This window comes from Coloeus monedula (genome assembly GCF_965178545.1).
Source record: "Coloeus monedula genome assembly, chromosome: 4".
In the NCBI taxonomy this organism is placed as follows: Eukaryota; Metazoa; Chordata; class Aves; order Passeriformes; family Corvidae; genus Coloeus; species Coloeus monedula.
Genome location: NC_138784.1, coordinates 62855807 through 62927895, shown reverse-complemented (window position 1 = coordinate 62927895; position 72089 = coordinate 62855807). Strand labels below are relative to the sequence as shown.

The following is a 72089-nucleotide window of genomic DNA, read 5'->3' as shown; positions in this document are numbered from 1 at the left end:
TGCATATTGTTGATGGAAGGCAGAATTTAGGCCCTAAAAGTTTTGACAAAACCTTCTGTAAGATTAATTTGATTTTTTCATTAAGTAGTTATAAATTAAAAATAACAAATGGAATAGCAAATGAATTCCCTCACCAAATCCTGTGTGTCACACCTCATTTAAGGCTGAGACAAAAGCTTCCACACTTTTAGATATCTTTCCCCTGGTTTTGAGCACTGCCAGAGGGTATGGACATACATGGACAATATAAAGTTCCCCACGCCACACGGGTGACACTCTTCTTCTTGCACTCACAGTACATAATTACTCAGTGCCTTCCTTTTTAACCTCTTTTTTGCAGATGCCTATTGCCAGGTGAGAGGGTTTAATGGCTTCGCACGAGATTCAAGGGGTGCTGGAGATGTCCCTCCTGTACTGTGATTGAATGTCGGCAAGCCATTTGCTGAGGTTGTTTATTCCGTGCGGAACACATTATTTCCACTTTAACTGTTCCATTACAAGTCAGTGCACACTTCCGACGGCGGGCGGACCGTCCCCACACAAGGCTCGCTCCGGGTGCGGAGCGGCGGCAGCGCCTGGCCCGGCCCCAGCGCTCCTGGCTGGGAAGGCAGCGGTGGATGTGCCGTGCCCGGGGCCAGCCGGCAGCGCTGCCCCGGCGGGTCACACAACACCCTGACGTGCCTCGGTCCAAAGAGCTCTGCATCCCTGGCAGCCAGCCTGCTTGTGATTTTCCAGTGGCACGTGTTCAGCGTCGGCTGCCGTTGGCTTTGGCAGATGCAAGGAAAACGTTTTGTAAACCTGGAAAATTCCCAGTACTCACACTCTGTTCTCAGTCCGGAGCTGCCATCGGACACCAGTCAGACAATCAAGGAGCGTAAGCAACAGGTTGGAGCCCTAGAAAGGAAGGAAGAACCTCAAGCAGAGAAGAAAAAAGGAGAAATTTTTTCCCTCTTCAAGAAAATTCCAAGTATTCAAAATTTAACAGTTGGTCCTCAAAATGATGCTGTTTTTAAGCCATGCAATTAAAATTCAGGCTGATATAGCTGAGATTCCTTTTATTTGTTTTTTGATCCATAACTTTTTGGAGGTCACGCTTGCCAGCTTTTCTCTACAGTCTCAATGACTAAAAACCTACTTTTCATTGTCATGAAAGCTGAGATCCTCACATAATCATATGACTCCAGAAGCTGCAGATAGAAGTACATTGAGTTCCAAGGGACCAGCCATCAGAATGCTGGCAACACTGCAAAATTTCCCTGGAGAACTCATCCTGCCGTGCTTAATGTCCCAAAGATAATGTCCTAAGTCTCAGATGAGCTGGAGGAGCATTCTAAAGGGCACATTCAGCCCTTTGCAATTAACCAGTAAGTCCATAGATCTCTCAAGCAGGACCTGTCCATCTAGGTAATGCTGACATTCATATTGACCTCAGGACTGGATTGAATTTCTCTCAAGGTGCACTTAGAAGAGCCAAGAGCTCTCTTGGTGACTGCAAAAGTGAGTGGAAACAAAATCTCAGACCTAGAAAAGGTTTTAGGGGTTGGGTTTCCTCTTTTTTTTTTTTTTTTTCCTTCTGATAGATCACTTACTCCCCCAAAACCTCTCTGGTGTTGACCAAAACCTGTATCTAATTTAGAAAGCATCTTTTGGATTAAGGTAATGGTATGATATATACAGAGAAGAAAAAGGTATGAAATTTTTCTATTTAGAGACAAGATTCCACTTTTACATGCTTTCCGTTCAAATACTCTGATTTTTCCACTGTGGAAGCATGTTTAATTCTGAATTTTGCCTTATTTAATAATGAGAATAAATTCAAACCTGATCAGACACAAAATATATAATTTTGGATCTGACAAAGTCTTTCAGATGTGTGTGATAAAAATGAGGTTTACTTCAATTGTCATATTAAGAAAATCAGTCCTTGGCACTTGTCTCAAACAGTCTGACAATGCAAAAAATTGCCCAGAAGCCTGTGGGGAGCCAGGGTGGGAGAAGAACCCCTCGACACATTAAGTCATTAAACGAATTTGTCACTGTGAGAGCTGCTTTGGGCAGAGGTCACATTGCGCCCAGCTGCTGCCTCCTGCAGCAGTGCAAGGGCACTTCGGTGTGAGCCAGAGATTGTGCAAAAGCTTGCGGGGGACCCGGGCGTGCCCATGGATTTTGCAACCAGCCGGCAGTGTGTTTTCTGTATTTCTGCGTTAGTGTGAAACACCCAAATGCGCTTGCCCACAGCCCTCGCATGGACATCAGAGGCACTGCACCCAAGCAGGATGCTTTTAGGATGCTGGTTAACTCTTCCAGCTTGTTTAAAAAAATAATCCTACTGAAAGGAAAAAAAATTAGAGCGGACAATATCTGGGGTTTTTTGTCTCCATTATTTACACAGCCAGACAGAAGGTTTCGTTATCTCCTGAGTTCTGGGGCAAGTTAGGACTGAAAGTTGTGCCAAGGTGTCATGGTTTAACCTCAGGCAGCAATTAAGCCCCACATGTCCACTTGGTCACCTCCCACTCTGTGCTTCCATTAAGATGAAGAAGAGAATCTTGAAAAGGTAAAATCTGTGAGTTGAGATAAGAACAGTTTAATAACTGAAATTAAGTAAAATACAGTATTAGCAGCACCACTTTTAATGGAAAAGAGAGGTAGAGTGAAAGGAATAAAATCAAAGGCAAAAAACCATGTGATGCCCAATACAATTCTCACCACCCTCTGACTGATGTCCAGCCAGTCCCTGGACAGTGACTGGCCCCTCCTGGCCAACTCCTCCCAGTTTATAGACTGAACATGACATTCTATGGTATGGAATATCCTTTTGTCCAGTTCAGGTCAGCTGTCCTGGCCATGCTCCCTCCTGGTTTCTTGTGCACCTGCTCCTTGGCAGAGCATAAGACACTGAAAAGTCCTTGACTTAGGAGTCAGCACACTGAGCAACAACTAAAACATCAACATGTTATCAGTGTCATACTAAATTCCAAACACAGCACTGTACCAGCTGCTAAGAAAAAAAATTATCCCGGCCAAAACCAGGACCAGGTTGACAGCTCTGGGAGAAGTGGTATATGCTGAAAGAACAGTCTTTGGCTACTCCAAAAGTCTGAAAAACTCTGTCTTGGCAGGACACTTCTGGAGAAGGCATTTGGCACAAGTACTGAGTGGGCGTTCCGTGGCAGGTTTTGCCCCTGTAATGTTTTCCCGGTGCCTTTCCAGTGGCATGGGTTTGGAAAGCATAGGGTGGGGTGACATGCCTGGCTTTGGTTTTGCACAAAAATAAAATGCTGAGTGGTGGAATATACTCAGACAGGAAATCACTTTTTTCCCGTTGCAGCTGCTATGACAGCAATGTTGATGTTGGATCTTCCCTAGCTGAAACAAAAAATAGGGCCTGATTTCAGTACAGATGAGTTGTTGCCTCACTCTGGAGGCTGGTTTTCTACAGCCCCTGTGCACAGAGTATCAAACACACAAGCTGCCAGAGGTGGATGTTTGTACATTTGTCTTCCTTTATCTTCAAGATGCACAGCCCTGAGTAAGGAAAAAATAGAGATTTAATTCTGTTTGTTTGTACCCAGTAAGAAACAATGAAGGATTTTCCAATTGCATTTGAGGTACTTTCATTTCTATTGCCCTTGAGACGGAGATTTATTTAGTCCTGTCACTTGAGGGAATCTGCTTGCGCTTTTAACTCCTGTGTTGCCTTTGGGGAAGAGGCTAATAGTCTTCAGTGACCAAAAAATGTCCTCTGGTCATTTCATGTGGGAAAACTTTGAATTTCTTGACATCAGAGTTGTCATTTTCACTGCAGTCATGATTCCTCTGAAAAAGATACTATGAGCTCTGCTCAGCCCACTGGCAAAAAAGGACAAACCTCATCTTGGCAGATATGTATTTGTTTGTTTCTTCTTTTTTCCCCTCACAATTTGCTCTTCCTGTGTTGCCAAGAACAGAAAAGACAAAAAGAGCTATTGTTTCATCTATCCTTTCCCCAGTGCTGAAGGTGGTTTTTAGCTTTGGAAGGGAGTATTTGAGAAGTTGTGTGGCAGCAATTGACTGTATGGGAAAATCAATGCTCCCATCAAACCAATTCAGCCTCGTGTGCATACCCAGCTGTTCTGTTTCCAGATGCTACATTTTGCTCTAGCAACATTTCCAGTTGTCATTACCAACCTGAGCTCTGTGTTTTACCCGCAAATATTTCAACTTGGTTTACATATTAACAGGCTCAGGTTAATTCACTTCCTTTGAAGTGAGTGGAAAAGGAGACCTGCACCAAATAGTTAAGGAATCCTTGTGAAATTGCATATGAGAGACTGAGCGAAGAGGTACAGATGGCACTAATGTGACTCTGTGTCTGATTTATAGTGATTTATATAAGACCAGAGTCAGAGACAGCCACCCTAAGGGCTTTCAGTCCCAGGAGAACAAAGCTTTGGGGCTGAGACAGTGCCAGCTGTAGATGCCACGTGCCTTGGACTCACACAGCCCAGGTTTGTTTGGCAGCTGCTTTGCAGGTCCCTGCCTTGTTCACAGAAGGAAAGGATGAAGGAGCAGCAGCACCCCCACTCCTGCAGGGTTTCTTATTTTTATTTAAAATATAGTTTTTTCCTTGTAAAAACATCATATTTGTTCCTGTTTTTCTACATGATATCTCCTTCTCCTTTGCTTGAACCGTTCCCAGCCATACCTGCACTCACACATAAAGCCCATACGTGCCACAGTGGCCTCACCAGATTGATGGCCTGTGGCCAAGCTGTGCTGGCTTGTTTTCTAGTAGTACTTTTCCTGGTAGTACCCTGCCAGCATCGGGATCCTCATGAAATCCCTCCCTGTGACTGTGTCCAACACAAGCGTGCATCCTGCCACTCAGGCAAGTAACAGAAAATTTGTTTGTATCCCCGTACAGCCAGGGTAGGTCATAGCAGCCAGGGGCTACCTGGGTTGGGGGACATGTGTCTCCTGGAGCAGAGGCACATCCACACATTTCTCACTAACCACCAACAAATTCAGCTTAGCCTTAGCATATGAAGTTGCTCAGCAAGACTGAGCCACACATTGACCTTCCCCTGCCTGAAATCACTCCTCTGGGGCTTTAAAGTCCATCTACTCTCATTAAAAAGAATTACCATCAGTGATAGATCAGCAGTCACACTGCAGCAGTGACAAATGACATAGTGACGTGTGTGACGCAAGGACTGTCCTGAGCACTTGCTGTGCAGTCATTTGTGCTGCCACATGCTCTGCAGGGAACCCCATGGGGAGGATGGGGGTGGCAGTGTCCCTGCCAGCTGGCTGCCAGCTGGGGAGCAGCTACTCAGCCTGGGAACACGGAGGGAGACACTCTCCCCTACCCTCCCACCAAGAATTGCCCCAGCGCAGGAGTGAGGAGGCAGCTAAAAAACTTGCTTGGACCATAGTGGGATGTGGGGAAAGTGCTCACAGAATGAGATGGCTCTTCATGTAACGGAGGCTGGTGCTGAAAATACTGAGATTGATTGATATTGGCTTCTCCCAAAGCTTATGATCCCATCACATAGTGCCAACTTTGACCAGCAACTTCACTACAACACTCTGCTGGACCCAGCCATGAAGGCATTCTGTTGTCACCCTTATGTCAAAACACATAAATGTGCTCTTAGGTCTGTGGGGTTACTCCAGCAGATCCCAGCCTCTAGGAAGAAGCACCAGCCTGAGAGCAAACCCACCTCTGAACATGAAGGCTTTGCAGATTTGAAGAGGTACAGGATGGATATATGTGTCCGTCTGTCCACAATGGTGGACATATTTTGTTGTCCTTTGAGGAGGACAAACACAGTCTTTCATTTCAGGAGATGTCAGCTCTCTCTTCTGGCAAGATGCAGTTCTAGATCCTAATTACAGTATTCCTATGTGGGTTTCTACCTAATTTATTTTATGATTAGTAGAAGTTACAAATAATTTCCCTGTACAAGACCTTGTAGTCCTGTTTAGAGAAAATGCCAAAAAAAGCAATCAGCATTATGGTCAAAAGGCAAAGCTAGGTGTGATACATCATGCCACTGGGCTGCAGTTGAGTGCCCTCAGCAAGCCCAGTACTGGTTTTCTGTGTCTGAAATCTAAAGCAGCTCAGCCCAAAGCTGCTACCCTGGGGCTGGATTAAAACCAGCATTTTTTTATACTAGTTTGGTTGTCAAAATAAATATACTAAATAAATAGTTTAAATAAAAATGGTCCTCAAAAGAGACCAGTTCCATCTAACAGAGGAGTTCAGAAAGATGAAAAGGAATAGGCTGTGGTCTGAGCCCAGTGCACAAGTAAACTAATTAACAGTTAAAATGTCTATTAGAAGGGAACTAGAAACTGCATGATCCAATGATTCGTTAATTAAATATTTATTAAAGGCATCCCTGGCTGATGATCTTTGACCTTGTACTGGATTTACTCCAAAAGCTCCAGGCATTTATATTTTTATGGCAGTGAATGTTTTATAACCCTTGAATCACCTGTTTCAAATACAGAAATGCCTTCAGACTTCTTTCTGTCTCAGTTATATTTATTAGAAATGTTTTGTCTTAATGCTTTTGTTTCTTGACTGTTGCTAATCTCACATAGCTCTGTGAACTTCAAAAACCCCCAATATCACTTTATTCCTGACTACTCAGGAAAACATTAGGCTAAGCAGTGAGGAGGAAAAAAAATAAGCAATGGGTGATTTTTTTGAAGAGCAAACATTAATTCCAGATGGAGGAGCCCCATGCCAAGCTGCTGGGAAGAGCAGTTCGGGGATGATCAGCCAAGAGAAAGAATGGGTTTGTCTACTGTGTTTCAAATAATGCATCTCTTGGTCCAGCTGAGGACCTGAGCAAGGGCAGATATGCACTGATTATACACTGCCTGGTATTAAAATGTTGTTTCAGCCCTGGGAGGAGAAAACTCAACAGCAGTGGCTCTCAAGATGACTTGCAGCAGGGTGCAGTATCAAAAAAAAGAGGAGGAAAGACAGGCCACTTGATGTCTTCTGTAACAACCACAAACCAGCACATGGATTTGGTACTTTGAAAGTTGAGTGAGAATGCACAGCTGCACACAACCTGCTTGGTTAAACCCCAGTGGAAAAGAAACATGCTGTGCAAAATTAAGTATTATTGTTGCCCTTTTGGCCTTAAGCCACAATACAAAATATCTGTAATGAATCAGATTTTGGTGACCCTGGTGTGTCATGGGGCTGAAGGCCAGGAGCAGCATCACTTCACCCAGACAGGAAGTGCAGTAGTATCTTGCCAGTGCAGGCTCTGGAGAATATTATTGCAGGATAAATTCTTCCATTTTAATTTTGAACTTAAAACACCCACTTAAAACACTCACAAAATTAGAATGAATGTAATTGGTTTTTGTGCTTTCTCTGGTGCAGAAGCAAGGCCAAAAATAATCCCCCAAAAACCTCAAAATGGAAAAAACCAGTTCACACTCCCACTTTTAATTATTTCCTTTCGTTTTCCGTGCCCACCAGCTATTCCCAGTATGTATCCTGGACAATAGTCTTTCTTAGACCTTTATCTTGTTCTAAACATGCCTCACAGTAGTTCCAGGCCAGAATACTTTTTTTTTTTTTTTTAAAGCACCAAAATAGTAATAAGCCTTTTAAGATTAGTTAGTATTAATGTTGGTTGGCGATACCAATGTGTGCCTTTTGCTTAATGTTTTTTCTTTCTTTCTTTCAGTAGATGTTCTGCACTGCCTTTGGTAATGAGGGAAAGAGTCAGAAATGCTTCACCTGTGGCTTTTGACATGTGCTACACTGAAAGCTGAAAAGAAACCTACCAAAGGGGGCAGTAATGCCATTGCCTGAGGTTCCCCAGTTTTCTTTAGAGCACAGGCATGAAACTTCAACACACAGCCTGGTCTCCACTTGCCTGAAGCTTTCCAGAGCAGTTTACCCAGGGGGGAGTGAAGTTTCCACTCCCCAGAAAACCAAATTTCAAAGCTGTTGTGTACTGATGATCACAATGTGTTTTGGATTAGGCCAGTTTAAACATTTTTGGTTTAAAAAGAGCAAAAATACTTCATTTTTATTTAAATGGTATTTATTTTTTCTACTTTAAAAATTATGATTCTATTCTTTGAATTCCAACTGCAGATTAGCTTCATATTTGAAGAGTTATGCTGACAAATTCAGTATTTCTGCAGTTTAAAAATTTTCTAAGTACATTCACATAAATGGGCAGATTCACTTAAAACAAGCCTTTCTGCAAACTGTTCTGGTTTTAGCAAACCGGCATTTTTTAAGGAAAAATATAATTCACAGAAGAAATTCCAGTTCCCTTTGCCCAAATTATTGTATAAAGGCTGTTAGAACACTCAAAGGTCAGTTTGTTTTCTTGGAGAGAGCAAGTTCATATTTTCTTTCGCTCTCCTAACCCAAAAGGAAATAAAAATAGATAAACAGTCCCCTTTTGGGACTAAAAATGCCATTTTCTACTTCTATAAGCACTATAGAAAATGTAACAAAGTAACTTAAAACTTCTGTGGCTGAGCTGGTGAATCTGAAGCTGTGGAAACACCAAACTCCCAAGGCTGAGACAGTCATTTCTCACTGGTTCATAGAAGCCAGAGGTGGTCATTGGGCTGCTTGAGAACAGCTCCAGTGGGCTGTGGCTCCATGTGGGGTTTTTGGGCTGTTGTTCAAACCTCACTCTTGGAACCCCTGCCAAAGCTCTCAACATGCAAAAATTACCCTGAACATGGAGGTCTGCTCAAATGAAATTGAGCTTTTCTGGACCTGGGTTTACCCTCAGGTTTCCAGAGCCAGAATTTCATCCTGCCTGGAAACCCTGCTGCTCTGCCAAGATCTTGAAGGCCATCAAGACTGGGGTGTGAGCCAAGTCCCAATGTCCTGCTGTGAGACAGTGGCCCAGCCAGTGGGACACTGAGCAGAGGGGATGGTGGTGCTGCTGCCACCCAGGTGGCCATTGATGCAGAGACTGGTTGTTGTGGTGCAGCTTTGTGCTGCAGGTATTGGGGAAGGAGAATAAGCTCCTTTTTATAAGGCCCGTTGCAGTGGGAGATTATTTATCCCATGAGAGAGGCTGGTGCGTGTCCATGTCTTGCCAACGGGGGAGAAAAGGGAGGTAACGGAGAACTCAGGCAGGTGAGATGTGATGCCAGGAGGATGCTGCTACCAAGAAATCACATCTAGCATGTGAAACAAATTTGTAAGGTGGAGGAAGGGCTGGAGGCTGTGCCTCAGGTGCCAGGCAGGAGAGCATGAAGCTGTGGCTGGCAGCCCTGCATTCCAACCCCTGCACTGCCAGGGCTGTACAGTGTACAGGCAGCCCCAGTAAATTGCCTCTTCTAAGCCTTGCCCTGGTGGCAAGAGGCTGTCTCTGTTTAATACATGTTAAAATTCTGGCATCGATGCAGGAATCCACAGTTTGAGCACAGTGTGGGCGGCGTTCAGGGAATCCTGCAGGCTTGACGTACAGTTAAATCTGTGGCTTATCTCTCAGTCAATTAATTATTGTATCCTTATTCAATGAACGAACAGCAGCACTCAGGGTCAGGGTCTCTGTGCTTTGAGATAAGACATTCTCTAAAGGCATGCTGCAATGCCACAGGGCAGGCAGGAGAGGGGCAGGCAAGAGGGACATGATCAAGCTGCCCCTGTGGAAGGCTGGGCCTGTTGATGGTGCCCAGCTGCCAGACGTAGGCGTTTGTAGCCAGCACTGTGTGAACACTGGGAATGGTGCAGGACAGGCAGGACACAGAAATGTGCTGTGAGACCCCTTGCACTGAATCCACCAAGGTACCAAAAGGCACATGCAGGAATTGTATTTCCTGCTTTAAGCAAGATGCTGTTTGCTTGTGAATGAGGCATGGCAGATGCCATCCAGGCTTGCAGACAGACTGCCTACTTATGGAAGCTATCGGTCAGTTTAATGAAGACTGTCTGGACTTTTCCCGGGTATGTGCTTATTCTCCTGCGTCTTGGAAGAACACTAGAGGGCATTTCTCGAACTGCTGCACATGCCCTGGGCTGATGATGCTCCAGGGAGGTAAGCTGCTCAGAAAATGAGTATCATTTACTAAGCACCCTGGGTCTGCTCAGCCTCTCACTGGAAGCTGAGGGTATGTGCTCCTTCCCACTCACCGTGTTCCCAGCAGGAAAGTTCCGAGTCACAAACAACTGAAAATAGCAAAATGATCTCATAGATCAGTTGCTAAAAATACAGAGGGGAGTCTACTTACAAACACTGGGGCTGCGTGGTGTGTTGTGGCATTTATATAATGAAGGCCTTGTTGCCTTTGTAAAATTATGGCTCAGGCCTGTTACTTCAGCTAGAGAAGAACTGTGAGAAAAGTCAGTGAGAAGAAAAACAATTAGTTTTTACCCATGAGAATGTAGTATCAACAGAAGCATGAAAGTTAAACAGTAGAAGGAGAAAACAGCAACATATCTGCAGCTGTTATTTTTCTGAATGCTTGAATGCTGATGCTATAGGTAGCCAATGGTAGTATATTGCGGTTAGTAACAGCCAGTGAGTCTATTGTAGTAGTTCAGCAGCCAATGAATCTGTAACACAAGTGATAACATACAAAAGGTGTATAAAAGAGGCTGCTTTGTTTATTAATAGCTTTTTGGCCCTTGAAAGAGGCACTGTCCATGTGTGTCGTGACCGCCACAACAGCAACAGTGTGTTATTCGCCCAGCAGCGAAAGACATCAGGGAATCCTGGATTCTTCCAGTTTTGAAATTGTTTTTCCTTTCTTCTGTTGCTGCTGCCCATTTCTGACCAGCACCAAGCAGACACTGAGCCCATTGGAGAGGATCTTATCCAGAAGGAAGTGCCAATGAATGAGGCAGGAGTACAGAGCATCTCCCATTCGCCACAGGTTCTGCCACACCTGCCTATCACCCCAGGGGTGCCCTGTCCTTTTGGAGTCTGAACCAACCTTTGGGACTTACCTGATCTGTGAGTGGAATCACCCCAAGGGCTGCTGGGCTGGAGGGACAGAGAGGCCCCTCCTGAGAGCAGCATCTGGGCAGCAACTGCTGATGGAGAGGACTTGCTGACTGTAGCTTGGCATCTTCAGGGGAGCAATGTGCTCAGAGTGTGCTCAGCCAGCTTCAGTTCATTTCTTTCCTCCCACCTCCACTTGGACAGATGTGGTAGTAAAGGCAAAGTGTATTTCAGTAAGTTATAGCCAAGATTTTAGAAGCTGATAGGTCACCAGTGAAAGCTATACAGGAAAGCTTAACAGGATACACAAAGCAGTGTTCATCCCTCTGGCTTTTCTTAGATGCAGACAGAGGGATCGGGCACCCTCAGAGCTGCTGGTTCCCTACAGACTCCTTTGGTCTCTACAACTTTGCTTTGCTTTGTGTCTGTCCTCAGAGCTCTCTGTTACCCCATGGGGATCTCCTAGGCGCCAGGGCACTACTCATGGAGGCTGCAGTGGGTGTCTGAGTGTTTCTGCAGAAAATGAACACTCCTGTCTCCAAGCAAGTAAGCAGGGCTGAAGGAACCAGGGAGGCAACCAGGGCAGGCCCTGGGAGGTGCATTATGGTGCATTATTCCAATGCACTATAGGTAATCCCAAAATACAGCACACATTTGCTTTTGAGCTGCTCTAAACATGCACAGGCTCCTCTCCCAGAGAGGTTTATTGAGCCACCATGGGTTGTCAGGTCCTGGCTGGAGCAGTTCAGTGTCCAGGATGGGTGACCTGCCAGGTCTGGGCTGTTCCTAGGATGATGATCCCTGCTTCTCCTGTGACTTTACCTAGCTAATGCACAGATCTCCTCTAGGGCTGTGTTTTCTCCAGCCAAATATTCCCGACGCATTCTTTACCCAAAGATATTATTTTTCATCATTAGGCATCGCAGTAGAAACTAGGATTTGGTCAGCAGCAGGTCCTGCCCAAAGCTAAAGGGAGAAGGAGATCCCAAGTGGAAAAAGGAGATTGTCCTCAACATTTCAGTTCAGAGGACTTTGCTGGCTGGTAGTAAATTGGGCTGGTGTTTTTTCCTTAGTTACTTTATTTTTCCATGTCTGCTGAATAAAGAAAACTATCATAATGCAGTGTTAATTCCTCCAAGGCATTAGTACAACACTGCATTTGGTTTTAAAAACTCAAATAATATATAACTGCCAGATAATTAAATATGTGGATTAAAAACTGATTCTTTCATTGATCTCAAAATATTGATCATTGCAAGTCACCAATGAGCAAGACCACATTTAGCAGTGATGCCATACGACTGGGATCTTTTTGCCACAATTTGTTTGTTCATTGGTGACCTAGACAATGACATAAACCTTTCATGGATAAAGTCTGTGGGAGAAATGCAAGTTGAGGGGTAATAAACAGGGATAAAGACAGGTTATTGTTATGCAAACCTGACCTGCCTGATCACAGTCCCATGACATCCACTGTCAGGTAGCTAAATACCAATTTACACAACACCAGAGACAGACATGCAGAGTCTTGGCAAGCAGCAATTCAGAGACAGATTTAGGAGTAATCATAGATGATCATTTCAGCATAAGCTGCCAGTCAGGTGGTGGCTGACAAGGCTGCTTACACAACCCTTTCATATATAAAATGAAGTTATCAGGAAGAAACAGAGCAAGGATCTACATACAGAGTTTATGAAAGATCATAGCCCATGAGCAATTACTAATAGAATATCCTTAATATTTATGGATATTTCTTTCTATAGAATATATACACATCTATATACATCTGTCTATTCACATATAGATTTACATCTTTGTGTGTATAAACTGTACATATGTACATATATGTATGTGATCCCTATACAATCAGTATATGTAAAATACCAACTACGAGTGCTCACTTGATGCTCAGCAAACATGACAGAGGCACCTATATTGGAACTACTGGGTTCAACACATCCTTGTTTCAAGTACAGAGGTGACCAGGTTTATATATTTATCTTTTTGGGACATGAGACATGTCCGCAGATCCTTGCCTGTGGTTTTAAAACAAATGACTCTTCACTCAAAAGTATGCTGGAGTCTGGTTTAATCCAGAGTCCCTTGTTGAACAGAGTTTTTTGGGGGTTCAAGGATGAGCACTGTGCAAACTAGGTTGTCTTTGCCTCTAGTCCCCAGTGCTTGGTGGGGTTGTCTCTTTTATATGTCCAGCTTTCCTGTCCATGCAAGTCCCTGAGAGGCATCACCAGGCAACAAGCCTCCCATAAGTTTGTCCATCCCCTGGTAATTGTCCCTTTAATTCAAACCTGAAGAACAGATTTGTCCCAATGGCTCACTGCTTTTCCTATCCCAAGGTACTCCACTGCAGAATCTTGTGCCATTCACCATCAAGCACTGTACTGCAAAGGACAAAGACAGCATGAGAACAAGAATCTGTTTCAGAAATTCCCTGAGTTGTCTGGAGTTGGATTTCCCAATGTTTCAAAAGACTTTTCATCGTGTGGACAAAGGCACAGTAAGAGCAAGGGAGAAAGTACAGTAGAAAGAATGAATTTAAGCTCCTGAGGGAGATTCTGATTGATAAATGCAAGAGAAAGTTACTTTCTTTGAAGTCCTTTGAAGGAGTCAACAGATGTGTGGATATAACCTACTTTAATTTCAAAAAGGCATTCAACAAGATTTATAATAAAGTTTTTAAGGAAGCTAAGAAGTTTTGAGACATGAGGAGAGGTCCTTACATGTATATAACATTGATCAAAGAAAACAGTAGGAAATTACTCAGCTTTCTCAGAGAGTGAAACGCCACTTGGTGATCTGTTCTGGAGCTCCTGCTGCTCAACATGTTAAACAGTGTAGACAAGCATGGGTAAGTAGGTGACAGCTTGTGGGAGGTGCTGAGTTACACAGAGTAATAAAGGTGGGAGCTGGTTGTGAAGAATTGCAAAAGGACTTTATGAAACCCTGTGAATGCAAATTAAAATAGGAGATGAAATTTGGTATAAACCGATGTGGACAGGAGAAAATAATCCTAACCTCGCATAAAGTGACATGTTATGATTCATCTGCTACTTCTTAAATAGAAAATCCTGGTGTTATAAAAAAGAGCTTCATTAAAATGTCCGTACAAAGCACAGTAGCACTAAAACCAAACCAAACCCTGGCAATTCAAATGTCAGGCAAGAACAGAGTGTGTAACACAGAGCTCTACCCCGTTACAGGAAAATTACACATGGGTGATTGATGATAGTGGTACTTCCCAAATTCCATGTGTTTTAAGAGAGTAATGAATAGAGAAAGTCATTTGGAAAAGAACCAGAGGCCTTAGCTGACATGCAGCTCGATAGCCTTGTCTTTGCTGTGATGTTATAACAACCATCCCAGTGACAGCACTTGTGTCTAATCAATTGACTTGGGAAGGAATTATAATTTACAATCATACCACAACCCCTAAAAGTCACTCTCATGCTGGTTTACAGCACACAACATAGTCAATAACCATATGGGTTCTTGTCTCAAAATGCCTTTGGGCAGGGCTCTGTTGTAACAGGGAAGAAACCACTGAAACTTTTCCCAGGTCTTGCCTAATTCACTATGGGCGGTGAAAGACAGACCAGGGATTAACCATGTGTGCTCTCCTGCAACAAAACAGCCATAGAAATAGCCTGCACAGCTATAAGCAGTTCTGGAGCTGAATTAGGCTCAGCAAACCCACCTTTGGTGTTCAGGATGGCAGTGGGACAGGTTATTTCACACAGTGTTGGACTTTTCCAGCAGACACAAGACTCAGGATTGCGGTCTCCATGAACTCAAGAACTTTATCTTGCTACTCTGTGTGCCAGTGCAGACTGCTCACCTGTCCGATGGGATTACCTGTGGGTAACCCACGTGGAACATGGGTGAGACTGAACTGTCAAGAAGCACCTGCAGAAACCAAGCTGAAGTGCTTGAGTATTCAGCAGTGCTTCACTAATGACTATAAAGGTTCTAAGCGTATGTTTCAGTACAGGACTTTTACACAGAAACCAGTTCTCAAGAGAAAAAGTCCTTATTTTTGCCAGATTCTCACATGTCTATTAACGTTTTCATGGTCACAACTTGGACACAAAAGGTAGCAAAGGGTAACCTTTCTCTGATTTTAATGCATGAATCTATTTGCTTTTATCTGAAGGTGTAACTATTGCAAAACCTTGTACAGAGGTGAAATCTTTCTTTTTATCTTCTGGAGATTTACAACAGCAATAAAAACAAATAATGGTCTTCAATCAGCAGTGCTGGAGGTGAGGCTGCAAAACCCACAGTGTGGGGGAAGAACCGGAGCTTTAATGAAGTTTGTCACTGGCATTTGGTTTAACAAGTAGCTACAAGCCTTGAAAAATGGATTCAGGTTAGACTGGGGCACATTAACAGACCACTGCTTTGTAATCACAGGGGCCCAGCAACACTTTGTTTTGGTTGAACAGACTCAATGTTTTCACAGCAGATTACAGGACAGACTTGAACCTGCTCAGCTGAAACAGAAATGGCAGGCCAGAGGGAGATTAGTTGTCATGCTCTGACCTTTCTGTAACTTACAGACATATCTCTACCCAAAGCCATTTCACTCAGAGATTATCCTCTTAAATTGCTGGGGTATGTTATCCTTCTGACACATCCAACAACGAGCTGCAATTCCTTATGCTTAAAATAGGGTGGCGTCTTTTGGAATAGGGAAAACTTCCTTGAAAGGGAAGAGCACACCAGCCTTGCTCTTTACCAGAAAGCTGAGGAAAGCACATCCCACAGACTCTGAGGAAAACAGCTTATTTCTTCTCCTGTTTGCAGGAAAGGGAATCAACTTTGAGGCTGAAGTTCTTCCCTTTATCTTACAAGAGGTAAGGCTCAGTCCATGCAGTTTATTTGACACATGTATTACTTTTATTAATATTTTGGTGATATGATTACTCAGACATCATAGAACAAGTTTCCTCATCTCCTTTTGTATAGAAGAACTGATGTGGAAGCTTTAAATAGCTACATTAATAACCAAAATCAATGACAAAGAAGTAAAAATGTCCACCCCTCACAACCTTCCATCTTTTACCTACCCACTTGACTTTCTTAAGTACTGTAATTATATGAAGATTCTGAAGCCATATCCAACAATTTATAATTACCCCTGGCTATTTGCAGTATGTTTACTTGACATGAGCATTGGATCAACTACCAAGAATCAGATCCTCAAATCTCACAAGTGATCAATGAAGCACAAGTATAAATACATGTATTAGAAATTAGAGTAGATGTGTATAAATTTATTCTGTGAAATACCTTGGATTGATTTCTATTTAAACTAAACTGCTGGGGAAAAAAAGGAGTTACACAACGCAAATTTACTGATTTTTTTTTTTTTTTTTTTTTTTTTTTGCTCAGTGGTAAACAAACAATAAACTTGCCCTTGAACTGAGAAGAGTTGTGTAAGAGGGAAGTAAAAACCTTGCTAGAGGCATGTCAGCTCACCATCTGTCCTTAAAAGACCTTTGCTCCAGCCAGAAACAGGAGAGATGACTGTCATTGTGATGCCAGGAAACCTCCCCGTAACTTGAAAATTCTAGAAATTCTGTTCAAAAAGCAGTTAGGAGTACTCATGCAAACATTAGTAAGGAAATCATATGGAACAAAGTATGTTACTTGAGAAGAATCCTGCTGACTTCACTCCCATATCTCCTCAATTGCTCTGGATTGTAGTACACCAGACATCAGGGTACCTTTCAACAAAGTATGGTACCACAGTAAAACACTGTTTGGAACTATCACTAAGTCCTTTTTATCCTTTATGATTAATTAAAACCAAACATCTTTCTGTGAAGGGTATTTTAAAATCATTAACAAGGTCAGCTGTGCTGCTAGTAAAACAGGAAAAAACCCCCAAAGAACACAACATCCATGGTTAGCAACTGTGGTTTTAGTAAGCACGACTTTATAAAGCACCTTTAATCTCAGTATTTCCTTATTTCTGATCACCTGGGTATTTAGAAGGCATGCAGTTCTCCACATAAGGCCCCTATCGATCAGGTTTAAGACGATGATCTCTCACTCAGATGTTTACAAATTGGATGGAAATGTGCACCTACAGGACCCTGATGGGGCTCTCAGAGACAAAGAAACCCAAACGTTTCCAGGCAGAGATGCAATTACCATTGTACAAATGCACCCTCACAGTCCATGCCTCGAGCAGCTCAGCACAGTTATGATTTTAATTGTTACAGTAGAATTGGAGGACACAAATAGGGCTCTTCCTGTGAGCCCCTTGCCCTCTGCACAGGCCAAGGCCTGGAATTTCCCTGCCAATGTCTTGCAGATGACCTGGGAGCCACCACCACACACTCACGGCTGGTGAGTGACTTAAGCTGCACTCATGACCAGAGTGAGAAAATCTGGAATGTTGTAGCTGGTGGGTTGTAACAGCATGGAAAGGAAGCAGAGGAGCCTGCCTGGCACTTGGGCTGTGCATGCTCTCTGCAGATCACGTAACAGAAGCTTTAAATTCAAGCATTACTGTGGGCTACAAGAGCCCCTTTCTACAGTACAGCAAGAGCTGAAGGGACCAGCAACAAATGATGATACCATTACAGGAGGTGCCTTACCCACCCTCACTGACACATTCGTGCTTGTAAGGTGCCTGCTGCAACTTAGTCATGTAGGAGTTAAACTCCTTGTTTAACGCTGAGTAACTTCTAGTTACAAAAATCCTGCCTAAAGGATTCTCTCTGCTAAAGAGCTGACATTATTTTTCACAGTACTGAAGTGAACTGAAGGCTGCAACACTGACAGCTATTTTGCTTTTAAACAAGCATTCTAGTGGCTTTAGAGGTAAAGTTTAAATAATGAATCTTTATTTGAGAAAAGATTATGTCAAATATAGAGGATAACTCCTTATATCAAATTCAATTACAAGTGTTTTAATTTTAAGCACCAACAGACAAAATGCTGAAGCATAGATGTACTCACACACACACACACACAAAAAAAAAGAAAGAAAAAGAAAAAAAAAGAAAAAAAAAGAAAAAAAAAAGAAAAAAAAAGAAAAAAAAGAAAAAAAAGAAAAAAAAAGAAAGGAAAAAAAAAGAAAAAAAGAAAAAAAAGAAAAAAAAAGAAAGGAAAAAAAAAGAAAAAAAAAGAAAAAAAAAAGAAAAAAGCAGGAAGCAGCCAAAAAACAACAACGACCCAAGCCCACACATACACACACACTCCCACCAAAAAAAAAAAAAAAAGTGCCCAGTTTGTTTTCTCTTCTCTAGAGCCGAGCTGGTTGTAAATTTATTTAACCCCAATTGTCTGCAGGGCAGCTGAGCAGCTCTCCTTAAAGGACTGCAATGACAGCACAGCTCTGCTCTGGTCTGTTTGGCAACAAAGAGCACAGGAATGACATCTGATGCCCAACATCAGAACTTTAAGACACAGATGGCTCTGATTTTCACTGCCAGAACTAAACTTTATTTCCATGTGTATTACATACTGGTATTTGATGCCAAGTACATTAAAATTATTTTAACAGAGGATTTAAGTGAGGAATACTTATTCTTCACTAAACAAGAAGGAATGTAAAAACCTATAAGAAAAGAACTGTTTAAGCTTTGTTTTGATTTTGGCAAACCAAACAGTTAAGTACTCTTCTGTTCTCTCCTCAGATCTTTCAAAGTACCAAAAAAGTATCTTTTTTTTTTTTTAATAATCATGCAGCTGAAGAAAAAAAATAGTCTTACAAAATTCATTTCTTATGCTAAATATGGTTACAAATCAGAGTATTAAACACAAAATTCGCAATTCCTATTTTTAAATACAAATACTGTATTATATTATGAAATGGGGATAATTAAAATATATCAATGACTACAAATCTAGTAATTTAAAGCAAACAAACATGCTGTTTGCTTTCATGTGGAAGAATTAGGATATTGTATGGTTCAAGCACTGCAGTAATTTCTGTCAACTCCTTGATGCCCAGAATGTCAAACTGCCAAACACAAAGAGACAAGTGTTCAGGTCTGAATAGCACCAGGTGTTTTTCTTTGTTTTCCCCCTTTTAAAGTTATTAACATTTAATAAAATGAGCGATGTTACAACTTTCTGAAAGTGACATGCACAAGTAGAGAATTTGCTTTGAGTTTCCAACTAATAAGCTCAAAGTTTTAGACAATACTGAACAATTATAATGTATTTCATGGTACACATGAAAACAGTGCTTCCACAGTATATCCTCAGTTCTCAAGTACAAAAATATCAGTTATGGGTAGTCAATAGTTATCAAAATTTTTATTGGTACAGAATGAAAGCAGCATTTACTTTATTGTTTTTTAAACCATACATCATAAAATTCCCTAGTACACATGTGGAGGAGTGAAATAGGCTCTGTACTATTTACCTGCTACTGATCCTAAGTCCAGATTCAAAATCTTTCCTGACCAAAACCAAACAATATAATTAATAGCTAAGGGAAGGCAGTTCCTCAGTGTGAAAGGTCAGCATTTAGAGTTTTACTAAAACACTATTCTTGAAACAAATACATCACTTAAATGTATAATTACATACACTACAAGTGAAAAACAGGTTTTTGTTAACAATAACTATTGAGACTGGGCATAAACATCTTAACCACAAACCCTGGAAATATTATGGATGCTTTGATGTGGCCCTTTTTGGTGAGAGAATAAGAACAATGAAGTATGGCTTTTCAGTCTTCCTTTAAAAGCACATTTTATAAAATTTTGTAGGCTTAAAATTATTTTAGACCTCTAACATTTTCCAGTAACATCATTTACTAATTAGAAGCATTAATTACATCACTACATTAAGCAATTGGCTGATAGGTGATCACCAGCAGAACAGGAGCTGTTTGCTTTTGTTGTTGTTTTTTGTTTCTAAGTAAGGGAGGTACTTTTCTAGTGAGAGCCATCCTACAGTACTATCAAACATTTCAGAGGTTACTACATAGCTTCTCAAATAAAATCCTCAACAGTTTCATTTTCCAGCAGATACTCATATCAAGCATATGCAGAGAGCAAATACAATCAAGTGCAGACAGTTCAAAAGTATCTCTCAAACACATTGTTTTACAGTTGCCCTCTGCAAAATAAAAGCCCCTCCTCACACCAAACGGATGGGGCGAGAAGGGGAAACAGGTCTGCCATTCATGTAGGAGTTTGGCTAGCATAGAGTTTTATTAAAGTTGTTAACAAAAATAGTTAAACATTTTTACAATTTAACATCCAGTCTGACAAAAGGCAAATCAATGAAAAAAATACAAAAAAGTAAAAAAGTGCACTACCCAGTCCAGTATTTTGCTTTAAAGTCATGTCACTTACAGTATATGAAAAATAAACCCAGAAGTGTAATTACTTTAAAATACACCGCTTCCATATTTCAGTATTTTACACATATATTCTATAGTGGAAGAGGAGATCTCTTAAAAACTTTACTCTTAAAATATTGAGGTGCATATACCAAGTGGGATAGACTTGGCAAGTTAAGTTGCAGTAGAGAATCCTTTCAAATTTGGCATTTCACTTACATACCTTACTGTGCCAGCAAGGTCTGTAGTACCTAAACCTTCTAGTAAGAACAGTAATTTTGTTTAATGCAGATTTACTAATACAGACAACTACAAGAAATGGTGAGGTCAGCAACTCAATGGGATCTTAAGGAGATACGAGTCCTGATTTAGTTGTCAAATGGAACAATGTCACAACAAACTTTTAAGGCCATGTTTTATTTGCTGATTAATGGACAAAAGGCAATGGATTCCCCCCCCACTAAATATTTTCTTGAAAGTCTGTGCTCATAAAAATCATGAAAAGTTGGAAAGACTTAATTATTGAAACTTTAAATATATTTTACACAATCTTGTTTGTACAAAAATACAAGTTAAATATAAACATAAAGCAATCATGATAATTTTATGTAAATCCATTTTGTGATATTCTGTTATATATAAAAAAGTTTCTCAGCTCTGTCTTATTTGTGAAAAGATCAATACCAGATTGAATCACTACTGGCAAAGGGCCCTAAAAAGCACACTTTAACATTAAATATGTTTTACAATGTAAGTACCATTTCCTGATTTCATCTTCTAAAGACTGGCAAAAGATAGGGCAGTATGTCCATAAACCAACAAATAATTTGGCTACAATGTCATAAAACACAAACACACAAATCTGTACAATAAACCAGTAGCTATGCAGTACGAACTAGTTACACACACATACACAGACATGGAATGGAACTTAGTGAGATGCTGTCTGTAATTCACTGTTCTTCAGCCTGGCATTTTGTCTTACTTCATCAAATGAATATGACTTCGTTACCTTTCCATTCTTAAATACTGTGTGAAGCAGGTCCTGTAAGAAACATCACTGTTTTAGCAAGAGTGATTTGGCAAACAGCTTACACAAGCAAGCATTCAAATCCAGCCTGGTAACGCTGGAACTTTAGACTGTCAAGATACGAAATCTTTACAGCTTCTTCTGACACCTTTCACTAATGGTTACACAAAAGAACGGGCTTGGGTCATCCTGTGCACAGACAGCAGCTTTGTGCTGAGTAGTCCCTTGAGTGAGGTATCTACACCTGGCCAAAGCCAAGTACATGCTCAATACACCTTGCTAGAGTCGTTTTTAAGAAAGAAGACACTCAATCAGTCAAATACAATTCAATTACAGAGGTTCAGGAAGTATTTTTTCCTCTAGAAAAAAAAAGGAACTACCTTTCTTCACAGTACTCTTTGCTCACATATTTTGTAAAACAGCCTATCAGGAAGGGCTTGCACACAGCAATTTGGAAGGGCAATAAGCACAGCTGGCAGCAGAAGTCAGCACAGCAGCAACACTGAGCAGTCCCTCCACTTGGTGACCTACTGCAAGGACCTGTGGTTTTAGGGAAATGGGCCCATAGAAGGGTACCTTTCCCTGGGATTTCCAGGGAGCCCCAGAACCACACCAATGACCCTCTCTAATACCCTGGGACCAAAAAGATTTTCGAATGAATAGTTTCATCTGTTAATAGCTTGGGACAAAAGAAGTTTTAATGAATAATTTCATCTGTCAAAAGTGAAGGGACAATATATCGGCTAATTTCAGAGCCAAAGTCTTGTACTTTGTGTTGAAGAGATTTCTCACCATTTGGTCCTTCCCTCTCTACATACATATGAATGTTCATTGCTAACATATGTACATGAATATGTGCATAGAAAAAAGTTTCAAATTTATACAAGATATTTGTGCCCACAGCAGAGTATCTTCAGGGCATATAACTCCGGTTTTTTTTATGTTGAGATTTTTCAGACAACTCAGTTTTATGCTTACTGTTATGCTAAACAATGTGCCTAGTAGTACCCCTCTGCCTAGTAGCACAGAAACAGCTTCTGTATACCAGAAGAATTTCAGCTTCTAAAAGCAGAAGTGCAATTTGACAACTTATTTTCAGTCCTCTTAACTTGGGAAAAGACTCAACACACAGTTTAATGTTTCATTGTTGCATGCTGAAAACATGACACATATCAAACTGAAAGCCTGAGATTGGCATAAAGTTTGTGCTTATTTCACAGAAATAGCATTCTGTTTTGCAATTGTAAAGAATTCACAGGGAAACTGAATTCCTGGTTTCAATTTACATCTTTGAAAAGTGTGGAACTATTTTGTGTACAGGGCATTAACTCCTGAAAGAACTATTTATGAAAATCTCAATGAGGAAGTAGAAACACATTTTAGTTACAGCTGTCCCTGTTCCACCTCCAGCTAGGGTTGCTACTCAAATTGTGCAATATAGGCCAAACAAAACTACCTGGCCAGTATACATTCTGCAACACTGGGACTTTAGTTATGGGGAAAAGCAGTAATGTTCTCATGTTTCTGAAGACAAAACAAAAGAGAAAGATCTGTAATTGTAAAACCTGAACATTCTACTGCCATTCTAACATTCTGCTGTTACTGAATTTGGTACTGAGGTAATTTTTGAGGTAATAAGATGGGAGTTGAACAAAATGACAAATCAGAAATAAATTCTGAAATTAAGTTATAACCTGCTTTTTCTTAGTCTATTTTTGCATGAAGAATGATATAACAGATTTTGAAAATTCATACCTGTCCATACTCTTCAAGATCTCCCTTGCCTTCCTCGAGTGTCACATACTCTCCAGCAGGTGTCCTATGCAACGAAAGCCGTCCTTTCTTTGACCTTTTGTTGGGATCGGCAACAGGATCTTTGAAGACATTTACCTAAAATGAAGAGAGGATTTCTTTAAGAGGAAAGGGCTTTGTGGGACCTAATGCAGATGGTGGTAACATAACAGGAAATGTCAAACAGGTTTTCAAGTGGGGAGGCCGCTACTCAAAGCGGAGTGGTAGAAGCTGTACAAAGACATACCCCAAGGCCATTGGTCACCACGTAACTACATTTGAAGGAACAGTTTAGGAGGTCTCTGGTTAGTTTCTGCAACAAAGCTCCACCAGATCCAAAGGCAATATTCTCAATGCTCCATTTATTCTTCTTCATTCCCTCCACAATCTAATAAGAAAAAGAAAATTATGATGGAGCATACTTTTAGGCCATGCCATTTTCCCATAAAAATATTATACTACTTAAACAAGATGCTTTTACAGACAATTAAGCCAACTAACATTCAGTTTCCAGGAGATGTACGTAATAATTTGGCCAATACTTGGCCCGCTGTTTGCATTTTTATTTATAGTTCCAGCATGTAACTGGACAGCTTTTCCTGTAACACAACTGTCATGCCCACACATATACTTCCCAAACTAGGGTGGCACAGTAATGCAGTGCCTGGAGAAACAGTGCTCTAAAGAAAATAAAAGATTTCACGGGAATATTTCAGAGCCTTCCAATTTCTCAGAATTATGGGAAGACCTCGAAGCAGAGCCTGTATCCTGAAACAATGCAGTCATCCTGCTCAGCTCCAGAAAGTTATTACCCTCTCTTGACCAAAGACTTGAACAGAGCAATTTTCTTGAAAATCACATTGTTTAGAATAAGATTAGCAATTTCGAAGTTGTGACATGAAAATACATAAAGCTGCTCAAAGAGTTTGGTTTGCCACCTCCTTGGGCAGGCACAGGTCAATGTGAACTGCACTGCTAGCAACAGTCAAGGTCAAAGTTACTGTATCATTTCCCTCCACCCTCATTCTATCCAGACAAATGTGACATCCTCAAGCCTGGAGTAATGGCTGCTCATTTGATCATGCTCATAAAGGGCCAAGATTTGTTCTCCTGACCTGTTACCCTTATGAAAGCCTGAAATGATGGTTACAGCCCCAGAACAGGAGTTCAAACTCTCTTCTCCTAACATTTTACTAACAAAAGCAGGTGTGAAAACCAGAGTAGGTGAGATAGCAAAATACCATCCATCCAGAAAAAAAGGAAGCTGAGAAGCAGAATGGAAGAACATAATCTATGGGGAACACTGCAGAGTTTCAAAAATCAGCATAGTGAGAAATCTGGTAATATTTTGGGCAATCTTAGCCTTTTGCATCAAGAAGAAATGCCAGAGTAACACTGAAGAGGACTGTTTCACTAGCTAGTGATGTCAAGCTGCTTTTTTAAGGGACAGCTAAGGCTCATAAGAGGGGGAAAAAATAGAAAACCACATTTCCATTTCAGACCATGACAAACTGGTAGTGTACACAAAAGCACACACTAGTGCTTTGTTTATGCACTTAGTCACATGCAGACTGTTTTCACAGATACTCCAAATGCCTGACAGAGGCCAGTCAACAGGACATGGGGACAGCAGAGTCATAACCTTCTGAGGGCATGCTTGGAACACCTTCCCACTAGATTTCTCCAGGAGAAATCTTATCAGTGACTTTCCATTATTCCAATGGCACCAGCTTTTTTTTTCAGCCTCATTCAGGAAATCAAGCAAAATTAATCTCAAGCTCTACCACCAGGACTTCCACTTAAGAGAACCCTTTAGAAGCTTTGTATCCTGAAAAAATGCCCTCTCAAATATGTGACAATCTTGTGGATTTTAGCAGTAGACACCATACCCTCTCAGTGACCAAGAGCAAAAGGAATATTTTCAGGTGATTAGATTCCCCTGGAAGCAGTTAAAAGAAGTACTCAGGGAAGCTAAAGGAAAGAAACTAATTAAATTCTTCTTTAAGCATCTCAGAAGTAACTAAAGTCGACGAAGGAAGGGTAAGAAAAGGTATTTTGTATACCCTCTACTTAAGCATAATGCTTAATATTGCCATAAGAAATGAGACTTAAGTGGGCCTGGATATGGACTCCACTTATCTGTGCTGTCTTTTAAAGAGGCAAATGTAGGTAAACTCTACCTGGCCTCTGGTTCTGTCCAGACCCTGAGCAAGCCTGAAGCTATGTGAACTGCTGGCCAAGCCTGAGCCAAGGTGTTCTGCTTGCCTTATTGTGCAAAGGCCAGGTCTGACACTGAACCCACAACTCCCTGGTATAAACAACATCCTACACCAAAGCACGTGATGCTGAGGCTTCATGCCTGCAGGTTAACAGATATTAGTGCAAGTACAGCATAGCTGCTTAACCCTCTTCCCTAGGTGAGAAGAAATGTGAATCCCCTTTCAGCTTGTGTTCCTGCTCTCATTTACAGATGGTTTGTTCATCTTGTGCTACAGGCACAACTCCTCACTTACCTTGGGTGAAGAACTGGCTTCTAGCTTTCCACTCTCTCTCAAAGGATTTCCTTACTTAGATTGATCTTTGTCTGGTGAGAAGGGGAAGGGAAATCCAGACTAAGCTGAAAGCTGACCCACAGCAAAGGCCCAGATTCTGTTACTTCCTTAGATATGGGGATGACGCCTTAGGTTTTAGCCTGTGTATTTTTCAAATTCTGTACTGCTTGGTGTGTGACTCTGAAGTTTCTTGTAGCCTGTTAATTTCTGCTCTCTCATGCTAGGTAGACATAACAAAGCCTCTCCAGCCCTGCTTTCCAAGGACACCAAGACTGTCCTAGGCCAAAAGTATAAAACAAAGAGCCACTAAGGGGGGAGTAAGCTGAGGGGCAAACTGAAGCTTTAATTGGAGAATTAACCCTGCTATGCAAATGAACCAAACCTATAAAAGGGGGAAGAACTCATGACCTGTTGTCCATCTTGGGGTCCATTTTGAGAATAGCTTCAGGCTTCCCAGGGTGTACCTTTGAAGGCCTTTCAAATAAATACCTCTTTTATTCCCTTACTCCTATCTAGTCTCTGTTTTCTAGGAGGCCTCTTAAGGCATCAGGGAGAGATGGCAAACAGCAGCAATAATAGGGAAGAAGGGGGAGATCTGAAACAACTGAAGCCTCCCGCAAAGGAAAACAATACAGAAGAATTTTTTGTTTCACACTTTCAAACCTATACACTGTTCCCAATGCAGGTGCCAAGGTTTTGACCAGCTTCCTCTGACCATTATGAGCATGATTAATACATCAACTGTGACTCCAGATTAGAGGATTTTTTTGTGTAAAGATTTAAAGACATCTGGAAATTGAATGTTCAAAGAAAATCCTTTGAAAGTGTAGTATATTGTGGAGTTAGCAGATTGGAATGATTTTTAAAAGTGAAAATGCAAAGAAAGTTAAAAAAGTTTCCTTACCTGTTCTACCAGCATCCCCTATTAAAACAAAGAATTTTAAAATCCAGTTTACACTCTGAGTTGTTTTCTATATTGTTGTTTCAGCTACTTTGGATAGCTAAATGAGACTATTGGTCATTACCCATTCTAGATTTTCCTGCTGTACCCATTGCCTTTCATCTGATCTGTAACAGTAAATCATGCCTAGAATTGAATGTTGATATGGAGTAATTGGAATAATAATCCTGCAAAGGATACAAGAGGGGGGAAAAAAAAGATGGACACAGTAATACATTTGTATTTGTTCATGTTAACTCCTTCTGGAAAAGAATGAATTATACTTCAGTGTTGGTTTGGTTTTGGTGGGTTGTTTTGGTTTTTGTTTGTTGTTTTAGGGTTTTTTTAGTGGTATGCTATTATCTAATTTTCTAAAAGCATGATAAACCTGGCGTTTGCTGACATAGGAGGATGAAGAGATCCATGATATTTAAATAAAACTAAAATTAGGTTGCAAAATCATGGTCATTTTGCTCCAACATAATTTGCTGCTGTCAAATGAGAAATGTCACTTTCCTTCCTGCCTATTTTTCCCAGCTCTAAACAACAGTTAGTTTTCTCCTATATAGTGCTGGTGAATATTAGCCCCTTTTTGGGGGACAATTTAATTCACTAAACCACAAAACAGATCACTTTTGGCTGAGTTAGTTTGCTGCTACATGTGTGGTCTAAATTATTTTAATGACTAGCAGTTCAACGACCTAAGCTGACACGAGACACTGCAAGATTCGTGTCAGGAAGAGATGAGAAGGTGCCACTAGGCAGCAGCGATCTGGCTGCTCTGTATGTCTTGGGGAGCTGGATCTTCTGCTCTCTTCTATTACATGTTATGGGTAGACTTCTCATACTCAATTACAGCTTCATAAGGAAAATATGTAAACAGGCAGAGCACCTGAACAAAGAACTGTTCATTCTACCTCTCATCGTCTCCCATTAGCTGCTGCAATTTTTTACTGCTCTATTTAAAACTTGGAGATCAGAGCATTTTTCACCCTAATGCAAAGATTTTTATATACTTGCTTTAATATTTTAACTAGAATCTATGCTATATGACATCCTTGAATTTTGTCCAGTATAACTTAGAAAAAGCAACCAGAGTTCCTTACAAGAAAGAACAGTCCAGTTTCTGTCCTCTCACAACTCATGAAAATCTCAGCCCTAACATACTTTGCCTAACACAGGCATCAGGCCTGTCAGACTGTTGTTCAGAACAAGCAGAAATGTTTACTTCCCTGTGGGCTTTGTTTTCTTTAACAGAGTCTCTTCCCCTGCTATCTAACGACAAGACTTTCTTTCCAGCTATTAACCTCACATGCTTGTGTTCTGCTAAGCATATTAGCATAGCTGTATATTGTCAAAAAGCCACAGGGGACAAAAAAATAAAAGTTGAATTTACTTTAAAGGCCATTGGAGGCGGGAAAAAAACTGCAGAGCATGACTGCACTATAGCTGGTCTATCAGGTTACAATCTCAGTATTAACTGCTCTCTAGGGATCTGAGTGACAAATCTGAGTTCTGTCATTGAGGTTAACATTATGTGAACATGGTAGACATGCAGATAGCTTCACACTAACTAAAACCCAAAATTGATACCTCCCTCACTCCTAATTTTGAAAGTAGCAGAAGACAGTTTTGTTGAGAAGAACCTAAGGATGTGTCAGTCTAGAAAGCTAAGACAAGTGTCAATAAATTCAAGTAAAATTAATCTTAACTTTATTCAACTTATTTCTGGTTTTGAACTCTAATACAGCTGAAGATGAAAGACTCAGGACAAACCTGACAAAGTCAAGTCCTCTTCCTCTTACATGCCCTTTGTTATCTGTTGTTACTACAGTCTATACCTTTAAAACCATATTGAAGTACCTAGTATCTACCCCTAGTCCATAGCAGTGAATTTATGCCTTGTTTCAAGCATGCAGAATCTACTAAATTATCAATTTATGTCTTGGTAAAATTGCTATTTTGACTCAGACTGTACCCTAATTTGTTACACATTTTCTGGGTTTTCAACTAATCCTTATTCCACTAGTTGCCTTATCGAGGAACTTGCCTTCCTTACCCTCAGTTTTAAAGTCTCCTTCAAAACGACACCTTCAATATGTGAGGACAAGCAGACTTCAGATGGTACATAACTAAAGAGCCAAACCAGCTAATTACTACTATTGCTGCAGCACAGTGATCATGCAGTGTGCCTTAGACATCAATGAAATTACCAAACACTGCCAGATTTTGATCTCAATTAGACTTGACAAGCATGATGAAAGCAAACAAAAGGAGAGACAGTGGAAAGAGAAGGGTTACAACAGGGGGATTAGAAAATGCCTTTTAGGGGTTTTTTATGCATCTTAATAACTTCCTGTGGAGTTTTAATGAATATGTTTTATGCATTAAGATACCACTGCCAGGGTCTGGAATGAAGGGCAGAAGTCAGCAGTCTCTGCTGCAACATATGACTAATTGTAACAGAGTCCAGATTATATATCAACCTTGCCAGCACCACCCTGACAAATGAACAGGATCTCCTACCTCTTGCAACGTGTTGATATCCACACCATCCCCTTGAATAACTCTGAGATACGGTGGCAACAACTTGTAGCCTTTTGAATTCTCTGTAATGGGAAACTTCTTCCCCAAGATCTCCAAGACCTATTTAAAAGGGAAAGGAGACAGTTCAAAACGAAAATAAAATCCTGCCATTCTAATAAAGAAACTATTCCCCCATTTAAGTCATGCTTTTTCTAAAACATTAAAATAAATCCATAAATATACCCACATAATCATGCTCTAAATCTACCCACACAAAGAAAAAGCATGCCAGCCATTGTGGTGGAAGCCCTTAAAGCAGCCACAGACAATATGGTCTTTATGAACTTGCACCCAAGAGCTAATCAGAACCATGCTTCCCCTCTTTATCCCTTTGCTTGCTGTGAATTTTTGTTATTGAATGTGTCAGCTGAAGATCCTGCTCTTCTTGTGACCTCCCTTAAGATAGTGGATGAGGCTTTCAGTTTTCTCTAATTTTGCAAGCCACAAATATTTAAAATTAAACATTTCAGCTAGGAGTTTTTCTTATCAGCTGACAAAGGTCATTCAGAATTCCTATTTGTGATATGCCAATGTCTTGGGGTGTCACTACCAAACAAACAATTGCCCTCTCAATCATGTATACAAATGGCTTCAGGAAGGATTACCTTTAGAACAGTGTCAAGGGGGTTCCCAGAATCTGGTCTAATAATAAGTGGTGCCTCTGGACTTCGGGCTTCAATTATATGCCTTAGGTCATCACCCCATATTTTTTCACAAGCATTGTAAATGTCGTAGCTGTCGCTAACCACAGATACAGGCACTGAAGAAAACTGTGTTACTATGTGTTCAAAAGCATCTTTTTCATGATCTTTCCCCCAAGCTGTTATGGTACTGCAAAGGCAATTAAAAAAAATCATATTAGAGTTGCATTTACATGTCATTCTGTATTTCCTACCAGCAACAGTTCAAGACAATGATAAGCAGTATGATTACAAGACAGCAGAAACTATGTGCTTATCAGCTCTGTGTTGCATGGATGATAAATACACTATATACTAAATAAACAGACTAAATTCAGACAGCTAGGGAACTATAGATGCAAGAACAGAACATCTGCTCTTACAACTTCATGCTACAAAATAGGAAGTCGAGAACAAAGCACCACACCATATGTTAGAAAAAACTAAAGAAGAAAACAGATTTTTTTTTTTTTTAATAGTGATATAAAACGAATATTCTCACTTATACAAACATTCTTCCAGAGGAACCTCAGAACATTACCACAGGTGAGCACATAAACCAGAGCTGCTGAGAGCAGTAGTAAGTTACTGCATGCAGTTGATCTGCACCAGCTGCTCTGTATGTGGTTGTCACAAATCAGCTGACATAAATGACTTTAGTAACTTGTGTGCAAAGACCTAAAAATGCTCTTGTGCACAGCATGAGAGTCAGTGGGCATTGAATTTTTACCTTAAAATTCCAGCATTATCTGCTGTGTGGACAAGTCCCAGATCATGGTAGTGGGGAGACAAACAAACTATTTCAAAGAGTTTGGGGCAGTCCCAGAAGAGCCCTGCTGACATGCCAGGGGCAAGCACCATGCTCACAACACCACCTTGTACTGGAGGTTGTGGAACAGTACAACAATTCTGTAAAAATTAGAGTCTCTTGTATGAGACTGTTTTTGTGTATTAACTCAGAAAGGGCGACTGCAGTCTGTATTTGGTGGTGCAAACTTTAGGCAGGGCAGTTTAAGCTCTCTGCTCTAATGCCACCACTTCAGTATGCTGTGCAAAAGACACTTGATCTTGACTCCATGTGTTTGTTTTTGCTTTCATTACAAAAAATTTTACAGTAGTTTGGGTCATCAGAAATTTCAGACAAAAACTGTCACATCTGTTGATCAAGCAGGAGTTCTAGAACAGCATTACAGAAAGCTACAGAAAGTTCTATGAAGCAGTGCTCCTTTAAAGATGACCACTACTCTACAAGGGCTATTCATGCAAGCCTTTCCATTATCTGTCTTGCAATCCTACATGAATACTAACTATTCAAAATCAACACTACATAGTTAACCAGCTTTTGTGCTCAATATGAAAAACACAACCTTCTTTCACATTCTCATTTCAGTGTGTAGACATGCAACTGAAATTCAAGGATTTGCATTCACTCCCAACCTTGTACAGGACGTGGATTTGAAAAAAAGCAAGAGCTCTCTATCTCAAATGTCTGAGATCAGTCTCTCACTCTTAAAAACTCATTCACAGTTCTTAGTGATATAGCAAGGATTCACCATTACTAGTTAGACTGATGGGAAGCTTGAGAGCAACTGCCTTTTCTAGAGGGAGAACATCACCTTGAGAGTCCAGAATTGCAACTTACAGTTTTTCAATTTATGATTTTATATTTAAAACAAAGTTTGAAGTTCATAATGTGAATCCTCAATATCTATAGACTGTAAGCCTTCAAGCTTATTCTAAAAAGAATTTTCCAAATTTACTCAGACACTGATAAGAAGGTTATAGTTAAAAACATTTAAAACACATTTATAGCTAAGAACAACCATGCTACTTATGTGCCCCTAGAACATATAGAGGCATCAGTACAGAACTGCAGCTTCAACAACTGGACCAGTCATGGCTAATATTATATGGTATATTTCTGGATACAAAGAAGGGTAAGAAAAGAATTACATTTTCCTAAGGTATTTTTAGAAAGGCTTAGCCTAGTATCTTACCTGTGTTCAGCAGCTGGAACAGAATATCCCGGAACTGGGTCTTTTGTACCATAGTACTTTTTAATTAATGCAATTCCTGCTACAGTGTCTGTTCCTTTGAAGTTCACCAAATGAGCTGAAGCTCCTATTCCTGCAGTCTGAAAAAGATGCAACTTTCAGTTTTCATGCCAAATATAGAAGCCTAAATCTAGTCACCACCTAGCACTAGTTTGTAACAGCAAAACTCTGACTCAATTCCCATTTCACCAGTACTCTATACTCTCTTCATTCACTTACACTGGGAAGACAGACAAAACTTCTCCCAGTCTAGGGCTCACAGCTCAGACATTGCACTCACCCCCAGCCCAGACCTCCCCCTCCACACATAGTCCAAACAGTGTTCTGTGCATTCACAATTTCAGTGGAGAACAGGGACACAGAGGTTAACAGACATGCTACAATTCTTTATAGTTAGCAACAAATTAGACTTTTCAAATTATTAGACAAGCAGTATTACCTCTTGTGAAGAAACTCCTCTGTAGCCAAAGTCATGCAGTTTATATTCCAGTCCTTCCAAGCTGCCAGAAGTCTCCAGCAAATATTTGGCCAAAATCTTTTTCTGCTCTCTAGAGTTTGTAGCCACTGTGATTGGGTACCATGACTGCACAAGAATAGTCTAAAACAAAACCCATCACAATATTAGGTGTATATTTGCTTAGAACTTAACAGTGTCCACTTGGCATTTAATCAGGCACAAAAAGGTCTATCTATTTTCATTCCCTGTTCAGAAAGTACTGAGGCCTCCAACAGTTTACTTTAGGGCTTAAGTAATTAGCCTTTATAAGGTAGGCAAGGTATTGACCCTCTCGGGAGTTATCACTCGCAAACTACTGACACACAGTTCCCCCCATTCTTTGTTTTTATGGATAAAAGTACTGCTGTGAATTTCCTGTACAATTATTATGATCTCTTGCCAGGTGGGGAAAAAGGTAAGAGGACTACAGAAAAGAATTAAAGCAGAAAATGAAAGTTGCCTGAGATTTCCTTTAAAGCAATACAGGATTCAACCTTACATTTACATCCACTAATATGTACTTAGAAAAAACATGTTAAATTTCCAAAACTGACCTCAATCCAATTTGTGAGCCAGTAGCACTCTGGATCTGTGTTTTCTACTGTGAAAAGAACATTTCCTCTGGGAATTACAGAGCCCTCAGGAACAGCTTTTATTTCTATGGGAAGATGGCCGTCATATTTCTGTGTAAGAAACAGTGATACTGTTAGACAATAGGAAAGATGAGGACCTAGCTCTCTTTTATTTAACTGCAATGGATAAAAGTCAGGCTATGAGTTATTAATAAAGCTTTCTTTTTCTTAATTTCTTTCAACCCTGAAAATAAACCCACCAGCCCAAATAAATGAAAAAATCCACACTTAGGAAAAAAGGCTGAAAATCCTGTCACTTAAAAACCAGGCTCTTTATCAAAACAAATGATGATTATCAGTAGTAGTATGTATCAGTAGTATTGGGCAAATTGAGCCAGGAAAGCTTAAGCATTCTATAAAAATACCTAAGTTCTACACACAAAACAAGAAATATTTACTACTCAGTTTTCTTCAATGCTTTCATATGCTGTAAGCTAAAAAAGTTCTGCTAGTAGCTAGATCCTAAAAAAGTCCACTGGTTTTGCTTAGTATAGATGTGTGCTTTGTTAATTTATTACAGCAGGATCCATTTAATAACTATTTTAGAGAATATTTTCATCTCAATTACTCTCTAAACATGAAATCTCATATTGGAGTGTCACTCTTGTCAGTCTTTCAGCCCCAGAGGACTAAGCATTGTGTGAAATATGCCTTTTGAAAAAGAGTAACTTCCAAATAGCAAGTCTAAAAGAGTAATTATAACTTTCTGAAAAAGCTCTGCAAGCTATACTGGCAATACTGAAAATGTCTTGGATGGTAGTATATTTTGACAGAAAGCTTCCTATGAGATATCCTGTTAAAGGCAACAAAAATTACATCAATTCAGAGAAATGACAGATTCATAAGTAGCATCAAAACATATTCTCCAGTACTCAGCACACATCAGAAATCTCTTCTACCTTACAGTTCAAAAGTTTATTTGGAAACATAATAACCTGAAGCAAACTGTTTATATACCACACAGGGTCTAGTTGTAAGACTTGGAGACACCTGGATTAACAAAAGACAACAAAGCCTTCAAAAAGGCTCAAAATAATTTAATAATGATTCAATGAAGGCAAAAGCATAGTTAAGTGAACGTTTCAAATTCATTTCAAATTTCTGGCACTTCACTCAGCCACTGCACCCTCCACTTTCCTTATCACACCTGAGGCAACTGAGCTAGGGAGAAACAGTGAACATACACTGGAATTCAGTGAGCAGAAGCAGGGTCTCTGTGTGCATAAAGGGCACACAAAGACACAAAGAGTACCTACACTTCCAGTTTGAGAGCCACCAGCACCTGAGATCACGACACAAAAACCATGTTTGGGTTTTTTATATGTCTATACATACACACAATTTTAACAGAAAACCTGACAAAGGAATATATACAGAGGGTACACAGGAATGCTTATTTTGACTAGAGCAAAAGTTGAATGGACTTAGACAAGCACGTTACAACTCAGTGAGGATAGGCATGCAGCATTAAAAGTGTATTAATTCCGTTTATCCAAAGAGGGATCAAGCTTACTTTAAAGACAGATGAAAGCAGTTCACAATGTATAATGTAGCTTAAATACAAATATGGATTGAATCCTCATTTGCAGTTATTTGAACTGGATGCAAGTCCTCTAAAAACCTCTTCGTAACTCTCTCTTAGAAAACAGTGGGCTTATTTACCTTTCTGCCATTTGCAACATTTAGTTGAAATTCATTCTTCTCTTGCACACCTACAGTCCACCTCAGTGGCAGGATGACCTCCAGATATATTAATAGACAGATGCCCCAATAAAAACACATTCAATTAGGTATCCAGGGAATTATAAATGCAAAGGACTAAAAAAGGGCTTTCAAATGCCAAAGATATCCATTCACCAGAACCCACAATGAAACTTAGCATTTAATTAATCTGCAGAGATTAGTACAGCTCTGATGAATGCTATTAGTCTGAATCTGCTGCTTTTACAGAGAAGAGATGTTTGCAATTACTCGAAGTCTGACACTTTTTTAAACAAAAGGGAAAAAGGATAATTGTGGAAAGACTTAACCTGAAAGGTTTTGTGTGTCAGAAGTGCTCAGGCCTTTTATTTCATAATAAAGTTTAACATTCATATCTCTGAAAAATTATGAAACAACTGAACAAAACGTATATTTTCAGGAACTATTTATACACCCAAGAAGTTGTAATGCTTACTGCATTCGAGTAGAAATTGTAATGATTAGTTTAAGAAAGCCATGTAAATGATGCAGGCAACCACTGTATCACACTTGGAGACCTGCCAACAAGCCCCCACTCACAGGAGCTGGCTGACGGCAGTCATAAATCCTTATTACCTGCAAAGCTGTATTTGGCATCTGAAAGGATGAAAATTACTTTTCTCTAAGGAATTACAATTATATGATTATTCTTTGACAGCTGCTACTCCCTGTACACCAAACATGAAAAACTAAATTTATCCAGTCTTTACTATCAAGATTAAAAGAAGAGACTGCCATATTTATTCTGTAGTTGATTCAGAAATCCTTCACAATGATCTCCAACGATTTTCACAAATTTTTTTACCTCCAGAATATAGTTCCATCCCTTTTCATTGAAGACATCATCTTGAAAATGCTCCCTATATACTTCTTTGGCTTCCTTGATTTTCTCTTTGGTCACCACTTTACCTGGAGTTTCAGAAACAGATGAAAGCTTAGAAACTTACAATATTCATCAATTGATAAAATAAATAACAAAAAGGTTCAGGCACAGCAAAGTCACTTTGCCTTCAATAAAGGAATGAAAAACATGTCAAATGCAGAATGTTTAAACCAAACTTTACTTTCATTTATTATACAGATTAGGATGCTCAAGAAACCAAGAGGGTAAATAAAATACGCTTGTGGTTTGAAGGTGACTCAGGAAAAATTTGAGATTATTACTCTTTTATGATGATCAAAACCTGTCAAGAGGTTTAACAATAGTGCTTTTCCCAGAGGAATGTGTTGATTGTGCAATGTGTTGATTGGCACTTGCAGCAAGGACATATCCAGTACAAGGGTTAGACTATGCCATTCCAGGGAGAATTCCAATGGAGAGACTTTGCAACCAGCCTTTGACTGACCACTCTGTGACAGGAACCAGCAGACTAACCACAATATTTGAATGAGCATGCTACTGCTGTAGGGCCAGTCATCTACCTTAGAGAAACCCTCAGATTGCAAAAGACAAAAGAAACAAAATTATCAAGTGTTTTGATTATAATGGAATATCAGTCTTTGGTGGAATTGGCAGAGACATTTATTGGATCAAGACAAAAACATGTAAGATGTAGGACTAAAATTTTCCTTTAAAGCTTGGCAGAAGGTAACATGCACTCAGGTCAGAACAGGTGATATTTGTACATAATGCAAAAAGCAAATAAAAACTTAAACAGCACCAAGGAATTTTCAGGTGTTACTCTTAAAAGTAACTTAAAAGTATAACTTAACTTATAACTTATAACTTAATAACTTAAGTAACTTAAAAGTAACTTAAAAGTATAAAACCCACTTTCACACGTAGCTTCTATATTCAATGAGCGAAGGTGAGGGGCATCCAAAATTTAAGGGAAACTAAATCTAAGTTAAGGAAATTTAAGGAAAATTAAAACCATTATTGGTTTACACTGTAAACAAACCAGCAAATACAGACTGAAGTTTATGTTCAAAATGCAAAACATACTTTTCATCGAATCTTCTATCTGTTTGTGACTCTATGCACAGTTTTGTTCTATTTCCATTCATTTCAATTTTGCCCACTGAATTTGGGACATGAACACCTCTTCAATTTTAATACACCACTGATTTTATAAATAAAGACAGAGAGGTGTCTGGATTAAGAAGGCAATACCAATCGAGAGTGGGCAACTTTTTTCACAATCACATAAGTAAGATATTATGCATGTCACTACTTATGGTGTATCAGGATAACCTAGAATTGTTTCAGCTATTAAGACTACAAGCTTGAGAAAAAGTGAGATATTTAATTAGAGGAAAAGTTTTACTGGAATTTGACACAGTTACCTTTTAAATATTTATTCAGAATGTACTGCAAACCATAAAAAACAGTTTCTTCATATTTCACTTTCCTTAATTTGGAATTTTCAGTCTTCTTTTCACGACATTCAAAGTAGGAATATACTTTGCTTGTGTTAGGTGGATATTGCTTGTAGTGTGTAACCTACATGAAGAAAAACTTCAGTAAGAACTCAAAACATCACTACAAAGCACAAGAGAAGTAATATTTGTACATTAAAGCTTAAAAGTAACTGCGAGCTCTTTTGGACCTTTATTTATCTATGCACATTCTACACCACAAGTATTTTAGGGTTATTTCCAGGTTTTTAACCTCCTTCAATTTTCAGTTCAAAAGACTGTCTTCCCTCTGTTATTCTTTGCTTCTTCATAAAGTCTTTTCCCCCTAGAGTAATCTTCTCCTCCCCTGATGACTTCGCTTTGATTAACTAGGAAAGACACTAGCTAGGATTTTAGGAGCAGCACTGAACACCAATGGGCCAGGTCAGTTTTTGCTCTCCCACACTTTGGCCAAGCTTATTAGCTACAGGAAGCACAAAATTCCATACCACTACCAAATCCCTGCTTGTATTTGACTGAAGTTTTGAAGGCTACCATCCCATAGCACAAATAAAAGCCACCCAGACTGAAGAAGGCATCGACAATGGCCTTTACCCAAGTGTTCCATTCCCCATGAGTGGAGTGGGTCTCCCAAGCCCTGGTTACAGCAAAGGCCATTTACAAATCTGTTACTGTCAGTAATACTTCTAAAATCTACCTGAGGTTTGTACCTCCCATCAAAGTTTGCTAGACGGACTTTTTTGACCAATTTGAAAGAGTTCAGGTTCAATGTTAAGGAAGCATGAGAAGTTGCGGTCTGTGTGTATTACGTGGAAACTGGTCATACAAACACAATGTTATGCTGAATTCAACTATTACAGCTTTGTGTAGTTCCTGATAGTAAATATAGCCAGAAATTTACTTTGAGTAACAGCAGCATTTGAAACAAGTACACTCCAAACATTAAAAAAACTTAAACCTGCAAAATTTCATCTCCTAATGTCTAAAAAGCAAACTCTGTGCAAAATCCTTAATTCCATATTAAACAAAAAGAATACACAATGACAGAAACTTGGTACTATCAATGTTTAAATTACAGAATATACAAATCAAGGCATCCCCAAAGCTGAAGATATCAAGAGTTTTCTTAAATTACGATTAGAAGTCTGTGCAAGTCTATATATTCCATAAGGAAAAACTGTTCCTACAGCTGAGAAAACAACACTGTACATCAGAACAAAACCAAAATGGTGTGAAACTCATGTCCAAATTTTTTTCCCACTCCCATATTTACAGGTTAGAGCATGAACTCATTATATGATTCTTGCTGTTACTTACTCCAAACGACCTTAAATATTTCTGTTTCTAATACAAGGAATTGGAAAAGGGATAGTCTCACCACTCCACCCTTCTTGTCATGATTTTTAAATGTATCTCTGACATTCTCTAAGTAAAATATCTGAAGGTTTCCCTGATCTGTATTGCTAAAACTGCACGTTAAAGGATTTCAGAATGACAGTTTCCCTTCTCCTCTCAAATGGAACTTTAGTATTTCACTCAGTTTGGACAATGAGCTAGACCACTCAACTGCATTTTTTGTTTCTCCTATACCAGTACAAGGCTGTCATGGTTGTGTTTCCAATGCTGCAAGGAAACATTCAAGAAAGGTCAATTTTAAGATCGTTCTATTGTCTTTACTTGTATGAGGTTTACAAGGCCAATCAAATAAAACCCAAGCTTGTCATTGCACGTTTTCTGCCTTTACTTCAAACAAAGCACGGGACCACAGGCATTTAATGGAGCACAAACCCATTCTGTTACAATTCCACAGTCACTCAAAAGCAGAATGCTCGAGAGTAGCAATGTTAGACCCGAAGACAAAACCTGGCTTTTAGGTTTAGTTCTAGCTATTAATAAATGTCTCGCTTCACAAATTATAACATGTCCTTTCCTAGTTCTGTGCAGAACTTCCAAGAAGTACACCACACTGCCAGCTCACAGAAAACCCTCTGCATGATATCATCACATTTAAAGGAAAACGAAATCCCTGTACAAAAGAAAACACACACACACACCCCATTCTCTCTTCTTTACTATGGAGCAGACAAAAATAGCTTCCATTTGACATGTCTTTCTAACTAGCGGGCCTATGAAGACACACATATATACAAACCCTTTACAAAAAATTGTATTAAATGCACTCTAAGAAAAAGACCCTGCAACAAATCCTTAGAATGCTCATCCACTATAAAGGCATGGAGAGTGGGAACTCCTTAATTCCCACTGATGCCACCAAGGTAAGTTACAGCAACTTCATGAAAAATTTTGCTCTGTTTTACAACTGGGACTGGACTTATAAGTTCATGATTTCAGAGTAAAGGCTCAAGACAGAGCCCAGCAGCTGCAAGTGTACACAGCAGATGTGCCAGGACCAATTATCCAAATGAGTATCTCAATTCCTTGTGACAAGAATTGTCTCATTGTGACAAGCTCGAGAGCAAACCAAAGCAATGCTGCTGTTCTCACCACAATTCAAACAAAACAATGAAAACTGTATCTGCATGAGATAGGATACTCAGGTTTCTTTTAAAAAGTTTAATTATTCAACTTACGAACTATGGGCAAGTTGCTGAAGCCAACACCTATCTTGTAATGAAAATTTGGTGATCTTCAGCTCACATCTTGAAAATATACTCAACTTTGGCAGTTCAAAGACATCTCCTCCAGCTATACGTTTCTCTCTGTCAGAATGGTTGCAGGCCCAAATTAGCTCAGGGGGCACAGTGCACTCACTGAGTTGGTGTCACCTTTTCTTATTGCATTTAAGTACACTTTTTTAGGAACATCCTATTCTAACTCTGCTCTGAAGCATGATCACAAAACACAGTGCTCTGGCTGCAAACCAGAACTTGAGAGCTGAAATCAATCTGAAATGCTAACAGATTTATCCTTTATATAGCATACCTGGGGACACAGCTCCTCCTGACTACCTTGCTGACAGTTTCAGCCTAAAAAAACCCCACTCAAGTTCCTCAAACATTGCATCACAGGTTTAGATATCTTTTCTGACATAAGATTAGATCTTAACCTGAAAATTCATACTAACTAGTGTCCAGAAAATAGTCACTTCTAGGGATTCAAACCTACATGAAAACTTTGTGTTTGACAGAAATATAATTGTATTGATTTAGTTGCTTTAAGTACTTGAAGGAGATAAGGAACTAACTTTGCAAGTCACATGTGTAGTATGCAATTATATTCTTCACACATCAGAATCTATTTAAACAGTGAAAATACACATCCCTGGCAATTAAAATATTTATATCTGAGCAAACTTTACAGATGTAATTTCAAATATGCTTCTTTTGACATTCCACAAAGCTGCTAGTTTTATCTACAAAGCTGAGACACCCTTTAAAATACTACACAAAATTTAAAGGCACAATCACAATCTTGAACATCCCACACTTACCAACCTCTGCGTACTTGAAGGGGGCTTACAAGAAAGATGCGGACACATTTTTTAGCAGGGCCTGAATGAACAGGACAAGGAGTGATGTTTTTAAACAAAAGGAGGGTAGATTCAGACTAGATATAATATTTTTTTTTTTTATTATGAAGGTAGTGAAACACTGGAACAGATTGCCCAAAGAGGTGATAGATGACCCAGCCCTGGAAGCACTCAAGATCAGGTTGGATGGGGCTCTGAGCAACCTGATCTAGTTGAAGATGTCCCTGCTCATTGCAGGGGAGCTGGACTAGATGGCCTTTGAAGGCCCCTTTCGACCCCAACTATTCTTTGATGCTATGTTGTATAGGTGTGTGAGAAGTTAAGCACAAGACCTACAACTCATGCTGACTTATCTGGCCATCTTTTGCTCCCAAGCTCTCAGACAGAGCACTTATCAGGAATATCTGGCCACAAAATGTCACAGCAGTTGATTGTGTTAGCTGTCATTTCTGCACTTCTAGGACATGTGGAAATAATACCCATCTGCCATAGTGGTGGTCAGGAGGTTTGGCATGTAGTGAAACGCCTGGTGGCAAAAAACAGTGTGAAAAAGGATCAAGGTGTAGGAGTGGGCACAGTTCATAAAAGACACAATGCCATTGAAAACAAAACAAACCAACCAAAAAGAAAAAACCCAACACAACACTATAAGGCACTTGGACAATGAAAACTATGCTTCAAAAAATGCCTGATCTTTCCTTGCTGTCAGATGAAGACTTGCATCTTTCTGTATCCTAAAGGAGAGTTGAAAGTACAACCAGAGGCAGTGTACAATATTTGAAATTAAAATTTATGTGACTTACAGATCAAAACAGTATTGGTAACTCTATGCTTTCAGTAAGAGGATGACAGAAGCAGGACGTGTACAGATGGGCTCTTGACAAGTAGGGGTGACTATAAAATCAGTAGAAAACCCCTTCTCTACAGGAAAAAAAACCAACCTAACCACCAAACAGGAAACCAAACAAAAGCCTCTACTAGGATTAAGAGACCCTTACAAGAAAACAACTCTCCCAAGTATCTTCAAAGGCCTTTTGATGTTTAGTTCAAAGGCTGTGGTTTAGGTTTTGTCTATAAAACATATGACAAACAGCCTTGGAACTACTACCTAAAAGATTATGTACTATGACTGAAATTGAGTGGTTTTTTCCAGTTGTGATAGCTCCTTATAAAAATTAATGCAAATAAAGGTATATTCTGAACAAAAAATACCTCCACAAGGACTACATCTATTTAACTAAATCAAGTTTTTTGAGGAAAAAACATGAAGCACAAATTGCATTTAGATCATCTGTCAAAAAAAAAAAAAAAAAACACTCCAAACATTAAGAGTTAAATTTAAAGAAAAAGGAATTAATAGGTATTCATCATAAAATAGGGATGGCTGAGGTAAACGCTACATTTTTCTAAGCTAGAAAAGAAGACTTATAAAAAAAAAAATTCTTATAATCTACAAGGTTTGTTGGACAAGATATTGCAATGAACTTACTTTAAAAGGTTATTTAAGCCTAAATAATTCAACCATTTGAAAACATGCGAAAACCAGATGCGATATGAGAAGTCAGGTGTAGCCAAAATCTCCACTGGTGGTTAATTCCTGGTGCTCCCCTAGGTCAGATGCCAACATGAACCATCAGAAGGATGCTTCCAAGCCCTGTCTACAGTGAAGGAAACAACCCCCAAACACCGATCCAGCAGGATCTTGCCTGTACTGTAACTCTGTGATGATACCAGTTCAAGAAAGACAGTATTTGAGCTTTCTGAGCTATTTTAAAAAATCCTTAGTGCAAAATGGGTACAGAACAACCTGGTCACTGAACCCATGGTGCCACACAGCCAGAGCCATGAAGACTCAGAGGGACAGGTGGAAGGTAAACCAGAAGCAGCATGGCCTGGACACTGGGCCACTTGGCCAGGACACTGCAGGTCTGCAGCACACGGGCCTGAAGCACAGGCTTGGTCACTGTACTGCAAGGCTTGATCTCCAGAGTTATTTAGGGGATCCTCACACTGCAATACACCTTACTGAGTTAGACAATTTTAATGCAGTGGTACTGCTGGTACTTACACTGGGGAGACTTCTGCATAGCACCCCAAGACCTCCATGAATTGCAGTATTACATATTATTTGCAAACATTGTGGAAAGAGGCCATGGCATGAAATACTGCTTTACCTAAACCTTTAGGAGAGTTAGCCAATAGACTAGTTAAAAGCAAAGTTTGCAAACAACCTATATGGAAAACAACGTTATTAGCAACAATGAGGAAATGAACCAGGACTTATGAGCAAAGGGACTGCTCCATAAGATATACCTCACTGAGATGAGACAACTAACAGCAGTTATAAGGCAGTTGTGACCCTCTTCAGGAAAAAAACCAACACAACTGTGACTAGCAGTTATATTCAACGGGGATGCTTTGGCAGCATTCAAAGCAATCACAGAAGGAATGCACACCACAACAGTGGAAATGAAAACCAACCCAAAAGCCACTATGGTTAAATGGTAAGTTTATTTGAACAAGAGAGGAAATGCCAGAATAATCAATCTTTAATAACTCAAGAGAAAGGGCATCCAACAATAGCAGGTAAAGTGCAAGACATTTTTAAGGGAGTTTAAAACAAAAATAAATCTAAGAGTCAAGTACAATCTTACTATTTTGATTATATGAGCTTCAAATTACCATAGAATAAAAAAGCCTTAGAGAGACTTCAAGCCCGTTCTTAGAATACATAAGATTGAGACAATGCTTAAGAAGCAAAGTGAGAATATTGGGAGAGATCTGCTCTTACGAGATGAGAGAGATAAGCTAATGGAGGTTATGACTGAATGATGACCTTGTACCACTTCTAATGTCTCCGTATTAGAGTTCATCCACCATTTCTTATATGTTTATTGAAAAATAAGAGGACCAGAGGTGAGAAAAAAAGAAGTTAAGAGATCAGTCAGTACTATGAAAAATAAGGAAAGCACATGCAACTGAATTCCTACAGAAGCTGCACATTATCAGCAGAGATGCTATACATGACCAGGTTCACATTCATTTAAAATGCAAGGTCAAGTGTAAGCACTAGAACTGAATGTATTCTAAATTTCTCAAAGAAAATACCATGCTTAAAACCAGTAACATTTTACAGTAGATTTCTTTACCACTAAAGATTTTAATGGTTTTTGTTGTGGTTTAACCTCAGCTGGCAACCAAACCCTGCTTGCCACTCACTTGTTCCTCCCAGTGGGATGGGGGAGAGAATTAGAAGGGTACAAGTGAGAAAACTCATGGGCTGGGATAAAGACAGTTTAATAGGGAAAGCAAAAGTTCTCTGCACATAAGCAAAGCAGAACAGGGAATTCATTCATCACTTCCCATGGGCAGGCAGGTGTTCAGGCATTCCCAGAAAAGCAGGGCTCCAGCCCGCGTAGCAGTTACTGGGGAAGACAAATGCCACTACTCCAAATGTTTCCCCCTTTCCTCCTTCTTCCCCTAGCTTTATATGCTAAGCATGATATCATGTGGTATGGAATATCCCTTGGGTCAGTTGGGGTCAGCTGTCCTGGTGTCCCCTCCCAGCTCCTTGTGCAACCCCAGCCTCACCACTGGTGGGATGGTGTGTGGGGCAGAAAGGTTGACTCTGTGCAAGCACTGCTCAGCAAAATCAAAAATATCCCTGAATTATCCACATTGTTTTCAGCACAAATCCAAAACATGGCCTCATACCAGCTCCTAGGAAGAAAATTAACTCTACCTCTGTCAAAACCAGCACAGTTTTACATCCAAGATTATCACAAAAGAGATGACAAAATGCCTTATGTTTACTGTTTACACATTAGTGACTAGTCAGCTATACTACTGCACATGCTGCTATAAGTTTCCTGTTCCTTAATGAAAGATGAAAAACATTTACCTTTTCAACAATGAAAGCTGCAATGATTCTAGAAGGGGTTGCTTCCCATTAATTTAAAAATTGGCTGAATACAGTTGCAGTGCTCCCTTCGAGCAATGATGTCTTGGGGTTTGTATGAGAACCATGTGACTGCAAATCAAAACTTGGAGGATAATGAACCTAGATAGCGTGAAGATTACGTCTTATAAGGAGCGTCGAGCCAGAAGTTTCTGATGCTTTCCCATTGGCACAATTACAGGAGATAAGAGAACACATTCACACTCCCACCACAAGATTATAATTAAGGAAAAAAATATATGGGCTGCTGTAAAGAATATTTTGCAGTCATTAAGTACTAGTCAAATCCAGTAGGCTAAGGAGTACTCATGTCTCTTCCTCACATACCTCTAGCCTTCTAAATAAAGAATATACAGGCTGTCAGAGCCTAGAATAAACACACACTCACGTGAAGTGTTTCAGAAGTCAGTGCTCTCCTACATCCTTGCAGAGTAAAAGAAGTCATTTAAAGGGACAAATACTTAAAATTCAACATGTAAGGTATACAGAGTTAAAACTCTGTATATTTTGGGTTTCCTTAAAGCATCCAGAAAGAAATTAATTCTGAAACAGATCTCATTTACAGTCTAGATAGCAAGTCAGCTCCTACTAAGAGGTAATTGCATGGCAGCTTATTATAGCTATCAGCTTAATTACGAAACATGCCAAGCAACAGTAATAGATCTCATTGGCAAAAGCAAAATAAGCTATTATTACTCCAGCAAGCAAGGTTCGGTCAATAGCCTTTCCCCACTTGCAGCTCATGGTCCATCCGACCCAGGCCTGGTACGTGCCACTCATGGCTGTCTTCCCACTGAACAACACAACTCTGCCAAGCTGATCCTCTCAACGCAGTTTCAGACTACATATATCCTGGAAGATTTCTTGCCTGTGCAGAAATAAACAAATATAGGCTAAACAGAGCACTGGGAATCAAAGAGAAAGAAAATGCAGAGGAGGTGTGTCAACGATGTCAGATGAATGAGGAACTGAAGGGCACAGACCCTCTCACTGGGAAAGGGCAGAGAGTGAACAGAACCCCACTGTCACAGGGGGATAAGACTGCTATAGAGTATTGTATAATCTATATATAGCTAGCTATATATATGTAGCTATACAAATTGTGTCTTGCTATAGACACAAGACTAAGACATCATGCAGCACGAACAGTGATTTTCAGGGAGCCTGCTGATACCCCCTCACTTGCAGCTTTCTATCAACAAGGACTTCGACTTCAAATACTTCCCCTTTTCAGCAATACCAAGTCACTAGCAGAAAACTTCACTAATAGAAATGCCATTGCTATACTGAACATAAAGACAATGAAGCTCCCCAGATAACACTGCATTGATTAATCTCTTGATTCTCATGATCAGAAGAATTAAAAAGACTGCTGTTACTTATCAGCATGTTGCACACACACCATACCATATGCCCATGCCCAGACTCTGAGGGCACAGCATATAATTCCCAGCATACAGGAAGAATTACACTTTTGGGGGATTTGTAAAAGCTTAAGAATATGCAGCAAAGTACACTGGAAGAAGAATCTAAGTGATGTAAAAACATTTATCTTGTTATCGGGTTTAGAGAGAAATTGTACAATTTGAAGCCTAGCCTCAAAATCCTGGAGCACTTGTACAATTGAGTAAGCTCCAGTCAGTAATGGAAGCTCGGTACTGGAACCAGTGCATATTCACCTACTGGGAACTACTCCCATCTAGAAATATTGACTTTACTAGCAATCAGCATGATACTCAGCACTTTTTCAAAAACACTTTCAAGATTTTGAAACTGAATATTTGATAATCTCTATGATTTAAGAGGAAATGTCCTATGATGCACATGAAGACAGCAAAATAGTGTAGAAGGAGGGGAGGCTGGATTAGCTCTCAGCAGACAAACCTTTGCCTACCAAATTACTTTGTTTCTGAAATTGCATGGGCACTAAACCAGTAATGATGTGTCTTTTCACCCCAGATTTCCAACTGCAGCAACAGAGAACTGGGACACCAGAGCTAGTACTCAAACTAACAAGTTTTGACAGGTATGACCCTGAGACACCACAACTTTTTTTTGATGGGCAACTGCCTAAGCTAGGGTTGTACCTCTCAGTATGGTCTGCATAAATTTTTTCTTTCACAGCTGTTTATGTCTATGTGATTTTTGGTACCAATGTTAGTTTGCATGGATTGGCATCTACTGCAATTGGATCACCACATAAACTTCTGACTTGATCCATGTTTTTTCTCAGTCTAAATGCTATGTACAGACAGAAACAGATGCTACAGTTGTGGACACGGCAGAACTACATAAAAAAAAAAAAGAAAAAAAAGAAAAACCACAAAATCAATTCTCACTTTTGTTTTAATTGCTAGTATGAGTGTTTGGTAACTCCTGTAAAAAGCTTGATGTTGCAAACTACCAGATATTTTAGTGCAATTTTACTGAAAGTGCTCTCGCTAAGTATGTTTCATTGATTAGGAAATGACAGTATCATCCAGGGAGAAGATGTTTGCTCATATTACCTAACGAGATTAAAGCAGCTACTTGTTTAAGCTTTGTTCAGAGACACTGGAGTTCCTAAGATTTGGAAAAAAGCATATGGAAACACAGACAATTTGAATAGCCCTAACAAAGCAGTTGAGGGCGGCAATTACTCTAAATATAATACAAAATGCTCCCAGCTGCCACAGAAAACCTCATCCAAATTCAGTTTTAAACTGGAAAAAAAACAAACCCTACCACCTCAGGCCTTTATTTGACCTCTTTAAGGGTTCTACCACTCCTGGAATGTTACCAAGTCATCTATACTATGAAACAGCAAACAAAACAGAAACAAAGTGGTTTAATATCATTCCAGTGTGTCTCACTACCACCAATCCTTGAGCACACCCAGAGAATTTAGAAAAAAGTAGTGTGCAAATTAGATTTAAAGTAGATAGTGTTTAAATCCAGACCTGCAGTATTTAATGTGATTAGTCTCAGATACGGAAAAAAGTGTATCTTCCATATTTGAATAAGTTAGATTAGTGTAGTGGTTTGGTCCAAAATACTCATTATGACAATAACAAACACTTAAACTTAGTTTACAAAGAGGACTGTAGCTACATTACGCCCTGAATGGAAGCAGCTTAGCAAGCCTCAGCAGCATCAGGATGCCCTGACTGAGCTGCTCCAAGATTTATCAGTGTCTTCCCACCTTCCTAAACTCCTTCCCACAAACAGCAACAATAACTGTTAACTTTCTTTTCATCTTGACAGAACGTATAGTAATAATAACGACAATGACAATACTAATAATAGTAATAATAATAATAATAATAATAATATCACCACAGAGAGGCTGGGAAAGGCACAAGTCGGTGATTAGAGCACACAGTGAGGTTTGTAGTTCAGTAGTTACTCAGTAACAACACCTGGTCACAACATAGCTTTTGCTTTTCAACTCCTCTATCCAGAAGTACCCTCCTCCCTGAAACTCATCCCAGCAGCCCAATGTTGAAAGAACTAAAACATAATAAATGCTTTCAGCGACACCCAGAACTGTTACTGTAGTTTTGTTTAGGCCACCAACAACCTCTTTGACATTGCAATGCAGCTCCTGAAGGAAATAAATGAGTCTTCCAGCCGAGGAGAGGCCGGGCACATGTGTCCAGCCAGGGGGAGTCACACGCTGGCTCTGCCCAGGACCTGGAGGCTGAAGGCTTACATGACCGCGACGCCGCGCAGGGGCAGGACTTCGGCCCGGGCACACTCGCTGCGAGGCACGTCAGGAACCGCCGGGGCAGAAATCACCGGGTCGGAGCGCGGACGGGGCGCCTGCACTTTGCCACTGCTGTCAGCATCACTAATCCCAAGAAACGAAGAGAGGGCCGTGCAGTGCGGCTCTCCCCTCTGAGCCAACACCTTGCCTACCGAATGTGACACCGCAGTGGTCGGGAACTAAGCACAGGGCTAGAAAACACGTATTTTGCGCCAGCCGGTTCCCGGAGCGCGCTGCATCACCGCCAGGCACACAGCCGCAGGCAGCGACCGGCGCGAGTGGCGCACAGCGGGAAGGGCGAGACGCGGGAGAAAGAAAGAGTGACTGCTCCGCGGCAGCGACATGTGCGCCCTCTCCGACCCCGGCCAGGGCGGGCAGCCCGGCGGCGCCGGACGATGCTCGGGGCCGGGCGGCTCCCGCGTGCCCGCCATGGTCGCCCCCCGCGCCCAAAGGCGGCGGGACGGCGGCGCCCACCCCGCCCGCTTTCACTTTCTTTTCTGGCCCCGCCGCCGCCCCCAGGCTGCGCGGCCCCGGGCACCCCGCGGGGAGCGGCCCGGAGCTGCCGGGGGCGAGGGGGGCAGCCCCGGCCAGGCCTCCACCGTACCCCCCGCACCGCCCCGAGGCCGGGCACCCTCGCTGGCGCCTCGGGGGAATCTCCCAGCCCCGGACAGGCGGGGAGGGGGCCGGCGGCGGCGGGGCCGGCCTGGCTCGGCGCCCTGCGGATGGAGCGCCTCGGCGGGTCCGGTGCTCGCAGAGGTGGCCCCCCTCCCGACTGCCCGTGCCCACCTTGTAGGAGTCGGTGGCGAGGAGGATGTTGAACTCGGCCCCCGCCGCAGCGCACTCCATGATGCCGAGCCCCGGGAGGCGCCGCACGGACAGAACCGGGCTGCGCCGCCGCCGCTGGCGCTCGGAGCGGGGGGAGCGCGGAGAGAGGGGCCGGGGCGGGGCGGGGACACGGGATCGCGACCGGGGGGGGCTGGGGGGGGAAGCGCGCGCGGGGGCGCTGATTGGCTGCGCCGCTCTGCCGCCGAGGGAGGAGCCGTGACGTCACCGCGCGGAGGGCCGGGGCCGGGGCGCCGGGGGTCTCTGATTGGTCCCGCCGCCGGTCGGTGCAGAGGGAGGGGCGGGCGGGGAGCATCCCGCTCCGCACGTTCTCTTTCATTGGGTCTGGGCGGGGCCGGCTCGGTGACGTCACCGCGCGACCGGCGAGCGCGCTGTCTCTATTGGCCGGCGGCGCGCGCTCGGCTGAACGGGCGGTGGGGCCGAGCGGGGCGGAAGCGGCGCGCGCGTGCGCGGGGGCCGGGGGGGTCCGGTTTCGGTTCTCGGCGGCCGCCGAGGTTCCGGGAAAGGGGAGGCGGCGGCACCGGCACCGCCCTCGCCCTGGCTCCGCGGGGGGACCCTGCTCGCTCCCGCATCCTCCCCCGTTCCCGGCCGAGCTGAGCTCCAGGGCGGCCTCTGCGCTGCACGGGCCCCTCTTACCCAGGGACTGGGGCTGATGCCCGTCTGCGAAAGGACCTCCCGGGCCTTCCAGAGCACCCTGATCTCCATCCACCTCCACTGCCGGTGTTCGGCACCGGCTGCCTCAGTGGAAGAACATGACACTTTTTGACAGAAAAGACTTCCGAGCCCTCTCTTAGGTTGCTGTTGATCAGCGATTACAAATAAAGTTACACCTGCTTTCCAAGAGCTTTCTTTTATACTCATTATAATTTTAACTGGTCTTCTAATTCGAGTAAATACTTGAGGTTTTTGAATCGCATTTGTCTGGTATTTGACTAGAGGAGGAAGAGGAGGCTTGGGTGGCTTTATCACTCTACCAGCACCTGACAGGAGGTTGTAGCCAGGTGAGAGGCGGGTTCCTCTCCCAGGGAATGGGAGAAGAGTGCACGGCCTGAATCTGCACCTGGGGAGGTTCAGGCCGGGCATTAGGAAGAATTTCTTCGCAGAAAGGATGATTAGACATCGGAATAGGCTTCCCAGGGAGGTGATGGAGTCACCGTCCCCGGAGGAGATTGAGGGAAGACTGGATGTGGCACTCCGTGCCGTGGTCTGGTTGACACGGTGGTGTTCGGTCATAGGTTGGACTCGATGATCTCAAAGGTGTTTTCCAACCTAATGGATTCTGTGAGCCTGTGAATTGTTCTGAGACAAGAGAGCACTCTTTTGGAGCAAGTAGCAAATACAGTTCCTGTCACAGCTGTGGCTCGTCTGTGACTGGAAATGGTTGTCTCACTCTCTGCTAATCAGGCATATGGAAAAATAGCTAACTGTTAACAATGCTACTCTGCTGCATTAAAAAAGAGAAAACCAACAAAAAACCAACCTGGTCAGTTAGCCTTTTCTGAAAAACCATTGGTGAATTAACACTTCAGTTGTTATTTGATGGTATACAAATCCAATAACTGTATAACTACTGTTCATTAATATGATTCAGAAACATTGGGTTTCGCCAGTCAGATTTTGGTAGAAATAAGAATGTCCAAAAAAATTGCAAAGGGTAAGATTGGAATGAGATCTAGGTATTTCTGATGTCATTCTGTATAGATCCTGGTGTATCCATAATGCCACTGTGAGCCACATTAATTTGGTTACCCTCGTGAGTCCCTGCTGACCTCGGCATGCTCTTGTTTTATGCCGTTCCATGTGAGAAAACCACTGGGTTTATACATATAAATACATATACCTTGCCCAGAGAGGCTGTGGGGTTTCCCTCACTGGAGATATTCAAGAACCATCCGGTCACAATTCCATGCCATGTGGTCTAGGCTGACCCTGCCTGAGCAGGGAGGTGGGACCAGATGACCCACTGTGGTCCCTTCCAACCGTACCTATTCTGTGATTCTGTGGAAGTACTTTCATTAGTTTTCTTAGGAGGGAAAGGGTTTCCATAGCACAGGAAAAGGTCTGTGAAGAAGTTGGAAACATTAAGAGACTACCGACATCAGGAGTTTCCTGTACACTTCCGTCTTGTTTGAGTGCTGTTTTTCAATAAAATCTGCTAATAGCAGTGGTAATTGCTGTTATTGCTATTAGCCACCACGAACTTGCAACTAATTCTTGTCTCAGATTTTCTACTTGCTTTTGTTCAGTCTCATGGACACAAAGTTATCTTCTTACCCTAACTTCCTCATCAGAGCAAAAAAAAATTGAAATTTTCATTTTCTTTCTAAGGTCTCTCTGTAGGTCTTACCCTTTTTTTCTCTGTCTTGTTTGTTGCTTCATAGACAACCCAGGCTGCTCTCTTCCACTGGCCAAATTTATCTACATGTGCTTGCTAGTTTAGAAAGCTGCTCTACTTTTTCCACATTCCCCTTAAACATAAAAGTATTTTTCTGAAATTGTCTGGACTTTTCCTTAATTCCTTCTGAAGATTCCTTTTGTGGAGTCCCATCAATGTGACGACATGATCATGGAATAATTTGAAATTATCTTTGTATACAAATCTCCCATGTTTTGTCAAAAAACTTTCTTCTGAGGTGTCACATCAGGATATTGCCCCTTAACACATCTTTTATCTGTATTGTCTGTCCTTATCTTTTTCATGGTGAAATTTCTCTGCTGCAAGGGACAAAGCTTAATTTATTTTTTTAAAATTCTGCTTTAATACAAAACTGATTAGTAAGAAGAAAAGTTATTTTATCAGATCAGTCTTTTATCTTAATTTCAGCAAGAAATTGGAAAAGTCAGAAAAGTATTACAGGGCTTGTTATTTGGTTGTTTGGGGTTTTTTTTGATGGAATTTTTCACCACAGAATTCTGCTGATATATCTTCAAGCCTTCAATAGAATAATTAATGATGATTTGCTCAGACAGAACTTTTGTCAGCATCTCCTTCCTCCTCCTGCTGGCTCTTTCTTGTATCTTACAATGTGCCAGAACTTGATTAATGGTTTAATTTAGCTCATATGAACATATCTTAAGCTGTATCTGTAATGAAATATTGTAAAGTTAGGGCATTTCAGAGTATTAATAGAAAATGGTACTATGCTAAACAGAACTGTGTTAATTCACTATTTGCTAGGGAGGAGGACATATTTTAAGTTTGGAGAAAATTAAGTACAACTCTTGCAGCAGTAGATGGTGGGAGTACTGTTACAATGTTGGAAGAGAAATAATCCTGGGAAACTCAAATACTTGTGTCTCGGTTTTGAAAGACAGGTGTCTGCTAAGGAAGGCAGAAGCCCCCCTTGAAGTGGCAGATATAACCCCTTTTCTCTCTAAGTTACTGTATTTTGAAATCAAGGGCCTTTAGGCAAAGATGTGGGAAATAGGAATAACAGTTCTTTACTATATATATATATATATCAACTTGCTTTCTGTGCTGTATCTGTCATCTATTATCTGTAAAACCGAATTTGGACTGTTCAGCTGCCTTGTTGAAATCAGGATTTGTAATGTATATGGGGCTTAACTTCTCCCTCCAGATTGAACCATACCAAGGAATAATGTTCTTCAATTTAAATGCGAGCTCAGCTAAATTGTTTCTGATACAATTTGCCTACTGACAGAGTTGGAGTTCTTTAACAGTTATCTTCCAAAGTTTTCCTTGGGCATGTGGAAAGATTTCTAGAGATGCTTGTTTAGATATTTTTAATCAACAAAGCTCTAATGGTAGCTTTAATAAATTCATATTAATCCAGGGACATGTTTTGTTCCCCAGGGATTTCTGATAATAAATCTTTGTAGCAGAATTGTGGAGTCAGCATTTTATGTATATAAAGTCCATAATGTAGTCTGCTACTGTATCTGGAGGAAAACTATCCTGCAAATATATCCTCAGGCTGATGTCTTAGGAGGAATGCAAGGACAGTCAAATTAAGATGAATATTACATTAAATCCTTTCTTTGATCGCTACTGCAAAACTTGGTATTTATTTCATCTATCTGTGAGAGTCCCATCACCACTGTGTAGAGGATCTCTCTGACTGGAATTTCTGCACACACCATGGTTATGTACAGGGCGTGAATTTTCTTCTCTAGTGTTTCTGGTTGTTTTGGTTGTTAATTCTGAGCCTGAACCAATCCCCTGTGCTCCCTTTATCTGGGTGATAATTCCAAGGCATATTGACAGATTAAATGTCAACATTGTTTCTTAATACTGTTGTTTTTCTTTTCAGATATACTGGCAAAAGGGCAGAATTTTAAATGTGCTTCTTTGTGTTTGGCGTATCTAGTGCTTGTGGTGGTGTTCAAGCTTACAATTTTTGGTAACAGGTGCCTTGGTGCCTGGTGGCCAGACTGGTGCAGCTGGAGTTTATCAGGTGTCTGTCACTTGCCACCTCACTGCATATGGTTCTTTGCTATGAAGCTGTAAGGAAAACAGAGTGGAGCCTGTAGACATTTTTCCCCCAAGGCTAAACTCCTTTTATCTTTCCTAAAGCTTCCTATCCTACTCCATTCTGCAACATCTCAATTGTGTTCTTGTAGTGTACTTTCATCTTGGATACCTGGCTGGGAGTCCAGAGTAAATCAATGCATAATTGGTTAACACCATCTAAGCAGGTTTTAACGTGCACAAGAATTTAATTCTCATTGCTAAACCATATCCCTCAATAGTCCTGTTAAATAGTATCCCAATCACAAGGAATCATGGAGAAGTAGATTCTTTTGCATAGAAGTGAATAAAAAGTTCTGGCTCATATTCAGTGAATGAAGCAGACCTAGTGTTTCTACCTTGTAGTTTATAAAAAGGCTTGTGTAGAAGTTTCTCTTTAAAAATGATGGGCTATGCAGATTGTATGTATGAAAAACTGACTTGACTGTATGTATGAAAAATAAGAGCAATTTCTTTATCTCTGCGGTATATAAGACAACGTTAAATCTGGTGCAAGATTATGTTTACAGGAGATGGCAAATTCTTCTGGTGAGCAGTCACATCGGATTATATGTAATTTGACATTTAGATCTTTTGTTTATGCAAGTGTATATATATATATATACATACAATCCCTAATACTCGTTTGAAATACTGCTTGATGGTCTGTCTGCAGACCTGTTCAGTCCATGGCATAGCATCTCTTTTCTGAACTCCGCCTACCAAGTGGTGTTTATATGACTGCAGGACCTGGGTCACAGGACTTTGGCACAGCTAACCTTCACATGTTTGCCATTTTTTGTGCTTCTGAACATGACTCACAGCAAGTCAGCTTTTCTTTACATCTTTTTAAGAACTACATATGGCCACTAGGTCTTATCTTTGGAAGTCAATGCCTGTGTTTCTGCAGGGACTTGTGTTGCTAGCCTTCCAGACATGCTGTGAGACTTCTTGCCTTGACTTTTGGAAGAGGTGAATTTCAGATTGTGGTGATGGCTTTGTATGACACCACATAAATTGTTATTTCTTGGCTTACATTGCATACCCAGTACTGAGGTGTTTGCATGTTTTTCAAAGAGTAACAGAAGTTCAGTCACTTCATCGCTCAGAGTATTGTGAAGCTGAGGTAGCTTGAAAATACTGTCACACGGATGGGTGAAATGGCACAGGACACCCTGAGATTTACTGTTGCAAAGATGTCTGACTGGTTCTGAATTGACACTATGTACCTAGCACAGTTCACCAGTTTTGGCTGTGTCCCAAGGTGCCCTCTACCAAGAGCCACTCAGGTGGATCTGCTGTCTATCTTTTCCCTGCTGGAGTCTCCTCATGAGATGGGTGACAAGTAAGTGTTGCTCATGGGTATTTGAGTGCATCTGTCTAGCATCAGCTTGGATCAAAAACACCCTCCTGAGCAGGAGCTTGCTGAATCTAATGCAGCTTTTTAAAGGTAAAGGTGCAAGTCTTGCATTTCTGGGTTTTCTTGGTTTTGTACTGTGGTTCAGATATACAGTGATATGGAGCTGGCTTGGGTTAGTAAAGCTGGTTCTTTATGTTCCAGGTCATATAAAAATGGCAAAACTGCTTCCTGAACTGACACCAAATGCTGTGTAATGTTGTTTGTGCAGCACTGTACCTGAGCCAATAAACTCTGTAATAGTAGCCTCTGAGCTATACCGAGTGTGTCCCTGGCACAATTAATGTGCAACTAAAATAAGCCTCTGCAGCTGGTCAAGTGATGGCTGTGGAGTGTGGGATGCAGTGCAGGAAGGGAGTTAACAGGAATATTAGACTCAATCACCTGTACTTTTTCCACACACCAAGGTTCCCAAACAAACAAACAGCTGAGTCTCTTTTTCTTTTGAATAAAGTGAGCACAAAGAATTTTCTCTGCCTCCCAAGCCAAATATCCTCCACTTCATTATAGTGATGAGTATCAGCTTGGTCAAATAAAGTAGAGTTCATCATAATGAATTCATCTGATTTTTATAGGAAAATGAATGAAATATTTCCAATACATTTATTTCAGGATTCAGATATTCTTCTAAATTGTTTCTTCAGCAGTTTTCAGACAATGCAGAATTTGTGATGTTCTGACATAGCGTGAAGATTTTACTGCTGTTTATCTAGAGTTAAGTTTATAATTTAATCAGTGTTTACTGCTCTGGAGTAAATGCTGGGTCCTCTGGTGCTGAGACCATTTCTAGTTATGTATTTGTTTATCACCTGATGTGGTGAGGGTGGATTCAAACCAGAGGCTCTGCACTAACACAGTAACAACAGCAGCTACAGAGTCTGCAGGGCATAACTGAGCTTTGTGTGTTGGAGGGATCAGAAACCTGGAACTAAACTGACTGACTTCTGTTTTGTATTTCACAATACACAGTGTGTATTCAGACACAGAGACAGATACACAGTTGTGTGTCTAGGTGAAAATACAAGGTCGACAACACTTCTGCAGCACATGCAAAGTTCAGCCAAGCTGCCACAGTTATGTCTGAAGATCAAATGCCGCCTGTTCAGTTTAGAAATACAGAAGATGACTTTCTAATGATTCAGGTCTCCATTTTCAATCTAGCAGGATGAAGGTTCTATTTTCTTCATTTGGTTTGTACCTTCTGTGAAGGAAAGGAAAAAAAAGAAAAAATGGAACTCCCTAGAAACATCAATTACCCAGAATTTCTTTTTTCAATGAGTAGACAGCATGAAAGATTTACATATTTACTGATTGCCCAGTTTCTGTAATATTCATGCTGGCTTTGCAGGAGAATACCTGAAGCAAAACAAGATAAATCAACACATTTGTAAAAAGCAGTAGAGGGACAGACACTGGGCATTTTGCTAGAACCTATCAGTTAGAGGAGTTACGGTTTCACAGTTTATGACATCAACCAGTGTCCTCACATGAACTTCAGCCTTGAACTGTTTTTTCTCTGGGCTTGTGTTAACATGCTCAAACACTTTCTAGTTCAGTCTGATCCTGTAAAATGCAGTAGTACTCCAGTGAGCTGCTACTGACTTCAGTACACTCAGGCTCTTGTACACTGTGTCTTTAAAGAGAAGGGGGGAAAAAAAGAGAATAATTTATCCGTGCTTGCTAAAAGAATGGTATGGAGGGCAAGCTCTACTATACAGACAGTGTTGCGGCCAAAAAATATCACAAAGTTATAATATCTGTTGCAGTATAAGTTTAAAGAAATGTGATTTTTTTTCCCTGAGCATCCTTTCTGAAAGGGAACTGTGAGGTTTATCAGGGAAATACCTTTCTCCCGTTGTTCCTGAGGAGAGTGAATATAAATTGATAGGGATTGGACAGAGCCCCAAGCATTGTCCATTCTCTTAACAGTGCATCACAGATTACAGTTTGACTAGGAGACAAATCAAGACCATTTCAGTCGACAAGAGTATCTGTAACTGTGGCTGGAGCTGTGATGCTGCGTAAGGATGCAGTGCTGTTCTGCTAAGTCATCCCAGCTGCAGGTGAGGAAACCCAGCATACAGATGCAGGATCATTTCTGCTCCCTCTGAGATGGTGCATGCAAATTGCTGTTGGACTGAGCCATTCCTTGGGCTCCTTCTGTGCAGAGGTTGAAATTGTCTAGGAGAACACCTTTGAAAACAGGGACATCCTCATGGAAATTTATATTTTTTGTACTTTGTTGCTTCTTAAGGTAAAAATGAAGGAAAAAGATTTATCTTTAGAATATTAGCCTAAGCTGATAACAGGCAAGAACTGCCTCGGGTGCTTAAATTTAGGATGTTAGCAGTCTGTTGACTTGAGCAGGATTGAAACTGGCGTGTTTGGTGAGTAATTGCAAAAATTATGAAGTTGTGTCTAATTAGACTCATTTGCAGAACTGGAGGTCTTTCTCTTTGATGTCTTAAACATAAATGATCTCTGAAAAAAAATTGCTGGATTTTTTTAAAGTGGTCTTACACAATATTTGCACGGCACAGGTCACTGTGGTTCCCAAGGTCTCTGTGGAGAGATTTACCTGAAATGCAGAGTCACTGGAGCGATGGACATGCTCCAAGAGCACTGCCCTGCAATCCTTACAGTGTAGAAGAGATGTAGATTTCTTCTTGGTCTTCTTGTAGACCCAGTCCACCCTCAATGCTCTGCCCAGAGCACAGCCAGTGGGCTGGCAGCTGCCTCAGTCACTGGGGCTGGGGCGCAGGGTGGGAGTCCCAGCACCGCCCTTTGCTCTGGGGCTGCTGCTTAAACACGTGGGGAATTTTCTGCTCCTGCTGTCCACATGGGAAAAGATTGCAGTTGCATTTTGTGAAGAGCTTAATCCCATTAGTGTGCAAGGAGCATGGCCTAGAAATGTGCTCTGGATGTAAGCAAAGGAATGGGCTGAGGAGAGGCAGGCACTGGGGTAGTCAATCTGCGAGCATGCACAGAAACAAACTGATAGGCACCCAGAGGTCCTTGGGATAAACAAAGAGGCACCTGCTACGCTATACAGAGTTTTCTATGAATGGTACATTTGGATTTAGGTTTTTTTTTCTATTAAATTCTACTTCACTCGCATTTGTCCTGATTTTTATTTAGTGCTTTGTAATTAAATATGAAGTGAAAACTGTAGATTGGCGCCTACTGTGGCAGGATGAGACAGGGATGAACTTTATGCATCAATTTCAATACAGATCAGACAGATGCATAAATTTAAAAAACCCCACAGTACCTTAAATTGTGAGGCTGAGGAGTAGAAGAAAGCACTGCCTGTGCCTATTAGGGAGAGAGATGGCAGGCATTCTATGTAACAGCTTGTGCTGCATCAGGAGTCAATGTGGGGTCACAGTTGGAGCTATTTGATTTGGATTGCACCTACCTAACAGATACCTGTAGGCCCTGGCTTTGCCCTTTCACTGTGGTGACATTTGGAGAGTTTGCCAATTTGATAAGTTGCAATGAACTGAATTACAGCATGGCCCCCTGGACACAGCATTTCCTCTGTCCTCCCGCTGGTTTGCCAAGCTCCCAGAATTCAGTTCCTGCCTGTAGTTTCATTTCTTCCTCAGTGCTCTCGAGAAATGAACCAAGTAATTGGAACACACCCCTGAAATTCAGACTTGTTTATAGCTTGTCCTTTCTCTGGATTGTTGGCAAGATATCTTTTGTATTTCTCTCTCTGTAAATTTGATCCTGAGATCTCAAAGATAGTGGAAACAGAAATTAGATTTTAGATTGCTAATTTTTAGAGGTATGATTTTTGTGTCAAAATACCACTGAAATTGGGATGAAACAATAGTCATATCCTAGTATTACTTCTTAAACAAGAATATGAGATAATATTCAGAAAAAAAAATCTGGCATTTATCTTATCAGGCAGCAATTAATAATCATTCCACAAATATTTGTGGAAGTTTATGGGCCAGTGAACCCACTGAGATGAATAGGTTGTGTCAAATACTTGGTGTCAGATAAAATGTGAACTTTTCCACAGCCCCTGGAAATTTTACTATATTGAACCAGTGCCTTCCTTATGTTTTCATTTTCCATTCACTTTGTCTTTCTGTTTAATGCACCTATTTTTCTGCTGTTGGCAGGAGTTTCTTTCTTCTTGCTGGGGAATTGGAAGGTATCTGATTTACTTTTTCTCTACAGATACCTCCTTCAATGTTTTACACAGTAATGTTTACCCTCTTTATAAACTGATCATAGTAGTGGAAATTAATGCATATTCCTGTTAAGAGAATTTATTCTATGTCACTTTATTAGGGTTTATGTATTATCCAGTCACCTAACTTACATTGTCACGACGATCTGCCATTTTATTCCAATTAAAAGATTTACACTTAGAAGACTTTCGAGATTTAAGTAACAACTAACTGATAAATGTCGTGCAATATTTGCTAATCCCAAAGGTCTTTTTTTACAGAGAGAATGGAAATGCAACAATGGAAATTTGAGGGAGAAATGTCCGAGTGTGTAGTTCAAGCAGCAGTGTTCTATTTGATACTGAAATACTAAAGAGCCAAAACTTTTCCTCACAAAGGGAAATATTCAGAGAACAGTGAGGGTGAACTAACTAGCATGGAGCAATGGAAAAGAGTAGAAGTGAAATTAAAGACTGAAAATATACAGAAGACAATTAACGACTGAAAATATCAAGAAGAGAAAATATCCAGAAGTGGGAATATATATGTAGAAGAAATGGTCAGACATCCTTGTTTATGCCAGCAGTACTGGAGTCATCCTCTGTGCCCTTCCTATGAGTCATGGCTACAGGCAGGTTTTCAAGGGTTCCACTAGATCAGGAATTTTGAGTTCAACCTGGAATCAGGTTCCACAGAGGAATTTTGTCCTAATTTATGTATTGAGTCACACTGTGGTACAGTGGTGTTCTGCCTGTGTTACCCCATTCAGCATCTTTTCTATCATATCAGCTTTCCAAGAGCTCTACCTGGGATGATTTAATATGGTGTGCAAGGCAGGGTTAGGGCAACGAGGACAGCTGTGAAGTTCCATATATCCATATAACTATGAGAGCTCCAGATGCAGCCAGGATGTGATATGACTCCAGATTCAAACCTGGGAATCAGAGGATATTCCTGGATAGAATAGTGTAGTCTCTAAAAACGTAATGTTATGTTATTTTGAGCTGGTAAGGGAGGAGATGCATCAGGAAGGGAAAAAGGTTAGCTGAAGTTTTGGCAAATCCTGAGCTGATTTCTTTTTTGCCTATTTTCTGTTGAATCTCAGGCTACTCAAACCCTCTCAAAATTCATAGAGCTGTCCAGGTTGGAACAGCACTTAAAGGAGTTTGGCCGGCTACTCAAAGCAGGTCTATAAAGATTTCAGACAGTACTGTTCAGGACTTTGTTGTGTCAGGTCTTGAAAATTTCCAAGAATGTAGGTTCTCCACTGTCTCTAGAGAATTTGTTCCTGTGCTTAATTATCCTCCTAGTGATTTCTCCCCACCCTTACATTCAGCTGGAACCTTCTTCAGGCACGGGAAAGCTGCTATTAGGTGCTCCCTAAATCCTTCTTCAGGTACATAGGGCTGAATCACAGATCTGATCACACTGGATGAGTCAAGATTTTTCAGGAGGCACTAGCCTCAATCCTCTTCCAAGGAGGAGATATTTCTCTTTTGCTCCCTCTCTAAGTGCAACAGCCCAGGAAACCTTGCCAGTGAAGAATGAGGCAAAGGAAGTGTGTTTGAAAAGCCATGGTGGTCAGGCAAACTCCCTGGTGACTGGGAAAAGGGGAACATTGTTCTTGATTTTTCAAAAGGAAAGAAAACAAGACCTGGGAAGTTACAGGCTGGTGAGCCTCATCTCTGTGCCTGGGAAGATCCTGGAGCAGATCCTCATGGAAGCAATGTTCTTGCACATACAAGACAAGGAGGTGATCTGAGACAGCCATCATGGCTTCACGAAGGGTAAATTATGCCTGACCAATCTGGTGAGTCTGGAATTTTTGGAGCCAATAGATGCAGGGTTTCAGGGCTCCTCACCCTGTGTCAGAGCACTAAATAAAGCTGGCTCATCCATACGTTTGGGGTTTTCTAGAAGACTGAGCATGCTCTAGCCTAAAAAAAGAGTTGGAAACAAACAAGACAAGGTTTTCTTTTCGCTTGTCTTTCTAATAAGAAACTCTTTAAAGTCTACATGTATTCATGAGTTGTGTTATTTCTAGCTACTCACTCTTTCCTGCTTGTTAAGTGTCTTGGGGTGATTTTATGATAATACTGTAGTTCCCTATCATCTGCTTTATGCCCAGCTTTAAGCTGGGTCTGAGGAAAAGGGGTGGTGGGGGGAAGCCGGGTGAATTCTTCAGCATGGTTTGTGTTCAAGGACTCACACACACTCCCCTGTATTGCTCAGCCCTGCTTACAGTGGGAGAGAGTGGATTCCTGCTTTTAGCCAGCTTGTGAGCTGAGGCAAAAAGTTTTCTCAGGACTGTATACCAAAATCCTCCAGTACTTCCTTCTTCTTCTGGAACTGTTTGGCCTAGCTGTGATCCACGAACCAGATCATTGGACCCCGTGGACTGGCAGGGAGGCTGCGGGGACATGGCATCCTGGCCTCCGACCTCGGGAGGGGCTGAGCCAGCTACAGAGGGAACTCTAAATCCACCAGCTTTCTCCGCATCGAGGACGTTTAATATTGTAACAATTATTCATTTTTTTCCCCGTGCCATGTGGGCACTTTGTTTGTTAAAGAAATAGTTTTTTTCACTCTCCTCCAAGAAATTCCTTTTGTATCGGTAGGGGAGGGACTGCTGAAACCTGCCTTCTGTGGAGGAAACGTTTCCCGCTAAACTTGTCTCAAACCGAGACATTAAGTCAGAAAATTCCCCCAACACTTGCTCAGATGATGCAGGCTGTTGGGAACCCAGGGAGCAGTGGTTCCTGCCGTCACAACCAGAGATTATGGAAGACCCTGAATATTACGGCAACAGTGAAGCAAGATGGCCGAAGTGTGGTAAATAAATCCCTTGTTCCCCTTTTATTGTGCACAGAGAAAGCCTCTTCATGACTCTTGCTTATGACTTTCCAAGTGAGCTGATTGAAAGATCCATCAGAGGAGCAAATGTAGATTGCAACTGCAGGTGTCCCCCTTGAAGGGACACCCCAAAACAGGGCACTACCAGCAATGTAAATACCTTTAAGCAATTTCTGCAGTCATTATATCCTTTGATTGTTGACTTCAGGTGAAAGTAATTCAGAACAGTTCTAGTTCAGGAGGCAAGCTCGTGATGGTGGGATAAGTCTGTACAAGCAACACACGCTGAACCCTCTCTCTGTATAGGTACTTCTGTGTACTTTTTGAGTCTGTAAATTTGTCATAAGGAGGCAAGATGTACCAATACTCCTGTGAATACTTCTGCAAATACTGCTGTGATTTATTCATGTATAAAGGACTCTTGTGATATTTCTGATCTTCAGCTGAGTTATCTAGAAAAACACAGTGAACTCCTGCTTAGATTTAATATTCTTAATTTTAAGTGCCTAGGGAAAACCTGGACTTCATTTAGCGTCTTCTGAGCAACACCTATAAGCTAACACAGAAGCAGCACAATTGAAGTGCTTTAATCTTCTACTGCTCTGGCCGGCATGACTCTGCCTGGCAGTCAGTGGCAATGATGTAAGTACAGATGCCTTAATTTTTATGCTGGAATATAAGCTTTTACCCACTTCATACATGCTGATTATATACAACTTAGCTGTGTGAATAGAGAATGTTAAGAAGAGTCAAATTACATGAGCCTTGTTTCGTTCTCTGTTATCTTGATATAAAATGGGCATAAACATACTGAAATCAGTGGTGGTTACTGCAATGTGAAACAGGTGTAATGATTACAGAAACAGATAAATTTAAACTAATTTTCTTCTCTTCTGGTTTAAATAAAATAGATTATTAGGTGTGAACTCTGATTCAACAGAAGCAAAAGACTTCATTAGCACAACTTCAAAATGCCTTTTTTTTTTCTGATCCATGTCCAATTTAGTTTAATCATAACAATTAAATCTTTCAAAGATCAATAAAGACCTGTACCATTAATAAAATTCTTTTAAAACTTTGGATAAAATCAGGTTTTCAAATAATGAATAGAACTGCTGTATGTTATATTAGTGTGACTGAATATCGAATCAATATCAAGCCTATCGTGTTTAATCTGATTAAGATCACCAGGACTGGGTCTCTCAGTGTAAAAAACACTATCAGGAGAGCAGTATAATCTTATCTTCTATGGACTAGCCAGTGGACAAGATGAAAAGTATATTCTGTTATTCAGTGGACTGTGTTTTTACTTTAAAGAATCAATCACGGATTATTTATGTCATTATCAGAAGGTCTTGCATTACAAAATGAAATGAAAGGTGTGCATATCACTATATTGTCATGTACAAATATGTAGGAGACCAGAAGGTAAGGGACTAATGTGGATATCTCAAACCCTGATAGGTGGATGGCTGTGGAGCCAACCAAGGATTGCAGGTAAATCACCAAGACTTGTTGGTAACAATAACATGCTGTGAGAAAGAATGGGATGTGGTGGAGAAGGGGGCCATGGTAAGCAGCACTTTTGTGGGACAAATGTCCTTGTTCTGGTTCCTGGAAACAAGCACAACACAGTCCAGTACAAGCACAGGAATGAGATCAAGAAGTGGGCATGGACTGGTGGGGAGGAATAAACCACCCAAGACCCCCAAATCCTCTGACCCATTTCCAGAAAGGTCTGAAAGAATGGGCTGCACATAACAACTAGTTTGCATGGAAAGTGAGAATCTGTCATCAGGGTGGGGAAAATTATCTACAAAAGGTACTTCCACGAAGCCCAGGCAGTTCTCCCAGAACTCTGGACACCCCATCAGCTGCATCAACACTGGAATCAGGACTAGTGATCTCTTTCTTCCTTTCTTTTCTTTCTCTTTCTTCCTCTTCACTTCACTTTCTTTCTCTCTTCCCTTTCATCTTACCCCTTTATCCAAACTGCACTGCTGTGTACTTATACAAGAGGCCGGGGCTAACATAGCAATTTCCATGCAAAATGTATAATTTACTAATAAAACTTTGTGAGTTTTTGGAGACCCTTTGACTTCTGTTTTTCGTGTCAACCATGAGCATTTATGGATTTGGGTGCTCCCTTCCTCTTAAGGGTGAGACATCACAAAGTTGTTGAAGGGTTTTGCTAAAGCCATCAATGCAGCTAGGTTTTGAAAGCATACTTTTCTTTAATGAAGGTTGATTACATACACTCCTTGGTAAATGCCTTTTTATGTACTTCACACAGATTTTTTTAATGGGTGATTTTTCCTAGAACTGAAATTTTAAATTTTAATATCTCCTGCTGTAGCCAGATCAGAAGTCCAAAGAGATTTGAGATGAGAAGAATTTATATTCTCTAAGGTTTTTTATTTTGTTCTTATTATCTTACAGAGCTTTACAGTTTTGTTGGAGTTTTTTGTTTTGTTTTGTTTTCCAAGTAAGAATATTAATCCAGCATTCTGAATAAATTTCCCATCTCTTTATCTTAATTGGAACAAGGGTCTTCAAGTTATTTTCCACATGTAGTCAAACACTGCTGTACGGCTTTGAAAAGTCACTTCAATTCAGGGAGAATTTCCAAGTATATGAGAAATTTTGATCAATAAAATGGTAATCAAAAATAATATGTTTTGTACGTCTATATCTGCCTACCCTCCTAAGATCTTAGAACTCATTGAACATTGAAGGAATGAAGCATATATAATATATGGAGTAGGTAACATTATTTTCATTTAATAAATTGAGAAATCAAGGCATACAAATTTGTAACCATTTTTAAAATGTCCTCTGGGGTTTTTTGGTCAACAGCTTTGTCCCAGGATCTGGATTCAGAACACTTCATGGACTTTAATTGTGTTTAGCCCTTGAATCTTCAAGTCCATGTAGTCATCTGGAAGAGTTACCATTTTTTGTGGAGCCTTTGTTGCTGTGTGTGCCTCATTCTGTGATCACTCTACTTTGTGTTTCTCCCTGACCCGTATTGTAGCTCAGACAAGGCCCCCACTCAGCAGTTTGCAGCCAGGGCCCATTGCCATGGGCACTGCATTTTTCTGCTATTTTCTATTATTCTTAAAGGGGTTTTTTGCCATTCTTTTTGCTGTCCGTATTCCTGTTCTTTAGCCTGTTTAAGTTTAGGGGATTATTTTTTGTTCTTCTTATTCTCAAAGACAGATGTCCCAGACTTCATCCTCCTATAGAAGAAAGATATGGAACTTAGAATTGACATGGTTTGTGTGGGGCTGTGCTGAAAGAGGGGGGTCAGGTTTTGCTGCCAGGGGGATTTCCTAGCAGTAGTGCTTGAAGGGGGTGCTTGTTAGCAGCATGTTGGTTCAAGATTTAGGACACTAAGTCTATGGATAAGGACTTGTCAAAAATTATCTCACTTAAAATAATCTAGATGAAAGCTTTGATCATGAGTCCATCATGGTGCCACAGGTAGTTTGGCCTTCATGTAAGGCCTGTCATGGTAGAGAGAACCTTGGACTCTGGCTTGGTGTTCCCATTCAAGGTCAAGAATACTGCCCTAGGTGAAGTCCATCCAGTGGAATCAGGAAGCATATTTCTTCCTGTCACCACCATCCTCAGTCTTCATGCCATGGCTCTTGGCTGCCCAGAAGCCTAACATTGCTGACTATTTTGCCTTGTATAGTTGCTTCAACCCTAAGAGAAGGGAGAAGGGGCATGAGTGTGACACACTGAATGTAAGCATTTTCCAAAGCTGTCCGAGCCACTCTTCCTGCTGTAGACCAATTACAGACAGTGGAGTGTGCTGGATTTGCTAACGAGGTGTTTCCCTTGTTTGACATCAGTTGGAGAAGACTCCTGCACAGAAAGCAGCTACATCACATCAGTTACTCTGGTTAAGACTATGCTGCAATAACTGTGTTGACTGTGTACATTGTATTTGCAGTTCTACAAGGAAAAGCTTGCTCTGAACAGCATCCACTTTCTGCCACTGGTGTGCTTTTCATCATGTTGCTACTGCCAGCATTATTGCCACTGCATTTATTCTCCATACATGGGAAAAAACACTACAGCACTTCCACATGCCTCCCCCACCCCTTTTCTTTCTCTAGAACTTTCTGGGCTACAGTGTTCCTTCTCTGTCTTCCACTAACCTTGCCAGCCCACACTGGCATTCTCAAGAGTCCAAGAAGTCATCAGCAGAACCTTTCTAATGGTATGCTAAAAGGAGGGAGAAAGGCTGGAAGAAATAGGTACTTTCTGGTAAAACAAAGCAAGATAGGAAGCTCTTAATTCTTCACATGAATGAGTTTCAGTTCTTCACATGGATGTAAGTCAGCATGAGATAGTCAGCTAGAGATAACTTCCACTAAAAGCCATTAGAACTTACTCTTCCAGTCCCTGCCTAAACACAGAATCCATGGTGTGTCACCAGACCCACTGGGAATGGGGCAGAAATTGCAATAGCAATGAGAACTCCACAAAATTTTTAGAATCATAGAATACTTCCAGTTAGAAGGGACCTCAGGAGGTCTCAGCCGTCAGTGGGATCAGACTGTGTAGCTCAGGGCTGAATCCAGTTTGGTCTTGAAATCCTCAAGTGATAGGGGCTCCACAACTTCTCTGGACAATCTATTCTAGTGCTTGATTGTTGGGGACTTCTTCATGGTGAAGATATTGCTTGCATGCAGCCATGACAATGCTTTGCTTCCTCTGTGAATGCAGAGGTTCAGATCTCCTGAAGCCACGGTATGACAGCCTTGTCAGCTAGCAGTCCACAGCTCACAGCTTCTTAGCTCACTCCGGAAAAACGCGGTCTCAGACTAATTAAACAGACAGCTGCAGCCCTTCACGAGTTCCAGTAACATATTGCCCTTTGCTGCTTCCAAGGCTTTCAGGAGGAATATGGTAACTCACATGGGCTTTAGCCTAGTCTGTAGGCATTCACTGAAATTAAACAACCCTTCAGTTTCCAGGTTTTACATAAATAATGATGTGCAATGAAAATGTGATTGGGGACTTTGAAGCCAAAAGAAGGTTTAAGGAAAATAAGAAAAGAAAGGGAGTGCACAGGGAATGAGGAGGACAGTCTGTATTCAAAATTACCTTGTGCCATTTTATATATCAACATTTGCACAGGAATTCAGAATCAGATTAGGTTTTATACAGCTACCCCCAAAATAGTTGGATATATTCCAGGTATTTATTATGTGCTGAAGCACCTGCCAGCCAAGAATGTGTTGTGAGAGATCACCTTCTTATGTTCTCAAGGAATGTCCATTACCCTGGCCTTGGGACAAGTTGTGCAGCAAAACTTAGTTGTTAAATCTCTGAATGCTGCTTTCATCTGGTGTCTGAGAGGGACAGTTAAAGGTTGAGAATCTTTAAAGGAATTTGAGAAAACGAATATCCATCATTTAGCAGAGTGTATCTCAATTTAATGTATCTGACAGACAAAAGGTACACATGGTGTGACAGTAATTACCCTAGGGTAAACATCAGTAATCTGTGAGTCTCTCTGAGACATCTTTGTGGTGTGATTCTAGAAGTTTGCAACTATCTGGAGTAATGTGATCCGTATACAATAGATATATAAAATGTATTTTAAAATATTGATTTTTTTTTTTATAAACATGTATTGACACATCTATCTGAGATAAGTTGCACATAGGAATTCAGTGGAGCTACTATTGCCATAATAGTAAAAAAAAGTGCAGTATGTGGCAGGTTAACTGACCTCTGTATTTTATTTCTGCCTGATGAGGGGGCACAACTTGTGCTAATGATGACATTTTCACAGTCTGCAGCATCTAATATTACAGTATAATGTATCTATGACTCAAAACCTCTGGCACACTGCATGACTTGGGTTTTCTGTGAAATGTTTGCCAATGTTTCACTTTCACATTGATATTTATTCTTTTATCCAGAGATGTATCACTCAGACCTCCTGTGTCTGTGGTTAAGGAGATCTTTGGCCATCACATCTGCTGACAGCAGAACTGACTGCCTTAGCAATTGTGTAATAGCACTATTCTATTTCCATTTTTGATTTACTAGAAGTAGGATTATGGTTCAGCATTAAAATTAAGTGCCTGACTACTGCAAACTCCATGGCATGCAGTGTGGTGGAAATCACTGTTCAGAGTGTCAGGAATCACGAAGAGCAGAGCAGCCGAAACAGCCCTGTGGGCAGCAGAAAGCTGCCACATGCTCTGTTTCCACTTTCCCACACCACCCATCCCATTGCCAGGGAGTTTTGTGGGAACAATTGTGACTGCAGAAAAAATAAAGGAAGTTGACTCTGGGAAGGAGGGAGAATGGCGTTTCATGTTGAATGTTTAGCTGTTTGTGGTCTTTTTTCTCTTGATATCCAAGTCAGAGATCGGAAGCTTGTGTGGCCTGGCAATAAATTAAGTAAAATTTCCCAATCTGGACTGTTTTGTCTGTGACAACTGCATATAAAACTGGTTTAAATATCTTAACTGTGTACAAAAGCCTGTCCTACATGAGTATTTTTCTGCATTTGCAGGAACAGTTTGTACTGACTACTTGCAAATGTCATATCTATGTACAACTTGATCCCTTCTGCAACTGCTGAAGCATCAGAATCGTGTGAGAATGCCAGGGACAGTCCACCTACAATGTTAACACCACATACACATTTAGATACACAAAGGAGATGAGCTACAGCAGTAGCTACCTGGGGGAACATGTAGAACTGTCAAAAATTCCCATCTGGAGAAGTCCTGTGTGTCGATTACTTAATTATGGATGTGTTGAGGAGTTCAGACCTGTTTTCAAGGCAATCTGTTGTCTCAAACCAGCTTTACTATCTCGTCTTTGCTGATGACAAGACAGGAGGTTCCTGGACCACCCAGGGAATTCAAGACAGCCTTGTAATGAGTTGTAATTAGGTATAAATTATTATGGCAACCATACATTAACTTTATGCTTTTCTTCATCTTAGTATTAGTAGATTTCACTGTTTGCATGTTTTTATGCACTGGAGCACAACAGGTGTATTCATCAACCAGCCAAGGCTAAAAGGGAAAGCAGGGTGGCCTTACAAAACCTCTGGAGATCACAATCTGTTGATTTCTTTTGCTAAGGTAAATGAGTGTTGCCTCGTGGTTCTGTTTCTTCTGCTCTCCAGATTCCTAGAGACACTTTGTCTTTCTGAAGTGCTGTTTTTCCCCATCCCCAAGAATTGTGCCCCAGACCTGCCACATGGGACACTGAGCTGCTGAGGTTCTCCGAGCTCTGCTAGACCATAGTGTTCAGAAACAGTAGTTTTAGTACAGACTTTGAGAAAGATAGTGGATTTGTCAATAATTGCTTCAGGGAAATGATTATATTACCAACACTACCTTGGGCAATCCCCCTTTCCCTCAATAAGGAGGAAAAGACTGCCCAAGGGATGCATCTCCATGACGGTGTCCACAGCAGGTTTAGCCTATGTTTTACCAAAGAAACAGCTCTCAAATTGATGCAGGAGGCCTGAATTGGATGATAATGTGATGGGGTATGTTTTGATACAGAAAAGAGAAGCACAGCCACTCTCAGCAACCCCAGCAGTAGAGCTGCAACAGCTCAGTGGTGCCTTGAAGCAGTGTCCCACCAGCCAGTGGGACAGTCAGCAGCTGCTGTAATACCACATCTAGTCTCCTCAAGTTAGGGAGGAAGAAAGAGGAAACCGTATTTCTGAGAAAAGGGTTTTGAAACAGGAGAGATAAGTATTTGGTAATAGCCTGAGGTCAGGGAACTCTGCATCTGGGGTTTTCACTTCAGGTTCGGGTTTCTAGGGACGAAGAACCGTAACTCCTTCTGTGTGTAAGTGAATAGTGCCCAGCTAAATGTGGCTTCACTCCAGAGAGAACTCCAAGGAAATACCAATGGACAAATAATATCCATTTCCAGTTTAATAGCTGTCTGTGAGAATGGAGTGCAACACTGTTTAGTTTCGACCAGCAATAACCCTGAGCAAATCAGTACCATCTGCTCTCAGCTCAGAGCTTTCCTGATCAGCATAAAATGAAATAAATGCAAAAGTTTCAGAAAATAACAGCTACCCCCAGAATTGTCAGGCTAGCACCATATGTCAGTCTTCCTTTCCAGCAATGCCCCCAGAGCTGTGCCCACCATTACTCAGGAGTGACAAGGTCTGGATCTCAGGCCTGAAATGTTCTCACCCACAGTTTTGGGGCTCCAGCAAAAATAGAACAAGAATTTTGTCATGCTATTAAATTATGTTCAGCCTTGCTAACCTCTGGTGATGAATGGCTCCATCTGAATATAATGCTGCCAGCCTCTTTGCATCCATACGAAAAATAGTTATAATATATCTTAAGGACCTGTCAGGGAAAGAGCTACAGCATTTTTATGCAGGATAACTCCCTGAGAAAGCAGGATGAAATGAAAAGACCTCAAAGTTTACTGCAGGAAAAAGCATTAGAGACAGTCCAGTGGGAGGTGGGTCCCAGAAGGGCCCAGGGACCCACAGCAAACAAAGACTTTATTTCTGTCACACAGCCATGCCTGATGAGGAGTGACAAACTTGTGGAACCAAATCAGGAGCAGGAACAATGAAATGGCATGGAAGAAACTAATTTCTTATTTTTCAGATGTAGTAACACCCTCTCCCTTTTTTTCTGCTGACAAGTAGACAAGAGTCAGAGCTAGCCCATGCTGCAGCAGCACAGGAATGGTGGTGGCAGTGTTGTGCTGAGATGTGGGCTTGTGGTCAGTGGGAATGGGCAGCATAGAGCTCAGCATGAGCTGACCTACCCTGACAGGAGGCAGGATCATGGAAGCAGCTGGGCACCACATGAGCTCCACTCTAACCATCGTGGCTGCTGGTTAGACTGACCATGAGCAGTACTGTGTTCTCTCCTGGAGCCCTGGGAAATCACAGTCAGGATTAAGAGTCCATAAGCATTACACACAAGTTCTTGGGCTTTGAGTCCCAAAGATAGGAATAAATTAAGAATTGTTTTAGTTCATCCCATCAAGCTAGAGTCACTTAATACCTTTCCTTTACAACAACTCATGGTTTCTCAACACCCCATTGAGGTTCATGCTCCAACTGCTCCCTTCTGTACTTTGAACATAAAATGGGGGCATCTCTGCTTAATACATGTCCTTGCACAAAAGCAAGCTCCAGACTTGTTCCCTGGCTCTCCCGGAATCTGACTGCAGGCTGATACTGCTCCTGCCATCAGCTAGGAAACAGAGGGATGTGAGCTGCCATCTCCACGTGTGCTTCTGGCTGCTTAGAGCCTGCCCCGGCTGCGTGGACCCCGTGCCCACAGAGCCCCCAGCCAGAGCAGCCTTTCCCACGTCGTCATTCCTAGTATCCTTTGCCAAGCCAAGTTGATATGGGGAAGATGCTGTATGTTCCAGCTGGGAAGGGAGAAGGAATCTGGGGAGTAAAAGAGTGTTCTTTGATGTGCAAGCCTGCTCAGACACAGTGAGCTCTGTTCAAAGAGGGTAAGACATGCTTGTTGTTGCACAATAAATATAATGCAAAGAAGGACTTTCCCACCTGTAGTCCAATTTTAAATTTTTTTCTGCGCTGTAGGCAGACAACTTTTAAGAGAGAATGAATATTTGTCTCCATATGATATGGAAAAAAAAGTTGATTTAATCTTAATATAATCCCAGTTCCTTGTCAAGGATCAGTTTCAAGCACAGGCACTGGGTTTAGCTGCATGGAATTTCTGAGTGCCTCCTGATATTCAATAAATCCCCCCATACTGAGCTCAGCTCATCAGCAGGGATCCATGTAGCTTTTACTTCATGTCTCGAGAGATGCCCTTTCAAAGTACACCCTCTCAAAGACACGATGAACTTCTCATTCAGCATTCTGCTGTTTCAGTGATCTAAACCCTAAAGTTAGATGTTGGAATTGAAAAAGGGCCCGGTGGCTCCGGTGGAGGGAGAAATTGCAGTCCAAAACCAATGTGGTTGATAAGAGCAAGCTCCATTTA

At 41.0% G+C, this 72089-nt stretch overlaps 1 protein-coding gene across 1 annotated transcript; it reads right to left on the bottom strand.

Moving 5' to 3' along the window:
- Positions 1-18382: 18382 nt before the first annotated feature.
- Positions 18383-49246, bottom strand: NAMPT (nicotinamide phosphoribosyltransferase). Its single transcript, XM_082281100.1, has 11 exons — positions 49104-49246; positions 37053-37209; positions 35572-35675; positions 32949-33077; positions 32338-32496; positions 31842-31978; positions 29770-29995; positions 29105-29224; positions 23334-23474; positions 23051-23185; positions 18383-21310 (listed from the first exon to the last, which is right to left on the bottom strand). The coding sequence occupies exons 1-11, from the start codon at positions 49161-49163 to the stop codon at positions 21197-21199; spliced, it is 1482 nt and encodes a 493-aa protein (XP_082137226.1). The 5' UTR covers positions 49164-49246; the 3' UTR covers positions 18383-21196.
- Between the last annotated feature and the right edge of the window lie 22843 nt (positions 49247-72089).

Bases quoted from the DNA above. Each gene is read 5' to 3' on its own strand.
- NAMPT (XM_082281100.1), bottom strand. From the start codon at position 49,163: ATGGAGTGCGCTGCGGCGGGGGCCGAGTTCAACATCCTCCTCGCCACC. The intron at 37,210-49,103 runs GTGGGCACGGGC...TTCTTCATGTAG, and splicing joins TCGCCACCGACTCCTACAAG to GTTACACACTACAAGCAATA. The intron at 29,225-29,769 runs GTAATCCTTCCT...CCTTTTAAATAG, and splicing joins CCCTTGACACTGTTCTAAAG to GTCTTGGAGATCTTGGGGAA.